We start from the raw sequence: 71,421 nt of genomic DNA on the forward strand, positions 1-71,421 counted from the left end.
GGACATTATTAATTCCATGAAGTTTACATGAGCCTGCTCCTCAAGGCTGTCAAGTCAAGTCTCCCTCTGGGCAACATCTCTTCCCTCTAATTCAACAACTGCACCTCTCAGCCTGGTGCCATCCACAAACTCACTGAAGGGTGCCCTTGATCCCACTGGCTGTGGCACTGCTGAAGAGGTAAAATAGTGCTCAACCAAGCATGGACCTTTTTGAGACAGCACTTGTTCCTGATTTCCACTTGGGCATTGAGGCACTGACTCTAAGTCTTCGGATGAGCCCATCCAACCATCTAACCATCCATATGTCAAAGTGATGTCTCTCCAGCCTAGAGGCAAGGCTGCTGAGGGGGACCATATCAGAGGACTTACAGAAGGGATTTACACGGGGATGATTTGAAACTGAGTTTATGAAATGTGTGGGTAGAAATGTGGTTTAGAGTTTAATGCATGGAGTGACCCAAAGCTGCTACTTACAGGAAAATTTTCCTTCTGAAATTAGAGTGTGTTTTTTCAGTGTTTACAGGGGGGGAGAATAAAAGCAGAGTAAAACAGACACAAACCAAAGAATGGAATGTCTAAATAAAGGATGACTGAGTGCCATCAAGAAGGAAAATTATGCCCTCAGAAATCTCCAAGTGGCCTTCATCTTGTGTGCAGGCAGTGCCCTGCTGCTTTCCAGGCTCAGTGAGTAATCAGCCTTTGTTCTGTTACTTGGGAAGATTCTCAAAGTGGCCACATGATGGTAGCCTAGGATCAGGTACAAACATGCTAAATCAAGAAAGTAAAGGAAATAGGGAGGAAAACTAATACTTGTAAACTAAAACAAATGTCTGGATGCATCATCCCCACACAGTGAGGACCTGAGCTTTAATTCAGCTTTCAGGTATTGTAATATCCAGAACAGAGCTGCCAAGTGTACCTACTGGATAGCCCTGTCCTGAGAGGTGCTGTGTTTGGAGCTCTTTGGTCCTTTTATAGACAAATTCATATCTAGCAAACTTCTGCTTACATTTTCCTTCCTGTTTCTAGATACCTCACATAAAAGGTGACTGGTTTAAAATAGATTAAACCAGAGCAAAGAAATCAGAAATTAAGCAAATATACTATTTTGATTATTAACCTCTTCATTACTAGAACTGCAATATTCACTCTTGCCATTAGCTATGAAGAAAACTAAATGCAAATTGTTGAATTCTTATGTTTTAAATTAAAGGCTACAAAGCTATTCAATATTAAAGCTGTACAGTTATTCTGGTTTTTAAAAGAATACAGATTGGCCCAAAAAGTCTGTGGTAAAATGTGCTGGTCTTGAAAAGGAGGCCTTTAAATTACTCTGGCATACAACTCCCCTCCCTTTCATTGAGCAAATCAAATCAAATCAAATCAAATCAAATCATCCTTCAGATTGCATAGCAGCTAAGGAGAACTTCATCATCAGGTTGCCTGGCTAGGTGAAGTCATCCATGTCTAGGTCAAACACTGCTATGAAACACTACTTGACAAGACTGGGATGCCTGTGTAGTACCCCAAATCCTCTGCAGAGGTAATCTTGGGTATAATCATGAAGTCTTACATTCCATACAATTAATTAAATTGCCTACACTGAAACTGATAGAATGTTGTTTGCTCTGTATAAATACTGAAGATTCCAACTTTTCCAATCTGTATGAAAGAATTTATTAAGAAAAATTATGACTTTCATTCCAGCTCAGCTTCCAATAACCTAATTCACTGTAGCAGTTACACCATCACCCAACTTCTCTAGTACTGGGACTCAGAGTTCCAAGAATAATTCTGTTCTGAGAACAGAACAGGGTCCAGTTTCAAGAAATACAGAAACTGAGTAGTTACAAAAGTCTCGGCATTATTGCAGTCCTCCAGCAGACGTTTTTCAATTCCTCTACAGAGCAGCAATCAGAAGTCCTTATTTCTGCAGGTCCTGAAATGAAATGTCATAGCAGGGTACACGATAGTGTCTTGCTGTTTACTCTGTGAATAAAATTGAGGAATTGAGATGTAAAGAAGAGGAAATATCTCAAGAACCATCCCCTACCTATTCCTTCTCTGCCCAGAAGAACAACAAGAACAAAGACTGATGGGAGTGAAGATGTACAACACACAGACAAATAGAAGGAGGACACCGATTTGATATGATTTACCAGTCTTCCAGTGAGATATAACACTGAAAAGCAGTGCACTCAGTGAACATTATAAATAATGAGATTTAAATGTTGTTGTCTACTTTAATAACTTCATTTTTCTGTAAAAAATATTAAAGATGAAGAAGACAGGGGGCTCTGTACTCAGACTGTACTGTGGGGTACATGAAGAGGCAGGTTCTATGCTTCTCAGTTCCAGGACACCAGCACAGACAAGTGACATACTGTTGCTTTGGTACACTCAGGACATTTCATACACACAGAAACTTTTCCTGATCTGTGCATTGAATTTACCCAACCCAGAAAAATGTGGACACAAAGCAGGAAGGCTGTAAAGACCAGTGAGATGGTTTGTTACCCACCTAGAGGGAATGAGGCTGGCTAGGGCAAAGCTGGGAGCAACTCTTCTGCAGGCCAGAGCAGAGGGCTGATACTCCTGTACCGGGCAGCATCCCTAAGCAAGAAGCAGAAAACAGTGGCATGGCTTGAAGCAATCGTAGCTGACCTACACCCGAGCCAGAAGGAAGACCCATGTTCATCTATCTTTCAGGTGGTCACCTGTGCAAAAATTTATATGAAAAATGTGTGACAAATTACTGGAAATTCTATGAATCAAGTAGTGAAGAGAGTGTCCCTCTTTTCTGACCTTTGTCCCAAGGCTGAGAGGGACCCTGCTGCTCCCCATGGTTTAACGGAAGTGAGGATAAGGGAAATGAGGCAATGAAATCACATTGTCAAAACATGCAAAAATACACCAAGGCAAAGTCATAGTTTCTATCCTTCTTGTTCTGCATTACTGTAAGCACCAGAAGGAAATAAGTTTTCAAGGACAAGGTAGGTTTAGTATTGTCTGGTTTTCTTTTCTAATTTCTTTTCTGTTTCTCCTTTATTGTACTACAAAGCAGCTTGGAAAGAAATATTGAATTTTGTCATTTCTGCCAGTTTTAATGTTAAAATAACTGTGAGGGTTGGATATAAACTACCTCATAACAAAGGCTGCTTTCCTCTGATGAATGTCTTAGCTAATATTTTGACAGCATATTTTTTCTACAATGTGAAAATAATTGTATGATTATATTTTAAAATTTGCAGTTTCCAGGGTTACTGGTGTCATCCACATAGCAGTATTTTGTTTGTTAAGTTAAACTTGAATTACAGAATTGGAGAGCCTGTGTTACTTTCTCTTGAAAACACAGTCAAATTGGAAATGTTTGGATTTTAGGTCTTTGCATCCACAGAGTAAAATCACTAAATGAAGTGAACTCTTTTAGAAGTACTGCATTTAGGCACCAGTAGAATGAAGTATGTCAGTGTCTTTTCTCTTTCATGATTTTAATACTTTAGAAGATTTTATATACACAATTGCCTGAAAATGATGCAGGAACTCAGACATAATCTTACCCTCATATCACATCCAACATGGGAGCAGTAATTCCATTTCATATTTTCCAGCTGATAAAAATGTCTTTCAAAACCTTTCAGGAGCAAAGCTGGGAAATGAATCTCAGAGGTCTAGTTTAATGCACTATACTCAACACAGACTTTCCCTTAACAAAATATAGTCATATTAAAACAAAATATAAGCTTTGGTTTTTTGGTTTTTTTTAAGTTACAAACCTTCCTTTCATTGGCTATAAAAATCATAGTGGGATCAAAATATTATAAAATATATGGCTTTGCATTACTCATAATCAGCAGGTTACTGGACAGTTTTTATTCTCATCTAATCACCTTTCCAATCAACTTAGATGAGAGTAGACACTGCAGCAGCATTTCAGCTTTTGAATCCCTGACATGACTATCCCCTGTGGAAGGGTGTTAGGGTTCAGGCTTCTCTGAGAAATAACTTGTGCTGTAGCACAGAGTCTAGCAGTAGCCAATTTTCAAACTTCACATAGAAATACTTTGATTTTCCTATAGATTTTCATCAATAATCTGCACAGGAACTATTTGAGCTGTGGAAGGAAGTTTGAAACATTTCTCTGGGGAAAATAGTACTGCTCTACTGCAAATGTTCTTCTAAAGAGAAGCAGCACTGATACTTGCACAGGTATAAGAATGAGGAGAAAAAGACATTTTAACAATAAATTTTCAGTTGACAAAATAATAGTGGCAGTATTTTTGTTTAGTAATTACATGTGAATTACAGATGATGTAAGAAAGGAAAGGAATGAATCCTCTTGGATTTAGCTGACAAAGGTGGATAGCTCAGAATTAGAGAGATTCCCATGGGCTATATTTTTGGTTCATTGCAAAAATTAAATATGGTGAAGCCTTCATTCATATTGTCCCAGACTAGATTGAATAAACTGGTCTAAAGTAGCTGTTTTTTGGGTTTTTTCTAGGCAGTGTTAAGGCAGTATAGAATTGCTGGTTCCCTTGTGAGCATCTATACAGCTTTTTGGTAGGTTTAGGAAAGATAAACTCCACCTCATACCTAACAGCATCTTCAGAGTTAGATTGAAAGGTTAAAGTAATTTAATTACTTTTTAAAAATTTTTAATATTTTTTATTTCCAGTATCAAGTTTATTTAACATCTTTTATAAAGTATCTGGTCAATTATCTCTCAGATTCAACAGTTTATGCATTTTTTAATTGAAGAATGACTGAATAAAAGTAAAAATTCTCTTGGGCTCAAGACTCAAAGGTGAGATCCTGTCCTTCCCTGCTAGCAATGTTGGTAATCACAAATGGTCGCAGAGCCAAATTTTCTTCTGTCATTTTTCTGAAGCTAAGGTGCCTACATTGTTTCTGATGTCTGCCCAAGAAATGGAGATAATCTAAGTTGACAAAATAGAGATAAACAAACAAACAAATAAATAAAAACACTCTAGGTATTTGAAACAGTGGATTGTTATGCATTTGCATGCAATCATAATTTTCACATCTCAGTTACTAAGTATCTTACCTCTTTCATGAAAAGAATTTCAAACATTTCAAATATATCTAAAGACAGTAAAATATGTAAAAATGAGTTATTTGTGTCTGAAATAAAGTATGCTTCAGAGGATAACATACTTGCATATGTATTTTACTATCATCATCAAATAATATAGGAGGCAGTTCAGAAGGATGAGTACAATATAAAGAAATTAAAATGGTTTTTGCATCACAGCTCACAGAAAAGACTAATAAGAATATGGTCCTACCATTTTTTAAGGAAATAAACATATGCAAGTGACAAATATGGGGCATTTCAAACAGGTGTGGTTAAGCAAAACGACACTAGAAAAATTTAGCTAGTCCTCAGTATAAACTGGAGGCAGAAAAATATCAGTGTCTCTGAAATAATGTGGGTAAAAATTCTCATGAAGGTTTAGCTCTATTCCAGATGTTGCTAAAAACAAAAAGGTAACGGCTGACAGTGTTGGATGAATAGAGTGGGCTCAAAAATAAACCTTACAGAAAGGGTAGTGGTGTTTATACACTTTGCTAGATTCTCTTTGGCATAACCACAGAAATATGAATAAATAAAAAATGAAAAAAAATGCCCTAAAACCTTGGAAAAAATGTCCAGTCAGCAACGGGTATGGAGAGACTCATATGTATTCACAGCATATGCCTGAATATTTCCTTTGTCATTGAGTACTTCAACTGCTTGTTGGCCCTCACAAGAACCAGGTTGTGAACTGATTTAAAATCAGAATAACCCTTTTTTCTTTAGATTTACAGCATTGCTAAAGGCTTGAGGAAGCCCATCTCACTAAGACCCTTGCACGGCACCTGTGATCATACTTCAGACTGCTGCATTTACCCAGCCATTTCTTCATGGGAAGAAAATTTCTCTATTAGTTTTTTAAATGAGGGAGTGAAGTGCACAGACTTGGTTGGCCCAGGGTCATAAACTGAATCTGTAGCAGAGAACTGATCCAAGCTCTCCATCACCTCATCAAGTACGGTAATGACTGGACTCTCAAAAGTAGTTTGTTAAATATATATAAACTTACACATAAATTGGATGTAAACAGCTCCCTGCTGAGAGCTTTGATACCTCTAGTGACTAAGTATGGGTCAGTATTTATTACAGATATGGAAATAGCTTAGATAACTTTTCTCTTAGTTGCTAGCCCACACTCTCATCTCAGATGAGCTTGTTCCACTATTTCTGATAGAAGATAAAAAAAAAAAAAACAAAAAGAAATAAACTGCTGAGAGGAGCATTAGTTGTAATGATGATCAATTGTTCAAACCTACTCACTACAGGACCCCACAAGAAGTGGCATTAGCACAGCCAGGGGGGCAGGATGGAATCAGGCAGGATCGATGAAGGATGGGAAAGGACAGGGTATGCTTAGGCCAACACTGCCATTGAAATAAAAATGCTGCTGAACAAAGCTCTTGAAAAAGTTTCAAGCTTTCTCTTGGAAGAGAGAAATATTTCCAGAAATCCAGTAGTACTTTGACAACTTTTTCATATCTTTAAAAATTTCTCTTTATTTCCAAAGATGTAAGAATCAGATGTGGAGTTTTAGGGCTAACTAGAGAGGTAAATGCAAATGTTGTATGTGTGGTGCTTAAACTCAATTAACAGTGGTTGGATTAGTCTTGGAAAGCTGTGGACCAATCCTTCAATTCACAATGATGGCTGTTGAGGTACTGCATGTTCACCATTTCCTGTTGGAGATCTCACCTTTTGGTGGGGGAGAAACACACAAGGAATTAATTCAGATTGTAAGTTAACTTAAGCCGGGTGAAAACTTCTGCTTCAGCTTTGTCTTGATTTTACAATAATTATGCAGATATTCAGGCCTGTTTCTGTCACGTTCAGTGCTAATAAGATTCTCCCTATCCTTGAATCCAAGGTACTAGAAGAGATTAATAGCCAGTTTCAATTCCTAATTGAAAAATACATCATTCTCTCTTCGAACATGCAACACTTCTGCAGGGATTATCTTCAGGAAACAGTCTCAGGGTTAGGTTGTAACCAGCCAGCTGTCACCCAGAAGAAAGTGGTGGACATCTTATTTAAATTTTTAGTGCTTTGTAACCAAGGGTCAGAGCACTTAATACAAGCGCAGCAGAGAGAATTTTGCCACCCTGCTCATGGTTGTAGAATTTGCATTCCATTGTAGACTGGGCCTCAGTTAACTGGGGGTCTAAACAAAGGACACCATGGTGACTGTCTCTGTTATTAACTTCCACTAAATCCCATTGTTTGAGTTGATTAAAGACTCAGTTAAATTCCAGTCACATCTATGGCTTCTGGAACTATGACAGATAATCCTCATGGCTCAACAGAAATAAAATCATTGCCATCTTCAAGGAAGGACAAAACTACAAGACCAAAACTGTGTACAGTCAGATTTGCCAAGCAGGTAGCTAAAAAATTGCTAAACGAGCATGCAAAGATCTGTCTGTGTTATTTGAGGAGTTATTCAGTCTTTCTGCAGAGTGGACATGGGGTATTCTTTCTGTGTTTGCAGGCATGAATGGAACAGCCATTTCAGACTTTGCCTGTGTCATTTTTAATGTTTCCTTCATGAATTGCACCTGGCATGTGGGCAGGACTGCTACAGAAGACACCCAGTATTTCCTGTACTGGGGGCCCTTGAAGTAAGTAGGTCTGCTTGAATATTGGGAATTTTGATTTGTGGTTGGACATGTGACATTGTAAATGTTTTATTGATTTAATATTTCATGTAAAGGAATGAAAATGTCACAGAATGCCAAAACTACATCAAAGATACCTATGGAAGGCACATAGGATGTCGATTTCAAAACGTGACAATAAAAAATAACATTCCTTATTTCCTGGTAAATGGGTCCAGAAGCGGACAAAGCATCCAGTCATTTGAGAAGAGACTAATGCTATACGAAATTGGTAAGAATTTTTTAAATTTAATTTCCAGTTATATGTTAAAAGAATTAAGAATTCATCTCTGGGAAAAAGCATACCTTTAAAAAAGAGTTCTCCCCATAATAGTTTTGAGGTTTTTTCACTTTTTCTCAGCCCTAAAGTATAAGAATGGACAAAAACTAACGAATACAGAAAAAATCTGGAATCACAGGTCAGAAAATTTTGAACATTTCTATCAAATACTTATTCTGAGAGAAAGGTGTCATCTTTTAGAATGAACTAGCTAAGGATCCCTGAGGGGGATTATCTAGATGTTGGTCTTATTATCTCGTAATGCTGTTCATCCACATAGTGAAAAGAAACAGTTACCTTAATGCTGTGAGCAAAACTCCCATTTTTTAATGGAAGAATGTTAATTTAAAAAAAATCTGTTTAATTTGAATATAATATTTAAAAAAACCCCTTAAACCCGAGAAATAAAACTAAACCTTCAGAAATCATATGCTGAATTCAGTAATATGTAATAAATAGCTTGTGTTTTTAGTTTTCCTTACTGTTTCAGCTGGTGCTCCAGACTTCTCAATTGAAATGTTAAATCAGGAGTCCTGCTTAAGAATATGGGGACAATATAGAAATTCTGCTAAAGTTGCAACTTTTTAGATCAGTTTCTTGAACATCTACCTATATTTTTAAAATGACAGAGTGAAGAGAGCTATTACTGATCAACAGTATTTCTGGTTATATTATTGTAGAAAAACTCACCCCTCCATTAAATGTCACAGTGAACTGTACAGAAGCTTCTCGTAGATGTAGTATTTGGTGGCAGCCACCTCGCACAAGTCATGTGGAAAACATGAGTTGTTTCAAATATGAAATTGTCATAGAAAACAAGGTAAGAATAATTGTGACATTTAACAGCATTTTGTTTGTCTCTATTTCCACACCAAACACCATACAACCCTGTTCTCATCCCCTCCTTTTGAAAGCTTGAATGAATATAGAAAGTAATATTGCATCCTTCAAAAATAAAGTTCAAAATATTTGTGAGCTGATTGTGTTTCAACAGTAAAAAAATTAAAAAAAAAGAAAGGAGACATAACTTAGCTAAATTAAATGTTTAAGAATGCAAAATATACACAGGCAAAAAAACAATGGAAAAAACATCGTTTGAGTTGATTTGTAAATTTTATATCCTTTGTTTTAACAATTAAAACGTAAACATTTTGTGAACCTGAGCCTTTTTTTCTTTTGTTTAGTGCTTTGATGCTCAATTCTGCAATCATATTGAAATGGTGCAATATTTCAGAGCATCAGTGGAGAGGAAAAACCATTTAGTGGAAGAACAGCCTAAATTTCACAGTTTAAATGCCTTCTTTAAAAGAAGGCACTTAAAATATTACATACATTTTTTCTTTCTGAAAATCAAACATCCATGAGAGAAGACCCTTTATTATATAGTAACAAAAGAATAATCTTAAAAATTAAACTTTTCTCTTTTTGCTAGGCTGATGCTGAGAAAAACACCAAAACTGCATCTAAAATAGTAAGTCTGTATTAATCTAAGATATTGAAATTTCTTCTGTATCAGAGCATCCCCCAACCAAATTGGTTTGGTTTCACACTACCTGTTTCAATGTACTCCGCATGCTTATATTTGATAAGTTTTCTAAATCTGAAGTTTTAAACTGTTGTTTATAAAACTTGATACAAAAACACCTGCACATGTGAACTTTGACATTGCTTCACAAAAATCTTCCATTTTACATTCTTTTTTACTTCCTAACAGATTCATATATATGCAAAAATGGATCATGATTCTGTGTAACACAAAAAGTGTGGGGATTTTTTCTTTTATAATACTTTCTGGAAAGAATTGAGATGTAAAAGGCAAGAAAATATTACCTCAAAGATTAGGCCAATATAAAGATGGCAGAAAAAAATATAATCTGGCTATCAAACTCTACTTCAATTTTGAAAATACCCACTGCCAGATCGTAAAAGAATTTTTATCCCTAAAGTCTCATTGCTTAGCAGAGTCTAAGGAGACAAGGAAACATACAGCAAATTTCATCTTCGTATTACCCAATAACAAAAATATTCAAACAAGGGGAACTTAGATGAAACAATCTAACTAAGGGATATTTTTCCACTTATTATTTCACTCTAGTCTGTTCACAGAAACATTATATAAATGTAAAATTTAAAATTGTATCATAATTATATAAAAATAATGCAAAAAATCTCATTCTACTTGTTTTCCATTTAGACAGCAATTATTGAAAATGACTCCTACCTATATGAAAGCTTCAGCTCAGAAAAAAGGTACAGCGTCAAAATCAGAGCAACAGATGCAGGCTTTTGTAGAGTAAGCTCAAACTGGGGAGAGTGGAGTACACCTGTGGAGTTTGGTAAGAATAAAAATCCTTTTCTTGACCTTGCTCAGTTGTTACCTGTCTGCCTTATTTTTACTTCATGCTTACAGATGGAAACACATTGATAATTGCACATTAATTTGGTAGGACCAAAGTTAGTAGAAGAATTGCCATGTTGCTTACTATTGGGGGGTTCTCCAATCATTCTTGGGAGGCAGTGCTTCTTGCACAGGGACAGTGAATGAAGCAGACCTTTTTGAAGTCTGTTGCCAGCTGTTTTACTTGTTCCATCTCTGCTCCTGACTTTATGATCTCCTTTTTCCTGCTATTGCTCTCTGCCACCTTGGATATTTAAATACTCCGTAGGACTCAGTTCCTCTGGTTTCCAGTTACTGTGGACACTCCATGTACTGTTCAGCCATTCTATTCCTTTGCATGCTACAGGGCAATGAGGTCTGAGCTAAAGAAGTCATCCCTTCATAGAGTGTTTGACACCCTGATGCAAAGCAGATTGCACACAGCTGTGCAGTCATTTGTGTCCTGTGATGCTAACCAACACTTTGATGATTGCTTGGTTTTCAGGAACACAACAACTTACATCTACTTCATCATATATGCTGTTTCTGATACCAAGCCTGGCAGCAGGACTCACATTTTTCCTTTGCATGACAGTGTAAGTCTTATTCTTGTGCAAAATTTTTATTCTATAGTTAAAATAATACTTCTTCCTCCAACAGAAAATTTCTGGCTTCTTTTTAAAGGAGACAAGGTAGGGAGAAAATCGACACTGAGCTATACTAGGAATCATCTGCTGGATGTTCCTCAAGTATGCTCTATACTTCTGATTCCCAACTTTCTTATCCACTTGATTAATGTAACACAATGCTTTCCAATACTGGGCCAAGGCCTTATATCAGTACCTCTTTCCTACCATCAGACCCTGCAATGTAGAGGGGTGGTACATGAAATTTTTTTCATGTTTTGACAACATTTCCTTTTCACATACTTAAAAAACTACTTTCCTATGAGTCCTTAGGAAGTCAGAAAATAAATTATTGTCGTCCAAATTCTGAACAAATAATTATAATATTGTATTCAGCCTATGTAATTTTTAGCTAATTTTGAATTAGAAGAATACTATTTATGTCTTAGAGAAATAAAATAGTACCTCAGGAGCATGATTAAATAGTATGTGTTCATGTGTTTGCAAACTAAGCCTTTTCTTTACCAAACTTTTTTGTCACTGTAGAAGGGTTTATTTCAAAAAAACATCTGCTACAGTACCACAGCCAAGAGACCCATTCCGTGAGCCCTCTCCAATGGACTTCCAGGTATGCTTTCTTTCCATTTGCCTGAAATTTAAAAATTTAGTGTCAAGGATATGACCTAACTGTCAGAAAGATGCACACAAGCAAGAATAAATTTTCTTTCTCCTTCTTGCTCTTGGGATATGGACAAAGAAAGTCCACACACAAATAACTTGTCTGTTTTACCTTTTTCATTACGAAATAATTGTCATCTGTCTACCTGGAACATTGGGGAAAATGCAGTTTCACCCTGCTGTCCCTATAAGCCATATGCTATCACTAAAACAATGCTGAGCATAAGTTTCTCAGCACAATAATACTGCAGCAGCAGGCAGGGAGAGAAGGGACAAAGAAATCTTCATTAGTTTTGCCACGCTAGTACTTGGCAATGATGCTAAAGGAGGTAAAAGTTTCTAGGGTATGGTAAGCAAGAAAGTAGAGCAGAATGTTGAGAGGTGCTAACTTATGTGGAACACTGGAATTGACTTGTGAGAAGCAACAAACAGACAAACACTGCAGGAACTGCCCTTCTAGAGAGCGTGTTGCAGTTTGCTGCAATTTGCAGAGTCTTTAGGTTGGCTGCAGGCAGGTCTGGAAGACAAAATTTGTCTGCAGTGATACGCTGAATTACTGCTGAGCCTTTATAAACACTTTTATTTTCTCTTCCTTCATCATGTTAACTTTTCTATATTTTAAAAGATAATTTTTCCAGCTTTTTAGTTGAAAAGTCTTTGCTCCTCTTTGGGAACTATATGGAAGGATCATCCAGACATGTGTACCTTGGTCTTCTAATTTTATTGTATAAAACCTGCTACAGGTTTTATACAATAAATAACAAATTTTAATGACAGGAGATTCATAAATCTTGTGACAAATCTCATGCATGAAAAACTAACAAAATATTATATTCTTCCTTTAATAGCCAGAATATATGAATCTATTAAAAAAACAAGGAACTGAAGAAATAACAGATATTGAAGAAGTGTTGGAATGCAAGTGAAATGAGCGACTTGATTTTTTCAAGCATATATACCTTATTGGCAAAAATCAAGAGGTTTTTCATATTCTCTCACTCCTGGAAGCAGGGAGAAGAGCATTGGCCATAAGGACAATTCCCCAAGATCTTATCTCTAAAAACCTCCTTGTATTTGGTTGCATTTTCTATGAACAGTAAAGTTTCTGTTTTTTATTATGATGAATACTACAGTATTTCAGAAAAAAATACGTCAGTATTGCTTTGGAAGCTATTTTACTGCTTTTCAACAACATGCAAAAGAATAATTAAGAACAACTAAACTTAAGGGGTTTATTCAGGATCTCCATTGGTTCAGTGTCTCAAAAAAGGTACAGCCATACTGAGATTGTGATCAGGAATGAAATTTGACATCTGTATGAAAGCTCACTGTATGAAGCCAAGATCAAACCTCTTACGATTACTTGCTCATAAAAAGGAGTACTGTTAAAGAGTTCTGGATACATTCTTCCCATCCCTTCCTATCTGTGTTAGATGAAAAAATTACTGAATATATGATTGCTAACAGGTAGCAGATGTTCATATGTTTATGTACTGAGTGGGAAATGTTGGAAATTGAGCATTCGAACTCTCCAGCAGAAACCTGTCACTTGCTAATTGTGGTACAGGAAAGTTGTGTGTTTTCATAACACCTGGATGAAACAGAAGCATAACAGCCTGAATCTTTCAGCTAATAAGGAGGTAAGAGAGAAAGCCCTCAATTTGGGTGCTAATCACATATTTTGACTTTCCATTTTGCACGAAATTGAATATGAGTCAGTCCTGCCCTGGCAGCCAGGAGAGCCAACCTTGTCCTGGGCTACATCAGGCACAGCGTGGCCAGCCAGGCAAGGGAGGGGATTGTCCTGCTCTGCTCTGCTCTGCTCTGATCTGCACTGGGGCAGCCTCACCTCAAGTGCTGGGGGCAGTTTTGGGTGCCACAACATAATAAAGATAACAAGCCATTAGAGAGGGTCCAAAGAAGGGCTGCAAAGATGGTGAAGGGCCTTAAGGAGAAGCTGTATGAGAAGTGGCTGAGGTCATTTGGTCTGCTCAGCCTGCAGGAGACTGAGGGGAGACCTCATTGCAGTCACAGCTTCCTTGTGAGGGAAAGCAGAAGGACGGGTACTGATCCATTCTCTCTGGTGACCAGTGACAGCACCCAGGGAATGGATGGAAGCTGTGTTGGGAGAGGCTTATATTGGGTATCAGGAAAATGTTCCTCACCCAGAGGGTGTTTGGGCACTGGAACAGTTCCCCAGGGCAGTGGTCACAGCAGCAGCCTGACAGAGTTCAAAGAAGCATTTGGACAACACTGTCAGGCACATGGTGTGACTCTTGGGGCGGTCCTGAGCAGGGCAAAGAGTTGAACTCAATGATTTTTGTGGGTCATTTCCAACTCAGGGTATTCTATGATTCTATAATTCCATCAAGTCTCAAGACGGTTAAAGTCATCTCAAGTAGCTGAAATCCTAGAATGGAAAATAAAGTCCTTTCAGTGATAAAATTCCACTAGACCGGGTTACTCTCAAGAGACCATCTTTGGAACTAAATTTTTCTATGGTTCTATGTTTCTAAAGGAGCTTTAAATAAAAAAATATTTTTAATGTCCTTTTAAAACAGAACCAGAAAAGGATCCTTCTACTTAGGATCCTTAAGATAAATTGCCAAAAGATAAAAGCATCGCATTAAAACTAAAGCCAACACTCACTGTAATCTAAGGACAATTAAACAGATACAGTCTACTGGATCCTCTCCATCTTGCTTTGCACAGAGTTGATCATGGCCATAGGTGCACCCCTTACATCCCCACTGCTTTCACTGTGAGAGCTGCTGAGACGGAAAAGTCATTAAGAGAACTTGTTCACGACCAGCACACTAATAAGAAAACCATAAACCATATCCATGAAACAGTGGAGGTGGTGGTAGGTGTGGGACTAAGGTATCACTTTCCCATCCCTGGGCAAAGACCCAAAAATCAGTGGGAAAGGATGGTCAGGCTTTAGAATCTTTTAACTAAGTTCCTTGGATGCTCATACAGGAAGAAGTCCTTTTTTCTGGTCTCCTATGGTTATTCCTCTGTTCTGTGCTAAAAACTAGAAAGTTCTTGATGCAAGGAAAAAATTAATGGTCTTGTCTGCCATTTGTATTGTTGTGACATATGCAAAAGCTGCAACACGCCAGTACAGCAAAACACCAGACAGCTCTTGTGAACACTCCTGGTTTTGTTGGAGCAATAAATTATTCTTCAAGTTTATCTGAGTTCTAAGAAATGTTTGGTTTGATACTGTTTCTGCAATGACTTCACTCCCTGTCGAGCCAAAAGTCTGTAAACAGCCCTAGTGTCTCTGCCCACATTTTTCTTCTCTCCTTTATTCTTTTTCCTCTTTCTCTTCTTCTCATTTTGCTTTCAACTCCTGGGTGCTATCAAGGCCACTCAAGTTGTCTGGTCTCTGAAAGGTGACAGACTTTGGTAGCACCCTTAGTAGCACCCTTTTTGCTTGGAAATTTTTAAAATTTGTTTAATTTGTTTCTACTTTTGAAAGCCTTAGGTAAGGAGTTTGCTTAAATATAGACAAGAAAAGAAATCCCCTGGGTAGAACAGTTCCCTTTTCTGCAAAAAAAGCCACTGTCCTTCTGGGCTGTTTGGATTGTTCTGCTGAAGTAATTCCAGTTTAAAGACAAAGTAGCCAATCAAAACCTCAAACTCCACTCTTCCTCACTGTGTTTCAGAGATACATAATCTGAGAGAGCACGCAAAAACATAATGCTTCCCTGCTTGCCTTCTTTGCAGGCTCAAGGGATCTTCAGAGTGGGAGCATGGAAAAGCAGGCAAACAAAAATTCTGACTTCCTTTATTTTCCAGAGTCCCATTTGACTCTCCATGACATTTCTTATGGCTCTGATTTTACTACTTGGGTACTTGTCACTACCCTTCTCCACGAAATGCAGTATGTTACTGCCACAAAATTGAGTGCTTTCTTCCAAAGATGAGGACACAACTGTGGGGTTTTACAGTTTTTGTGATCCAAAGTCCTTCTGTCTTTACAGTACAGTCAGTGTTCAAAAAAATACATACATGGTTATGTATGGAATTATTTAACCTGGAAGCACAGTGAAACTTCTGAAGATGGGCAGCTTTTACCTCTGAACAACTATCATGGGCTCAGACCTGATGTCCAAGCTTTCACTTGCTTTGTCTGTTGACCTCTATAATGTGATAGGAGTAGTCATAATGATTCTCACCAAAATGACCTGCCTATTTCACTAAATCTGCTTTTTGGTAGAATATCCATCTATATATACATGCTTGTCATTCCCACCCTTTGACTCTAAGATATGCTTCAGAAAAACTTTGTCACATTTTTGTTCTCTACTAGCATATGAAGAGAGTGAACGTCCATGAATAGGTCCTTATAGAGCCAACATTGCCTTAGATCATTACCACTCAAACCACAAAAGACCAGGCAAGGCTCTCTTGATTCTCTCATGATTATTGATTCTGTGGATGACTGAAGTTCTGGATGCTCAAAGTGAGTTGTTCATCTCCTCAGTTAACACCGAGTTATTAACAGATGTGATTAAATGCATGAACACAACCACAGAGTGCCACATCAGTTCTTCAGTTCTTTTTTCATGCCTTGCTCAATGCTTTTAGTACTGCATGTGAGCAGAAGTGAGGTAGGTTCTTTTTCTTTTTCTTTTTTTTTTTGTGGTAGAAAATAATTTTGCAGTTAAAAAGTTTCCAACATGATGAGTAGACTTGCTTCACTACACCTGTTCACTTTACACTACATGTGTTGAGGAGAAGAAACCAAGTCATATATCCTCTTGGTGGTGCTGGCTGGCCTCAGCAACAACTCAGTATAACTAATATTTACAATCAACATGAGATAATGAACCCAGAAAATGACTGCCCACTTCTAGCTCATCAGTCACCAATCTCATACTTTAGCCAGAATCCAGAAAGAAGAAATACTTATGAGCCTGGGCATTCCTGGGTCTCTAGAAAGGAAGCTCTCTTTGTCTCTAGGGAAGACAGCACTGAGCTACCTTTGGCTTCCTCTCTTGGACATAACTATATCCTCCTAGTCATCTGTGAATAGCTGATACATAAGAACTACTGCTGATATGGTTAAATCATTCCATATGTCAATAAAGAAGCTATAGGATTGGAATGACCTCAGCATTTTGATAAAGGCAATTTATATATATATTTCATATATATATATATATATAAAATTATATATATAATTTTATATATATTATATATATAATATATTATATATATTATATAATACAAAGGCCATATATAGTAGCCAAGAAATGAAAGTGTTAGAGAAGTACATGGACTGCTCTTTCACACAAGTTTTTAACTCCAAGCAGAAAGGATCTGCATGTTTTAAAGAGGAAAATGTTGACATATCTTGATGTTTGAAAAATGTCATATTTTCTAGTGATGCTTCAATTTCAATGTGAAGAAATGAAATTACTTTACATGGATTTTAAATCTCCATATTAAGCAAATTACATTGCCTTCTGTGAAACAAAGCCTTTCAGGGTTTAAAGGAGCTTTTGATGTTTTATACTGTTTGCAATAACTGTCTTTAGAAAATGCATGACTGTGACCCAAGAAGGTAATAAGAGCAGGGCCTGGAGTGGTTGTTCGTAGTTGGATGCTTGCTACCTGCAATTTTTTTCTGTTTTAGTGGCAGTCTGTAGTTTGGCTATTTTCACATCAGGAGAAATGAAATGAGGACAAACACATGTCACACTTTCTAGTGGTATTTCTTATCTGAAGATATCATATCCAAGATTTGAAATCCCCTTTTTCCATCTGCTTAAAGAACATTTACAGTTTATATTCTCATTTCCCTGGGAACCCCCACTGACCTGGTTGTCCCTGCCCAGTCCCTGGAGCTTCCCCCACAATGCCCAGAGCCCAGGACCCCACATCAGCCCCATGGATCCATCAGCCCCTGCCCAGTGGTGCCACACAGGCCTGGTCTCCAGGTTCCCCCAGCCCTGCCCTGCCTGGACATGGCCCCTGCCAAGCTGGGCCCACCCTCATGCCCATGGCCCATCCCAGTCCCCCAGGACGTGCCTGCTGGTCAGGGCTGGGGCTGCCCTGGGCCCACAGCTGCCCTGATCTGGGCTGGAGGTGGGGTGGGCTGGGACTGCCAGGCCTCACCCTGATGCCCTCCATGGAGAACTCCCATCTTCCATCCCCCAGAGATGGTTTGTATGGAGACATGCTTCTTACTCCTCAGTAAAAAGCTGAGGAGCTAGCTAGCTTTAGAACTAGAGACAAATACCTGTAAATTTAAGCACTTTCTGGATACCCAAACACGACCATACTCTGGTGCAACAAAAGGGGAAATTTAACCAGCTAACTTCTTGTTCACGTTATAAGAAATCCTGAGTTGGGCAATTACAAAATTTGCTATGAATCAGGGGGGAAGTGATGAACATTTATTTTGCAACACTTCCTACGCTAAGATGGTTCCCCAAAGCACAAGCAGCAAGGGAGACAGACCTATTTATAGTTATACAGCCTTTTAAAATGTAGTCTTTCCATCTTCTCTGAACCTGAAGATTGTAATAGAAAGATAAACGAGGTAAAGACATTTTGAAATAAAAGGTAGGTCCATCTTTTTCTTTCCAACTGTTTTGTTTTCTGAGGTATTTACTGAGTCTCTAGGAAGTCCAAGACTGGAGGGGTGTCTGGATGTCTGAGACAAAATCTAAAAAGCTGTCAGAGGAATATACAGAACTAAGTTAAATGATTTTTTTTTTACAAATAAAGTACCTGCTGCATGCTAAGAAAGATCCTAGACACAATTTTGAATTTTACTGGGTTTGATACTGAATTTTTAGAAGTGAGACACTGTTCCTCAGTCATAGAATCATATTCACTGAATGATTTGGGTTGGAGAGGACCTTGAAGATCACTTTTTTCCAGCCCCTTCAGGATGTGTTCCAGTACACCTGAATGCTCAATGTCTCAACAAACCCAGCCTCGAATACCTCCAAAGATAGTGCACCCAAGCTTCTCTGGGCAACCTGTTCCATTGCCTCACTGCCCTCACAGTAAAGGTTTTCTTTCTTGTATCTGATCTACATCCTTGAAAGCACATGAACTAACACCCTCAGCAAACTTACCACATTCAGCATTGGGTAACTTGAGTTGATGGATATTGCTGTGACCTATTTTGATATTTTCTGCTTGCAGCTATTTACCCACCTGCCTGACATCTTCACCCTTGACTTTGTATATAGCAGAAAAATCTTTAGACCTTAAAATAGCAGCCATCCAATGTAAGTCTATAAAGTTTATGCAGTGCTTCTAAGACCACCAGCTCTTTTTTCCACACACATTGTTTTGTTGCAGCTATAATCACATTTTGGGGGGATTTATCCATAAAAAAAAATTCTTCATTGAATCTATCAGGGCAAATATCTTTCAGTGTTAGAAAACAAAATGAAATAAGTGATTCCTTTCAAACCAAGTCATTCCATTCAAACCAAGCAATAACCAGCTGGAGTCTAACATAGCTAAGTGTGTGCCATGATCCTCCAGCTTGGAGGAGTCACATGATTTTTCCTCACCATGGATATTCCTGTGTTTGCAGGCATGAAGGGCTCAGCCATTGAAAACTTCTCCTGTGTGATTTATAACATCTTCCTCATGAACTGCACTTGGCAGGCAGGAAGGGATGCTCCAGCAGACACACAGTATTTTCTCTACTGGCGGAAGTCAAGGTAAGTAGGTCTGCTTGAGACAGGAAAGTCTGAATTCTCATTCAGCACATCACAGTGCCCATGTTTAACTAAAATACTTTGCTGTATGCAGAGATGAAAAGGAGATGGAATGTGAGCTTTACATTAAAGATGAAAATTGCAGAAATGTGGGATGCATCTTCCAAAACGTGAGCATAGGGATTGAAAAAGCTTACTTCCTGGTGAATGGGTCTAGCAAAGACTCTCTGATCCAGTTCTATGATGAGTACATTGACCTCTATAAAATTGGTAAGTCAATAATTTATTTCAGCTTTATTTTAATTATTGTATTTCCTTCTCAGGCATTTATCCCTGAGAAGGAACCACGTACCCTGTCTCACCTAGAGTTGAGAGTAAGACACTGTGGCTTCCTTAAGAAAACCTATTCCCCAAGCAAAAGACAAAGAGGGGAATCAAACAGGAAAGCTCACAGCTGCATTATCTCCCAGGTTCTTTAGCAATCTACCCTTATAAGTTTTAGGTTTTTCTCAAGCAAAGTCCACAAGACTTAAAAAACTGTACTTCCCCTTGCTGCCCTGTCAGTGATGGCCAAACACCTCTCAACAGAAGAGAGAGAAGACTTTTTAGAAGTTTATCTGAGCACTAATTTCTGCTTTTTTTTTGCCAGTGGGGATGACATACAGGACACTGTACCCTGGAGTAAATGAATTAAGACATGTACAACATACCTTAGGCATGGGTGCTGTACTTGAAAGCATCCTGTGCAGTCACTGTTTCTGCAGCAGAATCTCACTGGAAATGTCACACTGATTCTGGTATTGTGCTAAAATATTGAACAGAAAAGGTTTTGTTCTAAAAGAAGAAACTGAGCTGTAATGTCACTCATGGCAGATAAAACAAGATTGTTCTTTGACCAACTAGCCCATCACAAACAGGTCAGGCCTGTCCCTAAAGACTGAGGTAAAGTAGTATTCTAGCTCATATTAAACTTTCTTCCATTTTGTCACCCTTTCTGCCATGAGTGGCTGTTTTCTGCTGTTCCAATAATCAAGTCATTGGCAATGATCAAAATATAAAGGTGCTCATACTTCTGCTTACATCTGTGAAGTGAGGGAGAATACATGAAGAAACTAGCTAGACTATTAAAAATTGAGTGTATTTCTTAAATTTTGTACGGCTATTTCTTTTGAAAGGGGGGAATAAACTGCATAGTTCACAACAGATTGAAGGCAAAACCTTCATGTCACAAGCATTGTGAGGAGACCTAGAGAAAAAAAGATCTTTAAATGTCTTACTTTAGGGATAGCAGGAGCTAGTTCATCCACAGTAATAAGTTCTCTTAAAAGGAAGACAGTATTTTACCTTACTCCTCTAGAAAAAGAGGGGATTGTGTCTTTGTATGCTCCTATATCATGTTTGCTGTCTTAGTCCCTTTTCTTTTCTTCTATGATCCTGTGTACATGATTCAGAAAACATTGGTCTTTATTTCTAATAGGTCCTAAGGAAAATAGATATTAACAAGTATCTTTGTTCATAGAGGTGTTACCTGCAATTTCACTCTCTTTCATCAAATAAAAAAGAGATCAAGTGATTTTAATTATTTGAATTCTTGGTTATATCATTTCAGAAAAGCTCATGCCTCCATCAAATATCACAGTCAACTGTGATGAAATTAAAAATGATTGCATAATTCAGTGGCAACGACCCCAGATAAGTCATTCTAACAAGGACATGTGTTTTAAATATGAAATTAACATAGAGTATAAGGTAAGAATGTCTTCACTTACACTCAACATTAATTCATATATTTGCATTTATCAATAAACATGAGTGAAAAGGCTCTTCTGTGATGTAGCCTTCCCCATATATAGCACCTTATTCTTTTGTGACTGCACTTTTCAGGTCCATACCAAATCCTGCTCTGCCATACTGCCCCATTGTTTGGGGTTTTTTTAATCCCTGCCTCCTTGAGTAAGACACTGCTGGAGATACACTGGATGTCTGGGACAGTCCTAGAGGTGAAGCATTGTTAATCAAGATTCAAACACATCACAGCTTCATCTGTGACAGCATTTAGAAAAGGCACTTCTTTCACTAACACTTGTTGGAGTTGCCCTGGACTGGGAGTATTTCCAGTGGAAACTGGATCTCTGTGGAAGGCCAGAGCTGAGCTTTAAAGAGTGAAAAGGGAAATGTGCATTCACATAACAATTTTGAGTTAATAGAAATGAATTAATTTCTCCATGTATGAAATGCTTACCCAGATATATGCACCACACCTGTTGGTCCAAAAGTTGAAGGTTTATAATGATGAACAAAAGGTAAATAAATGTGAGAGGAAGCAGAAAGGCAGTGTGATTAAGGACAGGTTAGTGGGGGGTGACCTTGGCTTTGCAAGTTTTTTGGCAGCAGCAGGGAGGCAATGAGGTTGCTGTGCTCTGCTGCAAGGGCAGATGTAACCACTGCGGCAGAACTGCACCGAAGCGCCACAGGGTGGCAGACAGAGACTACAAAGGAAAAATCCTCCTGAGCTACAACCAGATTGGGCCACCTACTTAGTGGCTGATTGAAGGTGTTCTGGAATTTGGAATTTCTTAGTCTGGGTTGGGTTTACTATTTCACAGACGAATCTTTTTGCAAGCCCAGCTAACTGCTGTGAAACAGCATTACTTCTCTGAATCACTTGGCTGTTGTAACAAAGAAACATTATTGAAAAATCTGCCTGACATTGGAATAAAATCTATTGCAGTAAAGCAATACATACTTTTTAATAACCTTTAATATATGTAACATTCATTTTATAAAGAATACTCAATTCATACTTTGTCTGAATTTTCTAGCTCTTTTTCATCATCATTAGCAGTTTTCACCAAGCTAATTATGTCAAGGTACACCAATTATTCCACCAATTGAGCACTGTAGGCTCCTATGACATTTATAAGATGCAGCTATAATCATATCTTTGGAAGATTTACCCATAAAAATTTCTTCTGCCAAATTTATTGCTTTATCACTGACAACTCCACTGATCTGTCCTCTGATGCCTACACACAAGTTCTCTTACTGGTTCATTATTTATCCCAAGACAGAGCTCTGTGCATACAAAGCACTCCTTTATACACAGTAGAAGGCCCAGTTGCCCAAATCTATTTGCAAGGACGCAGTCCTCTCCCTTCCTTGGTGAGGAGTATCCCATTCCTTCCCAGTAGCCCCTCTTTATCAAAAAGGATCCCAAGGTCACAGCAGACAAAGCCCTGCCTGTGACAGCAGTTATTCAGTTATTCAATCTGCTGGATGACTGCGATTCTGCTCAAGCCTTTCCCTCTCACTGGAAGGCCTGAGGAGACACCATCTGGACTTCCTGCCCTTCACCTTTCCCCCCAGTGCTCTGTAATCACTTCACTCAAAACTTTCAGGTTACCCCTGCACCAATAAAGAAGAACAAGGCGTTCATTGGCCAGATATTTGTCCTAGACTGACCCCCGTGCATAATTTAGCTCGAAGAAGGCGCCCTGGACAAGAGCTTGCTTTATGCAATCTTAGAATGGCTTGGGTTGGAAGTGACCTCAAAGACCATCTAATTCAATCCCCCTGCCATGGCAGGGACACCTTCCACTGGACCAAGTTACTCAGAGCCCCATTCAGCCTGGCCTTGAACTCTTCCAGGGACACCCACAGCTTCTCTGGACACTCTGTCCCAGTGCCTCACCCACCACCAGCACAGTAAAGAATTTCTTCCTAATATCTAATCTAAACCTACCCTCCTTCATCTTAAGGCCATCCCCCAAGTGCTATCAGTACATACCCTTGTGAAAATTCCCTCTTCAGCCTTCCTGTAGGACCCTTTAGGTGCTGGAAGGTGCTGGAAGCTCTCTCCAGAGCCTTTTCTTCTCCAGGCTGAACAGCCTCATTTCCAGGTGCCACACGAGCATGCATGCAATTATTTGAAAAAATAAGTCTGGATTGATTGAGTTTTGCTCTAAAATGGTGTATTGCAAAATAATTACAAAAATACCTAACAAGTTGTCTAATGGAGAGGATATAGTCTGCAGTCATTAGTTGTGTGTGGTCAGTACATTTTGTGGTAGTTATTATGGCTATTCAAACAACATGAGCAAATTTTATTCTACCTATCAAAAATGTAGTGGAGGACAACCTAAAATATATGTGAATCCATGCCAAATATTTTCATCTGAAAGAAAATCAAATATTTATATAATATTTGCAATTACATACAGTGACATTTATTGCAATATTAAAACATTAGATGTAAAAGAAAATGTTTATGTTATAGATTATTTCTTTTTTTTCTTCCTGGTGTCTATAAGAATAAACTTATAGTTTTCATTTAGGTCTGGTTTGCTTTGCGTTTCAATCTGAAATTAAATTTATACCTCTACTGTGATGAAAAGGAAAACAAATATCTTTCAGTAGCAGAATTAATTACTATGTAAAGTTGGCATTGTAAATGAATTAGATATTAGATACTAAATGTTAGACAAATCACTAGTTTTAGAATGAAGAAAAATGGAACTGGAGATAAAAATTAATTATTATTGAAACATAAAACAATCAATGATAGAAATAAAGTTAGTTGCTTTTCTTTTTCTTTCAATTTACAGGATAATCCTAAAAGAAACCCCATATATACTTCCATACAAGTGAGTCTGTTTGTTTATTAATCAGCAATAAATGTTCATTTCATTGTCAACCGTGAAAAGTAAATAGTATGGAAATACCTTTAAATCAGTATGTGCTCAGTATCCTATGCTTTATGGGAACCTTTTCAATGGATATCATGAATATATCAAACTGCTAAATCATCATGACATATGCAATTTATTATACATTCAGGGGCAGAACTTTATTGCTTTTCTGTAAGTATTTTGAAAAATCTCTGATTTTATATTTTATTGTCCACTCTCCTTCTCAAATATTTGGAACAGACTTTGAAGTTACACATCACTGACTACAGAGAAAAGATAAAGTATCTCCTAGGAATTCAATTTTGTTTATGAAGAACATAGACCACAAAAGTCCTTTTTGGATGGAGGCTGTCATCCAGGGATGCTGCACCTCCTTTTAATCAGTGCAGCTTGCACATCCCACCTCTATGCAAAAGCCACCAAGAGCAAGAGTATTACATTAAATTCTGGTAACACTGAGTATTGCAGTCATCTACTTATTTTACAGGTTTGGCTGGAAAGTTAAGCTTTTTTCTGAAAATTCATAATGCAGAGACTGAGGCAGGTGCACAGGTACCTTATTCCTCAAATCACTCAGTTCAAGCACTAAAATTAGATGTTTAAAGAGAATTTTCTACCTCTCTATGTGCTATGGGAAGTGATCAATAAATCAAACCATATAGTAAGAAATCACAGGTTATACTTTTATAGTGTAAAAGATGAAATGCTTCTAAATGTAAAAAGGTGCACGAGTGTCAGGTTATTTTTGAGATAAATATTTTTTTATATATTATATAAATAATAATAATGATTTTTTTTTCTCTGTAACAGCAGTCTTCTTTAATAACAATGCTTTCATAGCCTCTTTAAAGTTCCACTGGTAAATGGCACATACATATTGCCAACACAGGCATGGAACAAAGAAAAGCAACTCAGTTTTTTGGGTGTTTTTTTAGGAAGCGGGAAACAGTAACATATTTCTAAGATCAAATACAGGAAAGAAGTACATCTTGAAAATGAGAGCAGCTGGCAGTGCCTGCCTTGTGAGCCCAGCCTGGGGGGAATGGAGTGCACCTGTTGAGTTTGGTAAGAAGAAACCCAAGCCCTGGGCTACTTTTCCCTCAGGGATGTCCTGCCTACCTCACACAGTGTCACACACCTGTGGACACACACACATGTAAAAAGGATTGGCAAACGTCTTGTTTCACACTGCACTACAGAGAAGAGTGGGAAGAGACTTAATTGATTTCTTAACATTCTAACACTGGAAACAGCATTAAAAATTACACCTTTGCAGCTGTAGTGAGCTCCTGCTTACTCCAGGGGATGGACAAATAGGATCAATGTTAATTCTTCCCATCAGACATTTCTGCTAAAGTGGTAAATGACAGAATTCATTTTTATACCAAGTGAAACCCTTCAGACTGACATTCACCACAGTCAGTCCCCACAGCAGATGTTTGACACAGCATGAAGTCCAACAAGAGCAAGTTCAAGGGGCTGCACCTGGCTCAGGGCAGCTGCTGGTGCCAATACAGTCTGGGGGATGAAGGAATTGACAGAAGCTTTGCTGAGAAGGACTTGGGGGTCTGGATGGGTGAGAGGCTGGACATGACCCAGCCATGGGCACTCACAGCCCAGAAAGCCAAACGTGTCCTGGGCTGCATCCAGAGCAGCGTGGGCAGCAGGGCCAGGGAGGGGATTCTGCCCCTCTGCTCTGCTCTGGTGAGACCCCACCTGCAGTGCTGCAGCCAGCTCTGGGGTCCTGAGCACAGGAGGGACATTGACTTCTTGGAGCAAGTCCAGAGGAGGGTCACAAGAAGGATCAGAGGGCTGGAGCACCTCTCACAGTCTGAGAAAGTTTGGCTTGCTCTACCTGGGAAAGAGAAGGCTCCAGAGACACCCTCTTACACTTATCCAGTACCTAAAGGGGCTACAAGAGAGCTGGAGAGGGACTGTGCAAGGACATGTAGTTATAGTTCAAGGGGGAATGGCTTTAAACTGAAAGAGTGTAGATTTAGGTTAGATTTTAGGAAGAAATTCTTCACCATAGGGGTGATGAGGCACTGCCACAAGTTGCCCAGAGAGCTGTGGATGCCCCATCCCTGAAAGTGTTCAAAGCCAGGCTGGGTCTCTAAGCAATCTGCTCTAGTGGAAGGCATCCCTGCCTGTGACAGAGTGGCTGGAATTAGGTGATCTCTAAATGTCACTTCCAACCCAAACTATTCAATGTTCTGTAATTCTATCATCTATGCCTCATATTACGGCTGCTAATACTACTACTACTACTACTACTACTACTACTACTACTACTACTACTACTACTACTATTGCTACTAATTTATGAATGTTTCTCTTTCAGGAAATGAGGAAATTATATCTTCTTCAGTATGGATTTTACTTGGGGTAGGAGTTGCAACACTCTTAATGGCAATCATCACATTTTTTTTCTGCAAAAGGTAAACCTAATTTATGCATTTATTTTATTTTCTCTCTGTGTGTGTAAGACCTAAAGTTTTTTTAACAAATAAGGTGGAGGTGTCTCTGTAGGATAGGTAAAATAAACCCCATAAGTGAAACAGAAATGGAAAGAAAAAGTATATTCTCCTGTATGATGCACTTTGCATAGAAATATGCAGTAATTCAGAGAAGATACAGCTCTCTCAACTTGTCAAAACTTTTACCCCCACTTTTCACTGTTTGTAGTGAAATAGCAGGACAAATTTCTTTCTCTAAGAAGGAAATTTACTACTAGTAAATCTTCAATCAAAAAATTTATCTATTACCTTCTAAATTCTTAATGTTTTCCTGATATACATTCATTCTGTATTGAGATTATGTGTATTTTTCAGTTTACTTCTAAGAGTGAAGAGGAAGATAAGAGCAGTTTCAAGGATGCAATGGTGTTGTCACATTATGGTTATACAATTTTAATTTTGTATTAAATACGTTTTGATTTCCAGGACTGGCTGTTGGAAGGCAGTATTTCCACAGATCCCAGGACCAAAACCTGCTTTTTTCACACTGGCTGATACAAATCCAGAAGTATGTTCTCTTTCTATTTTTAAATTAAATGTGTGAAATATACACAAGACTCTACCAGCTGAATTTTTAAATGATAAGGAACTTATTACAGAGGATCGCTCTTCTCTTTGCCATATTCTGAATAAAAATAAAAGAAAATCAGCAGGAGAGTTTTTTAAGGGAAGTCAAATGCAGTGCTCCTCCAGAACCACGGGGTTTCTCCCATTCCAGTCTCAGAGGTGCACAGGCTGATGCTCCCATTGGTAGATCCAGGCAGCAGGAGGGGCTGTTCACTTTCCCAAAACAAAGAACATGGACAATGACACAACAGGGCACAGTGAGGCAGCCAGAAACAAAACCAGCACAGCTGCCTCTACCAGCACCTCATCAGCACCAGCAGCAGTCTCTAAAATAGGGTCCTGGACATCACAGTCCCCTTGCTACCCCCCAGCCGAGCAGGGCTGAATTTGCCAGTGAGATTAGCACATCTCCTGGCTCTCTTCATCTACAACCACCATAAAGTTCCTCACACCTGATCCCAGTGTCTGAGCCCTGTGTCCCCCCAGGTCACCCTCTCCAAGCTGTCCCCTTGAATCCCCCCAGGTGCACACCTTGCCTACTTACCCACTAGCAAGTTACATGTGCAGGAAATAAAATAACACAGAAACACAGAAAACAGTTCCAAACAGGATTTTGTAAGGAAACAGGACAGACTTTGTGGACACACAGCAAAAACAGGTGAAATACTCTCAGAATTGTGCTTAAGTAGAGGCTAACCTAACATTTGGTATAAAACTGATGGAAGTTTTTATTTTCCTTTCAGCTGATGGAGAGCAAAATACAGTCAACAACATCTGAAAATGAAGAGATAGTATTAGTTACTGACATCGTGAGATAACCAAGAAAAATGGAGGAGTCTGAAAGTGCATTTCTTAGACAATTGTATATCCCTGTGGAAAGTCTGAAATAATATATAGGCTTTCTTTACTTTCTCCTTTTTCTTGTATAAAAGCATGATGCAGCCAAGATAGAATGATACCTTATATGCAATCTTTTTAAATGCCATTGTATTTGCTTTTAGTTTTGGCTAATTTTAATTGTTTGGGTAAGTTGCGCTTATTGGATATCTTCTATTTTGTAAATATGATTGGAATATTTTATTCAGCAAGTTTTAGTTATGTTTTAATCTTAAGAAAAAATAATTGTGTTTCTGTCTCATATTAAAAAGATTAATGATTAATTTATTGAGATTAATAATTTTTTTTAAATTCTGATCCCTGAATTTCATTGTTTTACTGTCAAAAATGGGTCAGTTCATACTAGAAGTTTCTTTGGAGTTCTTCAAGTACACATGGGCAACTAAAAAAATGAGATTCATTCAGATTTTTACATTAGACATTTGAACATTGCTATTGGATTATTAGACTAATTTTATAATGGTACTAGATGTTTTATTATTAGACTAAACATTCCTGGGACTATTTCCTTGCACAGGGGCCAATTTATATATAAGAGTCCAGACACACTCTTAAATCCCTAAATGAAGTGGACACATGCAAACTACCTTTAGAAATTAGCCCTGGCCTGAGCTAACCTCTGGACTATGTCCAGGAGCTGTTCAGGACATTATTTGTAAATCCTGGCTGAACTAATGCTGGGAACAGTTGTTCCTGGACATGTTTCAGTGCTGGGGAGCAACGCTGTACTTTCTCCAGCTTATACCGTGGCTGAACACAAACAGCTCTTGGCACACCTATTGCCTTTGACACAGTTAATGATTACATGCTGGTCAAAGACTCACCTGGGAAGCTTTTTGCAGCAGGTCAGAACAACAAAACAAATTTCCAAAAGAGGCTGAATTCATGATGGTCACACTTGCAAACCATTTATGTATTTTTCCCAGTATGCAGCAGTGGTCAGAGTGGAAATTATCACAGTAACTTGCTAAAAGGGTGGTGGGGCTGTAACAGACTGCACTGGTTTATATAACTTTGCACAGCAACTCTCCTCTTGGGAAAAATTGCCAGAGTGAGGCATAGTTTGGCTCCAGTCCACCAAACCTAGCCATGATCTATGAACACCCATTCAGTGGCTCAGCCTGCGGAAGGGAATAGTAAAGTGTATCAAAAGTATCAAGACACTCAAGAGATGGCATGGGGGTCTTGTCAAGTAGAGCCTAAACAAACATCTCATTTGTTTTCTTTTTTCTCCTGGAGCTGGATAACATATTCAACTGATTCAGGAAAGGTGTTACAGATAGAACCCTGATGAAGTAGTCTAGGCTACAATGCAAAATCCTTGAATCACAGAATGATCAAGGTTGAAAAAGCCCTCCAAGATCATTGAGTCCAACTCTTGACCTAACACCACCACCTTTTCAACAAAGCCATGCAACTCAGTGCCACATCCAGTCATTTCTTGAACACTTCCAGGGATGGTGGGCCACTCCTCATACAGCTTACAAATGGATCAGATAAAACTGTTCAGCCACTGTTTGGGCAGCCTGAAGGTACTGGCCAGGTGATACTGTAATACCATCTTCACGTCACCCTAAAACCTCACCAGACACAACAGCATGCAAATCCCCTCTCCAAAATTAATCAGGCACACAGACACACACCTTGCATCACAAATATGTGTGACATGGAAGGATGATGCTTCAGAAAAGTTATTCAAGTTTGAAGTGGCCACTGAGGAGAGTGGTGGTACCCAGTAGAGCATAGTTGATGAATAGACAATTTCAGATCACATTGAACTGGGACTACACATGTACTGGATGTGCTTCTTTTAGGCTGCATAAAATAAGTAAATTAAATCCTTTAGTGAGTAGAAGATTTGAAACATGCATGTCCTGTCCCCAAAGTACTGAAAAAGCTGATAAGGACTGAGCCAATGCCAGTATGTGGTTCCAGAGACAAAATTCTGCAGCTGTGCCCTGCCTCACACATGCTGTGACTAAACTTGTTGCAGTGTGATGCCATTTCCTGTTTCACCTGTCCCAACCCCTCAGGTGTGCCAAGCTCTCCTTTCCCCTCCCCCTGTCCCCGGGCTTAAAAGGAGACGGGACCATGCGGTCTGGATTCTGTTGGGAGCTGTTACAAGATTCAGAGGTCTGTCATCCTGGAATAAAACTCTGCATTAAAACTCCGCGATAGAATCCTCTCCTGTTTCTCTTCACCGTCACCTGAACCTTTTCCACCAGAGGTAAACTTGAGTTTCTACTATGCCTGGATTTGTTCTGAGTGCCCAGCTGCAGCATCCAGCCGACCAAAGGTGTCTCTGAGGTGAAACACCACAGCTGCCGCCTTTGGCCAGCAGCAAGGGTCAGACGAGCCCAGGCACGTCCCACCCGGAAATATTGGGATTATTATTCCATATAAACTGTTACTCATTCCACTTACCTAAGTGTTTTCACCCAAGGATTTGAAAAGGAAAATAATATTAACATGTCCTTCTAGTGGGAACCGCTTGGTAAAGGTGGGCAAAACTGAGCAGAGTGAACTGAAAGGCAAAGAAGTTTAAAATTTGAAGTCTGTAGTTTGCTATTGGTGGATCTGGGGGTGTACACTAGCAAAACAAACAAACAAACAAACCCACCCTACAATTTTGGTTCAATGATACCAGGGTTAAATATAGTTCTTCCTTTAGCAGACAAACTACTAAGTATCCTCCCTCACACCTTAGAAGCCTAGGGAATTCTTCACCTTCCTGCTATTGTGCCTGTGTTGGGAGTGGAAGGCAGGGGTTAAATGAACTCCTTAAATGTTAAATGTTTGCTAAAAGCATCCAAGAACAGCAGGAAAATAAAAAAAAAATCCATTACATGCAGATTACATAACTGCATGTCAGATGTCATGTAAAACAAATGGGGAAGTGACTAACAGTCAGAGCCACATCTGAAGTTGTTGAAAGTTAAAGCAAATAAAATGGATTATGCCTCTCATACTTACATGACTGCAAAGATTTTTGCAAATGTAGCATTATGCTATTCGGTAAATGCTTTGGACATTTTCTTTTAAATTCTGCAGTCAGGCACCTTTTCACCTAACATGATATTGTAGCCTAAGATGAACTAAACAAAAGCAACCCATAGTCATCACTGAGAAAGTTCAGAAATTTGAGTCTGGTATTTTCCTTGGCATTTCTTTGCCTGCAAATATGCAAGACATGAGAAGTTTGTTTAGGCTCTACTTAACAAGACCCCCATGCCATCTCTTGAGTGTCTTGATACTTTTTGGTATACTTGGCTGTTTGTATATACCTGCTAAGGACTGATCTTCCTCAAAGGAGAACCCGGGCTTCTGCAGGGGCCATTACCAGCATAGGCAGGCAGTCACTTTAAACATGGACCAGTGACACACAACTGCTCTTATCCCCAGAACAAATTATTTATGAAAATCTGTTCATATACAGAGGTGGTACTTCTATGAGCATGTTGATCTACTGTGACCCTGCTGAGTATTTATGTATTTTTGGTAATGTGTTTGCATATTGTGACTATTAATGCTTAGATCATCAGATATAAGAGGAAGGAAGAGTTAGTTGCATGATCTCTTCGTGTGAAATTGTTATCATCTGCCAATCAGGAAACTTAAGGAAGCTCAAAAGCAGTAAGGGAAATGATAAAGTGACCAGCTTTCTAACTTGCAGCATTTGTTACTTAATACTGTCATGCAGTAAAACAAAGCAAACTGGCAGAGCAAAACATTTACAGATTCCTGTATGTGACTACAACTACACGTTAAAGTGTCCTTGCTGCTGCGAACCAAAATCAAACAAGATAAATGAAGAGAGTTTTTCAAGAGGAGGTATGTCTCTCTATGTTCTGTGTTGATTTTTTTATGCCACAGAAGATTTTTTGCAGGATACAAATATTTTCCAGGGATTGTTATGTACAGTCATATTTGCATATGTACAAAATATGGATCAGTGTCCTTTGAGTTTAAGGAATTCTATAGAATATTTTGAGGATTCTTTTACCAATTTGATTAAAAGTATAAATGTGTAAATACAAAATTTGTAAAGATTTCTGTAAGATCCAAGGAAGACTATGAAATGTCTGTGATATATATTGCACTATTTGACATTTTTTATCTGACATCTATTTTTCAATAAGTGAAAGAAATGCTATTTTCTGTACCCTTTCTATAAATTAACTAGAAATAGGTAGATTTCTATTTCTTGGGGGGAGAAAAAGGTAGATCACAAAATCATGGGATGGATGAGGCTGGAAGGCACTTCTGGAAATTGTCCTATCCCAAACCCTGCTTAGAGCAGGGTCAGCTACAGCAGGTTGCTCAGGGCTTTGTCCAGCCAGTAACTCCAACATTGGGGACTTCAAAGCTTTCCTGGAAAACCTGTTCAAGCAGTTGACTACCTCACAGTTAAAGGGTGTTTTCTTGTGTTTAAATGGAATTTCCATGATTTCAGTTTTTGCCCATTGCTTCTTGTCCAGTCAGTTGTCACCACTGAGCAGAGCCTGGCTCTTCCTCATTCTCCACAGCTGGGTATTTGTACACATGGATATCATCTTGTGAGTCTTCATCTCTCTGGGATGAACAACCCAGATTTCTCAGCCTCTTCTAATGTGTCCAGAGCTCTTTTGCTGGACTCCCTCCTGCAGCTCCATATCTTCTCCTGGGGGTCCCAGAACAAGACAGGGCACTGCAGGAACACCTCCCTTGAGCTGCTGGCAGCACTCTGCCTCGTACAGCCCAGGGTGCCTTTGATCTTCTGTTCTGCAAGGGCACACCATTGGCCCATGGTCAGCCTGTGCTCTTTGCAAAACGCTTTCCAGGTGGATCTCAGCCTCTGCTGGGGCCAGGGGATATTCCTCCCCAAGCAGAGGACTCAGCACCTTCCTTTGCTGAATTCCAAAAGATTCTTGTCATCCCATTTCTCCAGCTTCTCCAGGTCCCTCTGACGCAAAGATAGTCGCGTAGCACCCACTTCTCCCAGTTTTGTAGCATCTACAGGAATCAGAATACTGATCTAAAAACTGGAATAGTTGCATTTAGGCAGCAATTTGATAATAATATTGCTTGGTATGCATTGTAAGACTTCTATTCCTATTTCAATGCTTCCAGGAAGGTTTAGCCAGTGTATGATATTTTCCATATCTTGGCAATGTATAAATATCCATTTATCCTCACATTACCCTATGAGTAAAATACAAAGTTTCATTTCTGGAAGAGTGTCATGGGCAGGTGTAATTTTCCCAGAGACACTGAAGCAAGTAAGTCACTGGTCTCAGGTGACATTTTCTGGTGCCATCCTGTACTCACAGCCTAAGAGCAAAGACAATGGACTGAGAGGGTAAGAATTGAGAGTGCTTAAGTCAATATTTAGTGCCTGCTTTCTGTAGAAACCACTACAGGTTACCTGACAGTATTTCACTTCTGACACATTGATAAGGTGGATAGACTGGGCTTATTACAAACTGCCCTGGAGAGAGCTAGGGAGTGAGCTAAGAGTTGAGGTGTCTGGAAAACAGGTGCTTGAGTACCCTCGGGGCTCTCCCCTGTGTGGCAGGATAGACACACACTTCTGAGGCTGGCCAGGGGAGAAAGAGGAAAGAAGAAAGGCAGAAAAAATCATCCAGTTTGAGCATTTTCATCCCAATAAAATCTATTTTGATGAAATATGAGGAAATATTGCTGACAGCAGAATATGTATGGTTCTTCTGGTCTAATCCTCCAAATAACACTCACAATCATTTTGACATGAGTGTTCTTTCTGGCACCTTCAGTACTAAGGTGACTTCAGACCAGAGAGAGCTTTACCACACCTGTCTGAAGAAGACCAGTCTGGGAGAGAATGGAGGTCCTGGAGGCAGAAAATTCCTAAAAATACGATTGGAAATTCCTAAAAATATGATTGGAGCCACTTGTTTGGACACTGTACAGAAGGTCTGGATTGCTCAGCTGAATGGTTCAGGGCTCACCACAGCTCCTACATTGCCCATCCTGCCTCCAAGCAGAGAAAAAACAGAGCACCTGGCTATGTGTTGGGGCATTCAGCCGGGGTGATCATTTCTTATGAGGAAAGGGAATGCTTACAGGCCCTGCTATTCCCACTGCATGTCCAATGAAATGTCCAGAGTGTGGAGACAATGATGGCAGCAAACACTCCTCTAAGCAGACAGGGCTGTGGATGATTCCTATGGCAGTGTCCCAGATGAGCATTTCCATGAGAAAGCATGAAGGGTACCTGCAAGATGGGGCTGCACTCATGTGTAGGAAACCTGAGGGAGATTTTGAAAGAACAGGAGTAATCAGAGCAGAGAGGGAGACCTCAAGAAAAATGAAACAAATAAAATAAAGGAAAGGAGAGCAGACAGTTGCCAAAGAAAAGGAAAACAAATGCCTAGAAAAGGAACATGAGGAAAGGAAGGGGAAAGTGTTGAGTGACTGAACAGAAGGGCCAAAACAGAGACAATATGATTAAGAGGCTAACTGGAAGGACAACAGGTCTCAAGGTTCTCATGTGCATTGCTGGGGTGGTCCCTGGGAGTGTGGGAAAGTGGAAATAACTGTTGAGACACTATCTCACAGAGAATTCAATGGCCAGTCCTCCATACTGCCTGTACTTGAGATTCTTCAGTATCGCTTCCCAGCAGCCTTGGCCACATCCTAACTGTAGCATGATGATTTACAAATATGGATGCTGCAAGAGATAAGCAGGTTACAGTGAAGAGTCTGTCTCTGTTGCAACCCCAAGGCCCAGCTTCAATCCTGGGGACGTGATGGAAATGTCACATCAAGCCAATTTCAAGGAAATGTGACACGCCTTCTCAAAATATTCAAGATTACAGAATGACTTGGAACATCAGGGTGGGTTTTTGCTTTCACCACAAGTGGAGTCAGTTTGAAATCAGCATCCTGAGATGACCATAAAAATTAATATAGAAGGGCTGATTAGTAACAAATATTACCACATTTCTCTTTTTCTTGAGTTTGTAAGAATTTAATTCAGTTTTAAAATTATTCTTAATACTATCTGTAATCAAGAAAATTGCTGCTACAAAGTTGCACTGCTAGGCAGTGCTAAAGCAAATGAAAATTTAACCAGAGTTGCTTCTTCATGTAGAAAAAAAAAAAAAGCTGGGAATAGAGAAATCTTTTCCAAAGAGTTTTAACCTCCTTGGAGAAAAGGGAAATTGTACATAAGATGAGAAATGTTTGACAAGAGCTGACGCCAGTGTTTGACTAACTTTGCTCAGTCCTCCATACCACATGAACGGATGTAGAGTCACCCTTTGCAGATGCTCACACTTCCTTAGAAATTTAAATTGCCTACAGTGATCTGGAACATCTGACTCCTTGGTTTCTGACACTGAAGCAAGATAAAATTTGAAGCAGACTATTCTATATGGATGGAAACCTCTAAGACCAGTGGGAGTTATGTAGTTTGAAAAGTGGAGACCCATTTGTGACAGGAATAAATACTGTGGTGCCCTGACCTTGGTTGGCCACCAGCTGCTCACCAAGCTGCTCTCTCACTCCCCCCCTCTTCCTTATTCTCTACTTCCCCTCAGCAGACAATATCCAGTCATTCCCTGGGAATAGGAGCTGCAGTACACATGGCAGTTGCTTTAGAAGTCAAATGTCTGCACAAGAAATGCCTCATCCCATCTCAATCCTCCTTCCTCCCAGGTTTTATTGCTGAACATGATGCCATATGATATGGGATATCCCTCTAAGCTGGGGTCAGCTGTCCTGGCCATGTTCCCTCCCAGCCTCTGGCTCACCCCTGTCCCACTGGACTCTGCAGAGTTGGTGGGATGGGGTTGGAGAGACAACCCTGGTGCTGTGCCAGCACTGCTCAGCAGCAGCCAAAACGCTGGTGTGTTATCAACACCATTCTAGCTGCTAATAAACAGCACAGCATTGTGATCTCACAGGATCAGAAAGCAAGAAAACCTGACTTTCTGATGGTACAGTTAGGATAGATATGTAGAAAAAAGTAATTGTCAGTCATGGTCTCTGCACTGAATACAGTGAGTGTATTTATCATCATGAGAGTCCATGGCCTCTTTATCTCAAACTACTTTGTTATAGGCAGTATCATGGCTATTCAGTTAGTTCAAAGAAGATGTGCCTGAAGCACCTCCTCTGCTTGGCTTTTCTAAAGGATATTTTTAAAAATTAAGTTTTGCAAAACCAAAGTACACTTCAATATGATTTTCCTTTATTTTTTTTTAATATTCTCCTTTTTCTTTCTGAAGGTTTCATTATCTCTTTCCAGAGAAGGAAATATGTTTGATACTCCTGGACTCATTTGTATGATTTTGTGGTATATGATGCTATTTCATCCCTTGCATGCTGACATCCAGTGTATGGAGTGTAAGTACGTTTTTGCAGATATAATCTGAGAAACAAGGTTTAACTCTTCCTTTATCAGAGATACTTGCAATGAAACTGGCAATTGTTATCTTAAACCTGACAGATACCATCCTCTGTATTCAACAAAAACAATAGCATATCCTTACTGAACTTATGCTGCAACACTTTCAGCAGACACACAGGAATCACCTATTACAAATGTGAATGTGGACTGGAGAAAAATGGGACTGTCCTGGGAGAGCAGCAGGAATTTCTCCAAGTACAAATGTATCATCATGGACAGAGGCATGGAATATATAGACACAGAGGTAAACTTGCTATTCATTGAGAGAAATAATTGTACCTTTTATCAATTTCATTTACTCTGAAAAAAAATGAATGTCACAGATAACATCTGACATGTGGCTGTTTGCAGTCTACAGCTTGATCTCTTAGGGGCTGTGGAAAGCCATCAGCAATGGCAGGGTGCATTTACTGTGAGATGAGCACCCAATGCATACTAAAGAATTGAAATTCTGACACCAAAGTAAAAAGAAAGTGATAGCCTGAACTGCAGCTATGTTGAATCATGAGCAGGGATGCAGCTGCTGAAAAAAAGGGGCTGTGAGATTGAGACCTCTAGAGACTTTAAAGAGACATAGCAAGAGACCCCCCACAAAAAAAAAAAAATCCCAGAAACACTGCCATGGATTATGGTAATCCTAAATTTTTCACTTGTTTCCCAGTAAACAGGATCATGCCTGTAGCACAGGCTGTGTTATAAACCCACATTATCAAAAGAGGAAAATAGGAAGCTCAACGGAGATAAAGATGGCTTATTTAGCCTAGCAAAGTAGGTGCCTTAGAAATACACAGTACAAAATACATCACATCTTTTTTGAGGATTATATGTATAACAGCACAGACAGTTTTTAACCCCTGAGCAGGTCAGATGAGGACTTTTGTTTTGCTTAATCCTTCGATTAAATTCCTTTGTGGCTCCCCTATGTATTAGCCATCTTCTGTTATCCCCCTGGGCTACTATTAGTTTCCTAAAATGGTTGCACACTAGTGTAGTATCCAACTCCTGAGCTGCAAAGCTTTTTGTGTAGTTATGTCTTTGATCCCTCAGTTCCATTCTATATCACCCCTGAGTGCTAAAGGAGAGAGATAATTTTTGAACCAAAAACATGCATATACATGCAATTGCAGTCCTGAGTTGCACTTCCATAGCCAGCCTCATCTAACATCAGAAGAGGAAAAGCAGAGAAATAAAATACCATGTTCTCTTTACAGGTGGATAGTCCACTATGCAGCTTTCCAGTGGAACTACACATGCCTATGCACAAAGGGCTAACCTTTGTCATTGAAGTGCCAAACACAAACATCTCAAAACAATGCAGCTTTCTCCCTGGAGGTAATGTATATGATCTGGCTAAGGTTTTATGCATTTGCAATCTTTTAAAGGTAAACGCTGCCTTAGAAAACAGTTACTTACATAGTAGGCAACTGCTCTATTTTCTATTAAAAGCTTTTTTCCCCAGATCTGTTAAAATTATTTGCTCTGTAATAAATGTCTCCATCATTCTGCAAGAGATGTATTACAACAAATGTATCCATAAGTGCGTTATTCTCTTTTATACTAAGGCTCCAAAATGCTAATAAATTACAGTGGTTTAAGGGTGGAGTCAAATAACACTTCTGGCTGTTACAAATTAAGATGTTAGTACTTATTTATTGAATGCCTTTCTACTGGGCTGTTGATGAGTTTGTTGTGACCCATTTTTCCCTTCCTTCTCAGCTCAGAGTTCTCCATTAAAATTCCCTGGCCACCAGGGGTGCAGCAGTTGTGTGTAACTGGGGTATTTCAGACAGGACAGAGGTGATGGATCAGCAGCTTTCTCATGTCTGAGCACGGAAAATGCTCGCTGCTCTTCTCTTCCTGTAGATTTGTCAGCGGAAACATTCATGGTGACTCTCAAAATATAAGCCAGAACACCCAAAACTTCAGTGTGTCTCCCCTGCTGGTGCTACCTTCCAAGTGTGCAGCTTCCTCAGAGGATTCCCCTGTTCTCCCATAAGGTTGCCCTCTTTATTGGGCACTGGAGAGGGATGGAGTCAGTAGCACAGGAAGCCTGCAGGCTTTCACTGAATTTAGGACATAGCACAGTAAGAAGCAGAAAAGTGGTTGAAGAAGAGAGGAAGAGGCTGAGCATGCCTGCACAGCCCAGCCATGAGGAACCTCCAAAACCAACGAGGTTCCTGTTTCAATGTGCTCCAGAAAAGCAAAAGAACATGTCACTGTCACCCACATGAAGGTGGAAAGATCTAAGGATGAGCCTGCTAGATTGGAGAGCAGGAAAAAGTCCAACCTCACTTTAAAAGTCTCAGCTTTTTAAATCTTCTGTGTAAACACATCAGGAGTAGTTTCCTGGATGTTAATTGCAAAAGAAGAAATACTTATCTTTGTAGCAGCATGGATGGTATTAAAAGGCAATGTGCCTTCCTTTACATGTGGAAGGCTTCACTGACAAGTTTCACAGTTCAGAGGCAGTTAAGTGGAGTGAGAGTAGAGTTTTCTCTCAGTTGTCATTCCTAACCTAAGCAATACCTAGCTGGGCTTGCAGGTGTCTAACACAGCTAAGTGTGTGCCATGATCCTCCAGCTTGGAGGAGTCACATGATTTTTCCTCACCATGGATATTCCTGTGTTTGCAGGCATGAAGGGCTCAGCCATTGAAAACTTCTCCTGTGTGATTTATAACATCTTCCTCATGAACTGCACTTGGCAGGCAGGAAGGGATGCTCCAGCAGACACACAGTATTTTCTCTACTGGCAAAAGTCAAAGTAAGTAGGTCTGCTTGAGACAGGAAAGTCTGAATTCTCATTCAACACACCACATGTTTAACTAAAATATTTTGCTGTATGCAGAGATGAAGAGGAGATGGAATGTGAGCTTTACATTAAAGATGAAAATTGCAGAAATGTGGGATGCATCTTCCAAAACGTGAGCATAGGGATTGAAAAAGCTTACTTCCTGGTGAATGGGTCTAGCAAAGACTCTCTGATCCAGTTCTATGATGAGTACATTGACCTGTATAAAATTGGTAAGTAATTGAGCATTTTGCTTTATTACTGTTTTATAAAATAAGGAAGTGGGGAATTTTTCTTGAAAAGCATATTAAAACAAAGTCTGTAGCTGTTGCAGGATCCTGCACTGCAGGGCAGACTTAGCTTCCAACAGCTGACAGAATACAGCTCCAAAACTTGACTAAAACAAGCAGAGGCAGCCTGAAGAAAACTGCTGAGACAAGAGGTGTGGACATAGTCATGGATTCCAAGTAATGCTGGTACCTTCAGCACCTCAAGGGCTGAGAGGCACCTACTGCTTCACAGCAGGGAGCTCTGATGGGTTGATTTTCAATGGTCAGATTTTCAAGGCCACCTTTCCTAAGGGCTTATTTTTCCATCCCTTAACTTCACACCTCTCTGAGAGCCACAAGAGCTACATGTCCTAAAACCAGAGTGAGGTTCAGCTTCCAAATTAGGATGGCGTTAGTTAAATATGTGGGTACCTCTGTGAATTAGGTATTTAAGCCCCAAGAGAAATCAGGTCACACTGAGTCAACTATATTATAGGCACTCCAATTCAGATGTCTTGAATGCATCATGAATAATACCACAAACACAAAAACTTCCTTCCTTTTTCCTATGGAAACTTGCATTGTCAATGTGAGGTTGGAAAACAGATGTAGAAGAAAATGGCACTCTGCTGATTGCACTAGTGAATTACACAAAATCTTTCATACCTTTTCTTTACACGAACTTCATTTACTTCAGTTGTCCAAAAACTGCAGTGATATATTCTCAAGTTTTGTGTAGGTATTTTACTGCTATTTACCAGATAACTTCAGTTAGCACCAGCAGCCCACAGTTGTACATCAGCTGCCCCACCTTCACATGCATTTTGCTGTGAAGGCAGGAGTTGTGACTGTTTACTGACCATGCCTATATTAATTATTCCATTTTTCCCCCAGAAATACTCACTGCTCCATTAAATGTCACTGCCCATTGTACCAGAGATCCTATGAGTTGCATAATTACGTGGCATCCACCCCTTACAAGTCATGTGGAAAACACAAAGTGTTTTCAGTATGAAATTAGCATACAAAATAAGGTAAAAACAATTTCTTGGTTTGTGTTTGGTACCGTACCTATGCTCATGCATATCTATAATATGTACATTTCTGACTTCTTTATTTGTCAATTTGTCTCTCATAAGCTGTAGTGTCCTCCTGCTACAGTTTTCCTGGTCTCATATCCTAGCTGTCATCAACTTCTGCAGCTCAGAGGCTTACCATGGTAGCAACTGCTCAGCCACAAGACCATTACAGGAAAGATCAGCTAAGGGTTAAACATAAATCCACAACTACAATAAAGCAATACATCCTTAAATCTCATTTGTTTATTAAAAACAAGATCAACAGCTTGCAGGCTGTTTGGATTATCTGGATTTTGTATCTTTCACGCATTAATAGTATCTACCTTGGTACCTATTGGTACAAGGAGCAATTGCAGCAATGCTGCTTTCCAGCTGGTTGGCATAATTTGACAGTAAGATCTTGTGTGAAATGTTTATGAAGTTTTACATAAAGATATAGATCACAATATAACAATATAGTCAAAACATTTATTTGAAAGAAATACACGTTAACTCCTGTTTCCTGTGCCACAATCAGAATGGGTGGGGTTCAGTGTAGATTTCTACATTTGAGTAGGAAATTCATCTCCTAGGCTGAGACACCTTAATGCAGGTGTCTGCAGAAGAGCATGAATATCTCCTGGGGGTCACTGCCCACCAGGGCTCCCTGCTGTGGAGCAGTAGGTGCCTCACAGCCCTCGAGGTGCTGAAGGTCCCAGCAGTACTGACATGGAGATGGCAGCTAGAACTCACACCCTCCAGGAGAGACCAACACAGGTAAGACAGCTAAAGCAGCCCTACACAACTAAGGTTTAGGCAACTCATTTGCACCCTGCTCATTCCCAGCACAGGCTGATGACTTCCCTCACCTCCTAAGCTGAAAGCACTCAGCTGACAGTGAGTGATGGGGAAATGCTAGGCTTCTTTACAGTCAAAGACACACTGTGGGTGTGTTTTCTGTAATGAGACATCCCTTCCAGTTATACCTTTCTGACTTTTCCATAATGCTGGCTATCCTGATATTACATGTGATAGATGTTTCCAGGACCTCAGCTTTTTGATGCTTTCTGAAGTCATTGCTAAAAGTTACTGCTGTTGAATTTGTTCACTCATTTTTGAACCTATCCCTTTCTTCAAAATGTTCAGGTTCTTTGATCCAGGTCAATGTTTGATTCCAGTTAATTAAGTTTTGATTGCATAGGATGTGTAAGCAGCTCTTCACAGAAAGCCTCTGAGCATGGATAAGTCTAACAGAGACTTTGACAGGAAGGAGGGTAAATTCACTATTCACGTCAGTTTTCACAAACTATTGTGAAATCACAGCTTCCAGATCTGCTGTGTTTGTAGGATGATGTGATTGCTTGCGTAATTTGGATATGGATGAGAATGCATAGTGTGTATAAAAATACCCTTAGTGGTAAATACATCTTCTCACACCTACTGATAAATAATTAATATTTCCTTCCTTTCCTAAAAGGAAGCGTAGGAAAACAAAACTGAATAAAATGCTGTTATCCTGGGAGATTACTGGAGAATTATATCTGATTGATTTTTCAGTTCAAAATAACTTATGATCTTCAAAAGCAAGAAAATGAGAACAGTCTAGAGAAATATTTGATTGATAAAAAATAATAAAAATTAAGATTTGTCTTTGTTTTGCAGGATGAGCCCACAGAAGAGAAAAATCTTCCTCGTGTAAGTATTCTTGTTACATATGAATTTGTGCTTTTGCCTCCTTAGGCATATAAATACCATTACAGAAAATACACTTATAGAACTACAGGTTTTGTATCAATGTAGCAATGAGAATTCAGAAAAATATGTTCCTGTGATATCTTTAAATGTAAACTGAATATATCCACTTTGGATGGGGTAGGCAAAATTTCCCATGCATTTCACAAAACTTCATACATTCCATCTATTGCACAAATAGATTTTGTTCCTGACAGATGTGACATTTTGCTTACTAAAAACCTGAAACACTCTTTCTCATTGGAGTAATACCACTGATAGCTCAGGACAGCTAGGCAAAGGGAGCACAACAATCTTCAAAACCTGGGGAATTTAATAAATACTGTCAGTCTTCCCTCAAAAAATGAGTGGGGTCTTCTAAGCCTTGGAAGGGCTTGACAGATTCCAGACTTTGTATAAAGCATCATGAGGCCAAATATAACTTATCTGTTAATGTATTGTCTCAAGAACATTAAATCTTTTTAGCAATGAGCGACACCATCCATACATTTTAAACCCCATTAAGATTGCAAGGGCAGTTTACAGGGCGCTTCTCCAATTTCAGCTTTGTGTCTTTCAGATTTCTTTACAGTCCACAAACAAGGACACAAAAAAAAAAAAGTGTCCATAAACCATAATAAAAGAAATCAAAGACAAAATAAACTTACAAAAATTTTAACCTTCAAAAATGAGATAGTTTTGCAGGCAAGATAGTGCATACCTAAAAAAAAATAATCATACAAATCTTTTTTTAGAAATTGTACCAGAAAATTTACCCACAAACTTTGTTAATATTTGACTATGAGGTGAAATGCAGAGTCTAATCACTTTCCTTTTAGGTAAGGAATGATAGATATGAATTCCAAAATTACAATGAGAAAAAAAGATACACTCTGAAAATCAGAGCACGTGGGAAAAACTGTCTTGTAAGCTCAAACTGGGGGGAATGGAGTGAACCCATTGAGTTTGGTAAGACCATAAATTTTTTTTTCAGTATTACCTTGTTTGCTTCCTTTTCTTCCTTATAGTCACATAAATTAATAAAATCTTAATTTTTACCCAATTACATGGAAGGAACTGGATGGATTTTATTAATAGGAGGAGTAGCTCCAATAGTCTGGCAGCAGAGCCTTTGATTAGCTGGCATTGTGAAGGCAGCAGTTACTCAGATGCCAAGGCCACAGAAACAGAGACAGACCCACTCTTGTCTTTGGTCTGCTGTGATGAGGCTGCCTCTCTGTTCTCTTAAGTTTTTATATGAATATCATCCTCTTCCTTCTGCATCTTTCTCTTCACTAATTTTGCTCTATTAATTGTTCTGTAAGTCAGTTTATTCTCTTTTTCCAGAACTAAAAAAAAAAAAAAATCTCTAATTTAAAATATCTGAAAAGGTTTAAAATGTATTAAATCCCTCTGCATTTTTGGACGAAATTCTATAAAGAAGTCAAGTTGAATCCTTCAGAACATTAAAAAAATGTAATGAAATTCTCATTCCTTATATCGTACAGTCACAAAGGCAGCTTTTTACCATGCTAAAATATTTCTCTCTCTTGCCTGTATCAGGTCAAGGGAAAGATTACTTTATTTTTGTGATTTTATTTCTGATTGCACTTGGAACAATCTCAATTACACTTCTCCTGTATTGTCTTCTCAAAAGGTAAATCAACTTTTTTTCTGTAAACACTAATGACAAAGTATTATCTATATGAAACACATTCCTACAACCTCCTACTTTCCTACCTGCAAATTAAAATAATCTGATTATCAATGTCATGAACTATTACCACCAGGATTGCTGTGAATGGCCCTTTGGCATGCAAAATCACTAAGTGGAAAAGGGGGAAAGGATGTTGAAGTTATTAAGTGATTGATTCTACCAGATCCTAGAAAAGCTTTTTTTTCCCTATTTTTAAGCATTTAACATCCAGGTGGCTTTGAAGCCATTGGCTATATACAGTACCAGACAAAAGGGAATCCAAATTAACATATTCTTATTGTGAGAAAACTTCTCACTCAGGGGTGAAAGTTATGTCACTTGATTTATTCAAAGTAATTTATTAATAACTTATTTACTGTGATTTTAATCACAAAATAAAGTTTAATCACCCAAATGTTAAGTGTAATAATAGCTACCCACCAGTTACCCCACTGAAAATATTTTATTTCTCATTTAATTTGTAGAGCAATAGATACTCAATCTTGAAAGTAAAAAATGTCCTTAAGTTACACCACAAAATGTTTGTGTGAATTATATTAGCAGTATTTTCAATTTCTCCACAATCCCATTTTCTACCCAAAGGTACTGCAGTTTGAAGAACCTATTTCCTCCCATACCACAACCAAGAGACAAATTCAGTGCATTAACTGATGAAGATATCCAGGTATGATTTCTTCTCAATTCAGTCAAATTTGTTAACTACAAACCACAACAGGCCAAAGACTAGAAGAACTGACTTATAAAAATAAATGTTAACATTCGGTCCAAAATTAATTCCTGTCATGCAAGCTATTCTGCTTTGAAACCTGAAATGCTCTATGCCAACACTGAAACAAAAGATTGTCCTGAAGATATTTGCAGACATATTTTAAGACCAGAATTTACACTTTTACTGAGTGTAAATTTACTGTAATTTCTGTGTGTACCAGCTTTGCAAGGTTGCTGTTCATACTTTAAAAAGACCCAAAGTGAGGATGCATTTTCTATTAGCATTTTCAACCACCAATGGTCATAATATAATGTGAATATGTATTTCATAAGCCTGACCTATACCCATGTAAAAATCCCGTCACACTTAGTGTAAATCAACAAGGCTGGAAAGGCTTAACAGTTAAACTTCCTCTTGCTTCAACACAGGATTTGCAATTTCAGTGTTTTGTACAAATTGTATTTGACCAGTACACTGTAGCATCCCTGTGCAGCCTATTCTGTGTGTTTATTTAACCTTACTTTTAAAAAGCCTTTTTAATAGCTTGGTTTAATGCACCTAAAATCCATTACTTTTTACCCTTATTCCTTTCCTGTTTACAGTATCTTACACACTTGCACACTGTCAACAGCAAGTAACTCTTCTCTCTTTCTACACACATGACGACAACCAGGCTTCAAACCATTCATGCTTGGCTAAAGCAAAGACATTCTTGAAGTCAGTAAATCAGGTTAGTCATTAATTGCCTAAAATTCAGTGAGCAACACCATGCATTCCAATGAGGATTCCAAAAGTGACACATATATTTTCCTTCAATTGTTTACAAAGAATCCCCAAATCTCTGACTACTAAAACTCTCCAGTTTTGGTAACTATATACCAGCTTGCTGTCCTGTTTAATTTGTGCTTAGTCCTACCACCTTTGGCTTTCACAGAAAGTAGGTAGGACTGTGACTTAGATAGGTTTCTTCATGCACCTTAAGTCATAAATACCCGGTTTCTCACTTCCTACCAGGCAGCCAGAGCTGGCTACAGAGCAGCAGCAGTCCACAGTCCATCACATTAAATAATATAGTTAGGAAAGTAACAAGCTGTATTTGTAAAATTGAAAATTGAATAGTGATTGCTTGCCTTTCCTGAACTTGAGTGGCTTTCAAATTCCTGTGCACAGACACTACCAAACACACTCAAATCACTCCACTACAACCCAGAGGCCTTTGTGGATGAGGTCTGCAAACTGTGGCTCAGGCACATCCATGCAGGGAGCAATGCAGCAGCAGCTGCCAGAGTTAAATGAAGCCCTCACATTACCTAACACTTGCCAACCACTGCTGTGAAGATAATTCATATGATTTTGACATGTTTAAACAGTTTGATCTACTCTTAAAATCTAATTTTATTTTACCTCTTCTCTCCAAACTCAGTACCTTTAACACTGATTGAATGTTGTAATTCTTCAAAGTTATTAAAATAACACAGTACAAAAAGTACATTTTCAAAAGCTCTCCTCCACTGAATACCCAACACTCTCCCTGACATTTAGTGCTAATGGGTTTTTGAGCTGTTTTGAAACCTGCAATATCCTTTGCTAATCACACCTATTTAAAGTTTGCATTTCCTCCTTTTCCCTCTGTTTACTCAATGACCTTTCACATTTTCTAATTCTTTTCTCCTATTACACAATACTTTTTCTGAGATAGCTGGAAAAGCTCATGATTAAAAAAACCTAACTCTCTGCACTGCATCCTTAAAACAGTCACGTTAAAGAACTGCCAATTTTATTTGCTTTAAGATCCTACCAACCAAATAATTTAGTGCATCACACAACTTGCACTCCTCTAATCCATTCTATTTTACTCATCTTACTACAGACCAATGACTTTCTAGTCACTCTCCCCATATGCTTTCCTCACCATTACCGAGTTTTATCGCCTCTTGCTTGGAGTTAAATATATTCCAAGAACTTGCAAGATACACTCTTTGTGCATTTTCCTTGGAGAACAGTAAAGTAGCCCAAAACACCATGACCACAAAGCCCTGCAGTGCTTTACCCATTCTTCAGCTTTCCTAGAAAAGAAGTTTCCAGAACACCCTGGTTTGATGTTCCACAACATACCCTCAGTACAACAGCAAGCTTGCTTTTTCAACCTGTTTTCCCCATCAGTACTATCCCTCCCATTTTTTTAAAATTATTTATCTTCCCTCAAAACTTTAAACTCCAAGTGCTCTATGAGTACTACAATCTTACCTAGCAGTAGGTACTCTCCTAGAACTCTAGGTTAGCCAATGTAAAAATGTGTGATAGCAACCAACATATTTTACCTGGATGCCAAGCAAATGCCTACATATGGAAAATTTTGAATAAATTCCTTCTATTTTCTCAGCCAAGGCTGTCCAGTGTCTAAACCAGCTTCTGTTCTTCCTCCTGCTGACAGCAAGTACTGCTCAGATATATTGAAACATTCCTTAACTGTCCTTAAAACTGTTTTCTCCTGCCTTGAAATCATTTATTAAGTATTATAAGACCAAGATGGGATGCCTTTGGTACTGCTGAAACTAATGTTCAGAATGATACCAACTTGTAGCCTACTGCATGATACAGAATTTTCTTTCCCTTTAGACAGAATATGTAAATCTACCAACGAAAAGTCACCCTGAGAAAATAACTACAATTGAGGAATGATCCGCCTTTCCAAAAACACACCTGATTCCCCAACATGAAAGAAAATTACGGATCCTGCTGACAAGTACTTCAAACCAATCTATAAAAGAATATAATCACCTATAGAACTGTTTGCCTCCTTAAAATCCACTTAAATGGAGCAGATAAAAAAAAAAGGGAGAAAAATCAGTGAAATTTGTTCTTTTCCTTTTGTTCAAACCCACAATGCCTGGCAACGAAGCTTTTCTGCAAGCACCTACTTTGAAGTGCTTGAACCTTGCTAAGAGGTTCTTCACAATGTGAGACAAGCCCTCTTAACCAGAATGAAGCTGTTACTTTTTGTTGTCATTGCTATGAAGCTTCTTGCCTCTCATTATAATGATTTCCTGTAGGCTGACAGCCTTGCTGTATAATGCCACAGCAATTATACTGTAATTTTTATATGCCCAGTTATTTTCTAAAGCACAAACCAGCTATTTAGAATGTGGCAAAATTTGCTCTTTGGTCTTCCAATCAGCACCACCAAGCTATACCAATATGTGCAATTAAGTTTATGCAAGAACAGAAAATAAAATTATACTTGTCAAATATAATTACTTATACTGGTCTCAGTCAGCCATTTCATGAGCTCAGTATTGCAACTGTAAATAGACCTCTGCAACACTGTGATCCTGTGCAGTTTTAGTATGTACTTCAGTAACACAAATAGCATTGAAAGCCTTCAAAAAAATCCAACAGTTGTTAAGAAATGAAATAAAATTTAATATTTAAATAGCTAGATCTTAAATGTAAAAATTCCTCACAAACACATTTTAGTTTCTCCCTTCAAAGGGTGCAAATGCTACTTCCAATGCCTTTTAAAAATAATATAGGCTTTAGATGCCAGTATTTTCTTTTACAAATGCTGGATGTTTTCCTGTTTATACTATTCAAAATGAATGAATTTCAGTGTTTCAATAAGACAGAGAACAAATGTTTTTTTTAAAAGACTCATTTATTGTTTGCCTCTTACATCCCTAAACTGCATCACACACTGGAAATTGCTGCTGCATGACTAAGGGAAGCCATATATTAAAAATAAAAACAAACCTGAACACCACAAATTAGTTCATATTCAATGTACAGCATAGGGAAATTGCAGTTCGTGTCCTGGTTTAGAGCAAATTTGGGAGGTTTTGTATCTTTTCCTATTTCTTTTGGTTAAACCTTGTTCTGAAGGAGAGATTGGGTGTGAAAGTCCTGTCCCTGTCAGGGGCTGCTGAAGTAACCACATTTGGCTTCTCTCACAAAGCTTGGACTCTCTCACAGGGAGGTATCCCATCATCATCTCTACCCTTGCAAGGCACTGATACAGAAAGAAACCTGATTAATGCTTTTTATAGACAAAATGTCTTCCCCTGCTCCCCCAGAGAACTGACTGGTAGGGTTAACACCAAATGACCTGCCTGCATGAGGGAGCTGCTACTGCCACACAGGATGTAAGAACCACTTGCAGTAGGTACATGAAGTTTGCCAGTAGCCTGTGTACAAAGTAGCTGTGTAATGTCCTTACATTCACATACAGATGTTGAAAGCAGTGCTTGTGCAACAGTGAAAGGAAAAAGTACACTCAGGAGGAAGGTAATAACCAGCCAAAGCCAAGCAGGTAATTTAAATACTTCATCTTGAATAGCAATCTCAGAAGGCACACAGAAGAACTCAAGACAGCTCATGTCAGCCTTCAATGAGTCATACAGTGACACTTTTTCTCAAGATATAGGGAGAGCTCTTAAAACGTGAAGATTAACACCTTGGTTTCCTCTACTGGTCCCTCTAGGATGTCTTTGCAGATTACAAAGTACAAAAGATTATATACATATGAAGAACAGCACATAGGTATTACATTATCTCAAAGAGCAGTTATGAGAAATTACTCAATCTGGTCTTCTGACCATCCCTAAACATCAGTCAGTTAATACTGAAGGCTGACCTCCTTTGAGCTATTATTTTACAGCTACATAGAAGCACACACATTCCTTCCCCCACAACCCTTGACTTCACCTATTAGGCTGCAACTCATTTCAGATTAAATTCAACCTTCCACAGAGCTACTGACCACTGCTGCAGATGAGGCCAAACAGTGCCTGAATGGCACTATCAATATGTCCAACCCGCAGCAACAATACAATACATAGGTCACTCAGAAGTTGAAGGCATTTACTGGGTTCCTGGGTTTTTGCATGAATGCCATGATGCTTTCCATACTGATTTGACAAAAAAAATATTTATTTTAGGCTGTTTTACCAAGGGCAAGAGCATTACTTTTCAACAGTCCTTGGTACTTTGGGTTTTCCTAGCACTACAACCCCCAACCCCATAATTTAAGTAATAGAAGTTGTAAATCAATTTCTAAGAATCATGCAAAAAGCCACTTGCAGCAGCCCATCATACACTATCAGGCACAAAGAATGGGAGTGGTTTCTATTAGTATAACCCATGCTTGCCCACCCCTCCTCTCTAAAGATCTTGCATTTAATAATTTTTTTAAAAAGCTTATTTATGTAAAGGTATCAGAGGACCCATTATCTGAAACAAGTTTTGAAATACAAGAGGCTTTTCAAAGGCTTTTATGTAATAATTTCAACACAGACCGAGTAAGTATGTTTATTGTTTTACAGCAGAATGCCCCAATTTAAGAACAAAGTTGCTAGATGTTCAGCTGTGCAAAATGGTACATAGTGCTTCAGTACAAGTGGAAAAAAACATGATTTGTTAGCAAATGCTTTCAAATACAATTTTATGGTCCTATAAGATAGGACTTGAAACTGAAGACTGATCCACAGGCAAATGATAGTTTTTCTGCCTAAATTGGACCTAACAACTTTGGACCCAGAACCAACGCGACTCATTCCTTACTGCTGTAAAGAAAAACTGTCACACTGAATTGCCAGATTCAGTGTTTTCATGCATGTTACAGAGAAGTGGATCAGCCCTCTTATGTCAGTTTCTAGCCCCATCTACAAGTATAATCTGGCTCCGATAAATAAGACTCACAGGAATTTCTTGAAGGTCAATGGTCCATAATGGTAGTTATTCTACATGATCTGCTCAACTTGATTCCCAATTCTATTTAGGCTGTTTAAATTACTTTCTTGAATTCATCATACAGCACAAGCACGAAAGCACCCCCCATGCCTCTGAGAACATTAGACCATGCACCCTTGAAGAAGGCCTTTCCTCCTTCATCCCTTGCAATCTTCCGCCAGCAGTCAATTGTTCCAGAGTACATGATATCAGCTGCAGGAAAAGAGCAAAGAGTTATTCTTAATTCCTATTTCATCTCAGGTAATTTTAACAACTGCCCCGTTTCACTTAACTGCTTTGTGATGTCCCAAACCACAATTTAAAACTGTAACACAATACTTACTAAAAATATTTTGCCCCCTTTTTAATATCTTTATTTAATCTAGCAATTCAAACAGGCAGTCCATTTTTTTAAATTTCATGTTCCATAATGAAAAATCCTCAGCATAAATCCTGATAATCTAAGGTTGAGCCTTACTGCATTTCCTCATTGGAGTACAATATAATAAACCAGATTTATGGAACAGTGAACTGCAACTCTGAGGATAGCTACTAGTAAAAAAACAACTCCATCTTGTTAATGCTGTTTCACACAGCATTCACAGCTCTGTGGATCTGCAGCCTACCTCCTTTGCGTCCTGACTGCATCATCATCCTACGCCGCACTGTATCAAAAGGGTAGGAGACCACGCCAGCCACAGCAGTCACTGTCTGGGCAATCATCCAGCTGATAACAATGTGAGTATTCCTGGGATCTGGGAGCATGCCTGCAGTAAAACAAAAACAGCAATTGGCTTTTCACCTTGCACATCCTCCTCTGGTTCACTTCCTGCATGACAGCTATTTTACTAGATGAACTAGTATGAAACACTGAAGACCCATACTCTAAATAAAATTGCAGCATAACACCTCACAAACTTTAAATATAGTGAAGCTGTACTTGCAAGACTTTTTTCTCAATAATCACAGTAGGTTACAATTTAAGCACAAGCATTCTTTTTAGACTGGCATGAGAAGACTTGACTATTCACTCTGCTTTTATTAAAGAAACATCACTAAAGTAAGTTGCTGTCCCTGTGGATATTTTTACATTACAAACTAGCATCAATGGTTTATTTCCCCAAATGTCAAGCTTGAAAATTACTTTGCAAAACCACTGCTCAATCCCATTCTGCTAAACACACTTGGACCAGTCCAGTGTTACTTCAGTATGCACCAAACAAAAAAGAAATTATTCTAATTGTGTCTGGTCACCAACATACTCTCCTGGCCTTAGGAGCAACTGCCTGAAGTACAAAACCAGTACTTGCAGGTAACGCTGCTGCCTTTAACAATGGTTTTCCCTTGTATACAGCAGTGTCACAAATGTAGCACTAATATGCCCCTTCACATATCCAAAACAGACAATACAATTCTAAAAACAGGCTTTTCAGGTTCCCTCTGAAATATTACCTTTTGCTGTATCATAGATCCCAAAGTAGGCAGCTCTATAGATGATGATGCCTTGGACAGAGACATTGAACCCTTGGTACAAGCCACGCACACCATCAGACTTGGTGATTTTGACTAGACAGTCCCCGAGACCAGAGAATTCTCTGTCTGCACCAGCTTTTCCAACATCAGCAGCCAGACGGGTTCTTGCAAAATCCAAGGGGTAGACAAAGCAGAGGGAAGTGGCTCCAGCTGCACCACCAGATGCCAGGTTACCAGCAAAATACCTCCAGAACTGAGTGTGCTTGTCTACACCTCCCAAAAACACCTGCTTATACTTATCCTTGAAGGCAAAATTAAGAGCTTGAGTTGGGAAGTATCTGATGACATTTGCCAGGTTTCCTCGCCAGAAGGACAGCACTCCTTGTTCCTTTGGAATACGCACTACACAATCGATGATACCCTTGTACTGCTTATCAGCAGCAATCTGTTTACTCGCATGTTGCACCTGCAAATAAAATCGCAAATATTGATCACTTGCCTCGACAGGTCTATGCTGCAGCTAGGCTTAAACCTGCTTCCACTATAAAACAAAAGTTGTTAGTTCTGAGTGGCCATTGTTGTTATTTTAAACAAAAAGACTTAAAATTGCTTCCAAGCTTTCTCAGAAATCAGGACTTTACAAAACAAGAATATAAAACTGCTAGCAATTCCTATATAACTTCTTGAAAGGAGACTGCAGCAAGGTGGGGGCCAGCCTCTTCTCCCAGGCAATTAGTGACAGGACAACAGAACACAGACTCAAGCTGTGCCAAGGAAGGTTTAGGGGGAACTAGGGGAGGAATTTCTTCAGAAAAAAAGTGATTAGACTTTGGAATGGACTGCCTAGGGACTGGTGAAGCAGCCATTCCTAGAGGTGTTTAAGACTGGACGTGGCACTTAGTGCTACAGTCTACTTTAAATTAGACTACGTGGCATTAGGTTGGGCTCCATGATCTCCCTGAGGTCTTTACCAAACTGATTCTGTGAGGTACAAGGGCAAGCATAAGACAAATACATCGGGCATACGTAGAGGTGAGAGCCTTTACTGACAAAGACAGGCCTGTGGTGGGAATCGCCAGGAAGAGGCGCGTTAGGAGACAGAGGTGCCAGCCACAGGGACAGGGGCTGGAGGCGAGTGAGGAGCGGCCAGTCCCACGGCCGGGGCCGGCGCGAAGGTCACTCGAGTCACCTTGGGCGCCACCGGGTCACGCCGGGCCGCGCGCGCCGGCCGCGCCCCGGCTCCGCCCCGCCCGCGGCCCAATCGCGGCCCGGGCGCGCATCACGTGAAGGCCACCAAGATGGCGGCGGAGAGCGGCCGCCCTCCCCTCCCTGCCGTGCCCTCGGCGCCGGGAGCGGGGGCGGCAGGAAGTGACACCAGCGGCGGCCGCCCCGCTCGGCCCGGCCCGGCCCTCCTTCCCCTCCCCGCCCCGCATGGCGGAACCGGCTTCGGCTTCCCCGCCGCCGCTCACGTGACCTTCCCGCCAGCTGCCGCCGCCTCGCTCGCGCCCTTTGTCCCCGCAGGCCGCGGCCCCGGCCCCCGCCCACGCCCACGCCCACGCCCGTCCCTCTGTCCTCGCCCGGCCCGGCACCCGCGGGGGCAGAGAGGGGCGCTGCCCACGCCCCCCGTTCTCGCCGACGCCGCTGACCTGGAGCAAGAGCTTGACCCGCTCGATGGGTGCCACCGCCGTCTTGCTGATGGCGGCGGCGACGCCGCCCGCCAGAAAGTCCTTGAGGAAGGAGATGGCCTGGTCCGCCATGTTCGCGCCGCGCCGGAGCCGCCGGGAGGGAAACGCTGGTGCCGCTCAAGCCGAAAGGGCGGGAGCGCCCCCGCGCAAGGGCTTAATGCCGGGCCCTGCCGGCCACGCCCCCCCGCCCCATTGGCCAGCCCGCTGCGGGGGGCGGGGCTTTCGGGGGAAGGGCCCCGCCCCCGCCCCTCCCCTCGCCCTCCGCCCCGCTGCGGCGCCAGTGTCGCAGCGCCGCGTCACCCGGGCCGGCCTGGCCCGCTACCGCCACCGCCCCGGCTCCGCCACCGGCCCCGCCACCGGCCCGGCCCCACCACTGGCCCGGCACCGCCACCGCTCCGGCCCGGCCCCCGCGGGGCAGCCTGCGGGTCCGCCGCTGCCCACACAATTGTCCGCACACGGTCGCCTTCCCAAGCTCTCTCCGCGATCGCTTTGTGCCGCTACCAGTAGCGCCCGCCCCAGCCTGCACAGCCCCCGTATCGCCCCGCACGCAGGCTCTGCAGAGGGGTCTGGACGGGCTGGACCGATGGGCGCTACTTGTATGAGGTTCTACAAGAGCAAATGTCAAATGCACTTGAGTGACAACAACCCCGTGGCAGACTGGCTGGAAAACTGCCCCGCGTAAAAGGGACGGGGGTGCTGGTGACAGCATCGGAAAATGAGCGTGTGCCCAGGAGGCCAGAAAGCCAGTGGCATCCTGGCTAAGAGGAGCAGGGCAGTAATCCTGCCCCGGCACTCAGCACTGGTGTAGCCACTCCTCGAGTACTGTGCCCAATTCTGAGCCCTTTAATCCAGGAAAGACAGTGAGGTGGTGGAGCGGATCCAGATAAGGGCAATAGTGCTGGTGAAGGGTCTGAAGCACAAGTCCTGTGAGAAGCGACTGAGGGAGCTGAGGCTGGTTAGCCACGAGAAAAGGAGGCTCAGGGGTGACCTTATTGCTCTCTAGAACCACCCAAAAGCAGGCCGTAGCCAGGTGAGAGTTGGCCTCTTCTCCCAGGCAACCAGCAACAGGAGAAGAGGAAACAATATTGAGCTGTGCCAGGGGAGGGTTAGGTTGAATGTTAGGAGGATTTTTTTCACAGGAGTGGTGAGACATTGGAATGGACCGTCCAGGGAAGTGGTGTAGTCAAAGCCCCTTGGTGTATCTAAGGAAAGAGTAGATGTGGCATTGGTGGTGCCACAAGATTGGACTTGGTGCCATGATCTGCTGACCTGGTTTTGGGTCAGAGCTTGTACCTGATGATCTGAGATTTCTGTTCCTACATAACTGATTCTGTGATTCTGATTCTGTTGAGTGTGAGCTGCTGGAGCACTGACTTTGGGGTATGGGTCTGTGGGCCCAGGCAGAGTCAATGAGCAGCACAAGCAAGTGAACTGGGAGGCTCTTTCTGCAGCAACTGCTGGAAGCCAGTCTAGGAGGGAGACACAGCTTACTGCATGGGGTCCCTGTGGGCCAGCAGCAGCTGTCAGGTGGAGGGGAGCAGATTTCAGGCACTGTCCAGGCACTGTCAGTTTTGCTCCATGCTCACCACCCTCTGGGTAATGCTGATCCATGACATATCCTTCTTCCCAGGTTCTGTTCACACCTCCTTCTTAGCACTGCCAGTGCCAAGGGTCACATCACTGGACTTTTCTGTATGTCACTGAACTGATCCAAGACAATGGACTTAGCTGCAGTTTCCTGTGGGACAACAGAGGGACAAAAGGACAGGGTAATTCCAGCTTCTTGTATGGGCACTTGAAGTTAGATGCTGTGAAAACCTCCCCTGCAAGCTGTCACAGCAAGCACTCATGGCAGGGACTCAGGCCCTACCAAGACAGGCCTGGTTTCCATCAGTAACTTTTCTTATTTTACTGTCTGCTGAAATTGATATTTTGAACCTGTCAAACTTCTGTCTGAAATGATACCTATTCTTTCTAAAAGCATTGAAATTGTTCTAACTGGATTGCAGTGTTCTAACTAGTTCACATCACCTGCTTTCACTTTTTGTGGGTGTTTCCAACCAAAGTCAACAAGGCCAAACCTTTTTTTTAAACAGATCATTGTGAACCACAAAGCTGTAGTAGCTGAGGTGCCAGTAACCACTGCTTACACATGTATGTACTTAGCAGGATTTCAAAATGAGCATGTCTCTCAAGAGGGCATGTTGTGAGAAGAAAAGGTGCTAGGCACAGCCTTTGTTTCTGCTCTAGTACAAGATATGTCACTATACTTTTTTTTTGCACACCAGAAGATCAAAAATAAACTGTGTGCTCTCCTGAAGCATAATACAGACTGAAGTGACTCCTGTGGTCACAGGGGTTTATGCACATAGGGTGTTAGAAGGCCATATTCTGAATGTAATTTATGAAATGCTGTGGTACATTCATTCAGGGAGGCACACAGAGTGTGGTAATTTTTCCTTTAAAAGAAGCTCAAAACTGAATGTTAATACTCTCTTAGCACAATACCTTGTCTGCGAGACTGAGATTTTGTTCACCATAAAATTTTCTATTGATTCAAAAAGAACTTCATATTCTAAGACTTTAGAGTATCATCAGTGCAAAAAATGAAGGTAAAAGGCACAGAACTTGTAATGGGGAACTTTTTCAGTCTGTAGTTGTCATGTTCTGTTCAGCTTGGGAGCTCACCTGCATATGACTGGGGGAAATCCTTTTTTCTCCATCACCATGCTTTTTCTTCTGTTTCTTCACCTTTTTTTCCTCTTTATCTCATATTCTGCTATCCACTTTTATAGGTGCTCACAAATTAAGTAGGGCTAAAAAGGTATAGGATGATGTTCTTGAAACAAACTTGGTGCCCTCACATTTAATCTCAAATTACAATCACAGCAGAAACTTGTACTTTTATATAATTGCCTTTTTTTTGGAAGCCTCTCTTAATGCAGTGCAGCCTGTCTTGACTCTCTCAGGAAGCTGCTGCTCCAGTTCTTGTTTCCCATCTTACACCATTGCAGTAGCAGTTTCCAGAGTTGATTGGAGTGTAAAGGGTTTATTTACAGTAAAGGGCGTAACATAAAATGATATTAAAATGGATAGTGATGGAGCATTAAAATGATACCAACATTAACCTCCTGGAACAGGGGCAAAGCAATGTGTGCTGGTCTAAAAACTCTACTATTCTAATTGCACCAAGTATGAAGAAAGTGACTTCTCAGCAGCGTGAATGCTGCCCTTGGGCTGATGACACCATTTGTGTCCTACGCATGTTGTGCAGCCACAGAATCTCCTGGCATCATTCTGTTGAAGTCTAAACTAAATGAAATAAACTTTATAAAAGTAATACCACAAAGCTGGCATTTCTTATTACATTTCTTGTTTATGGTATTGATGGGAAGTTGAGAGTGTATTTGGATAATTACAAAACATCAAACACAAGACATCCAGACTACTGCTTAATACATTTTTTCTAAGTCTTAACACAGAGAATGACATCTAACAAATTTCCTGTTATTCTGATTTTGACATTTTTGAATCCATGTTGTTCCAGCAAAGCTTGATATTCAGAGCCACTTCTCTCCTTTCCCTCTGTCTGCACAAGCATGTTCAAAGACTGCAGCAGAGCTGTGCTCCTGTTCTTCTTTTCATCATCCAACACCATTTCAGCCAGCAAAATTGCACAGCCTAATTTAAAAACAAACACATGCAACAATTCTAATCCATTATCAGACAAGAAAATTTCTGCTGCCATATAGAGGGGTGCAAACTACAAGACGTGGGTGATTTCCTTTATCATTTATGGATTTTCTCTCCTATTAAATGACTAATCCACTATTAAAGGAATAATCCACTCCTCTCACAAACCCCAGGAAATTCCCTTTCCCAGCATGGAGTGATCAAACACTCACAAGTCAAGTCACGTCTCTGTTTTCAGGGGAAAAGGGGACGACTTATGTAGACTTGGCATGAGGACTATAGAAAACAGTAAGACAGGAATAGAGTTGCATCTCTTTGGGATATACTGCTGCTTCACATTCAGGTTGAAATGATGCCAAGCAGAGAGAAGAGTGGATGGCAAGCATTACAGAAGTAGAGGAGAAGTCAATATTTCTGTTCAATACATTCTGTACGTTTTTTCTGTAGAACCCCAATTCTTTGTGGTGGGACTAACCTAAAGATGAAAGCAGAACTTAAATGATGTGATTTACAGAGTCTTCTTCTCCATATTCAGACCTGTGAGGGGGAAGGGAAGCCAAGAGAGGGCTACTGACAAAAGCATTGCAATACATACTTGCCTTTTGGCCTGACACCAACTCAGATCAAAATAGCAGAAGTTCAGAGTGATTTTATTATGAAGTGCAGCATAACATTCATACCTTTCTGACTTTTAAGACAATCTCCTCAGAGCCATTCCAACTTGTACAGCTCAGACATTCAATAATCATCAAAAATTTTTAAAACTTAACCCCCCTCATTCATCATGTCAGGAAAATTTTCCTCAGTTATGTACATTGCTTAGAATCTTTTCAGTGTTAGACTATTAAATCCACTCCTTCTACCAGTCAGCAAAAGATATTCAGAGCAACTGAAGAACTTAATTTGTGTATTAGTAAAATGAGCTTATAATTCCTCAGGTGACCAGGCTGCATCACGTGATTGTAGAGCACCTGAGCCTGAAACAGACCACAGGAGATCTCTAGTTCAGCCTCCCACTCAGAGCAGGGCAGCTCTGCAATCAGCTCAGCTTCTTCAGGACTGGCTTCACACATGGAAGCCTCCAAGGACAGAGATTCCACAACCTCCCTGGATCATCTGCTCCAACACTTAATTATCCTGAGAGTGCAAAGCTGTGGTACATGACCAAGACAGCATGCCCAAGGGACTAATGCTTAGTGTTGTGCATTAATCACAGAGTAAATGAAGGCTGGGTGCTAGCCAAACACATTCTATTCTAATTTTACAGTCAGAGACATAGTACTTAGGGGCACAGTTTTAAAGTCTGTAACAGTTACAGGTGTGCCAGTGTTAGGATTTGATTGCTTCTGACTCAAACAGCTTAAAGCAGCTTAAGGAACAGCATTATGAACTTCATGAGTAACTATGAGATGAGACACATGCAATTGCCAGAATGAGTCTCTCTCAACATACAAATCTGTTAAGCTAAAAGCAAGCTTCATGTCAATGTGGAAAAGAAACATTTTAAATTTATTCATTTGAATACTCCGCCTTATCCATTTTAAATGTCTGTACAGATAAGATCAGTGAAAATTCCATTCATAGAAACCTTCTGCTAAGAATTAAAAACCCCAGTGTGGTAAAGTCTGACATTTCCCTGATTTTGTACACCTGAAATGCTCTGTAGGAAGCCTGTTTCTCCTAATGAGTTGAGCCAGTGTGGCACTTTTTCTTTACCCATTGGTCAAGGAGCAAAGTAACTCCTGATTAACTAACATCCAGGCAGATGCACTCTTAACCTTCCTCATTAACTCTCTCTAATTTGCTGAGGTTGGTAATTCACTTCTGGCACAGCCTCTTGCACCCTGGTTTATTTGGACTACTGCTGTACAAGCAACAGGCAAAAACCTCACAAATGATAGAAAGAAAGCTAGTTTGAAAGTGTAATTAACTTTAATTTCCAGAAAGGCTTCCATTACACTTTGAAAAGAAAAAATAAATATCAATGAAGTATCAGGAGAGAAATAAACATTAGGAGAGGTGACATTTGTGACAAATTACTTGAAGAGATGGGATACAGTATGCAGTTCTCCAATTAAAGACTGAAGCATGAAGAAACTTTTATTTTTTTGAAAGTTTCATACAAGGTTTTATACATAAATCCTAAAACTCATCTCAATTAATGAGACAGAAACTATATATGGCCATTCAACCATATTCAGAAAACCCCAGAAGTGACAGCAAGCAATATGAACAGCTCTCAGCTATAGCCTGTGCAGGTACACACTGTGGCTGGAGGCCAGAGGCTGCTGAAGTTCCTCTGTGACACTACAGCTATTGTAGGAGCATGTTTGAGGTTTGTTCTGTTTTCACCTTTGCTTGTAAAAGTGCTTTGAAAGACTATATATGAGTTGTTTTTGAGTAAAGTCCCACACAGCAGTGAAAAAAGAGGACTATCATGCCCAAATTCAGGCAGATCATACAATATTATTTTTTTTTTATTTCTGATAAAAATTAGTAGTAACCACTGAATACACTGCAGAGGGAGAACTCTTTAATTTTATGGCCCAAGAAAACTAAGATATTATTGTTCCTCAGTACAAGCTTGCCGTTTTAACCTGACATGGTATACACAGCTATGCCAAGTCTAAGCTTAATACAGTATGCAGAAGAGCTGGACATTAAGGTACTTCATATGCAGGAGTTTCAGCCTGCCCCAGACACTTTTTAAAATGCACAGAATCCACTCTGGCAGAAGCTGCATTCCAACTTGTATCCAAGGGCTGTAACAGCTGTGCTTCAGACAAAGGGCCAAAATGATCCTCAACTGCCAATAGGAGCTGGTTGATGATGGGTATATTGCACAAGGGGTGAAAATTCAGCATCCCAGATTGGTTGTGGGCACTCTACAGTGACAGATTCTTCTTGAAGCACAGAACAGCATCTAATAAGTTTCCTGTGATCTTAATTTGTACATCTGTGAATCCATATTTCTCCAGTAGCTGTTTATATTCTGAGCTGCTTCTCTGCTTGCCTTCAGTCATACTGAGGGATTGTAGCACAGCTACTGAAGGGTGTGTCTTCTGTTCATCAAGCACAGTTTCTGCCACTAGCAAGGCACTTCCTGCATTTCCAAAACAACCAAAAGTGGTTCTGTGTAAGTTCAACTTTAAAGTGCTTTTTCAGAGACAATTACAGAGATCCCCTCAGACTGACCTTTTTAATGGTCTTCAGTGAAAATTTACTTTCAGCAATCTCTTCCTGGAAGCAATCATTTAATTGTTAAAAAAAAGGGAGAGTTTAGAGCACTGTCTCCAGAAGTTCAGATCACTTCCTGCCTATGCTCTTAAACTCTGCCTTGCTTTCATTTGAACCAAACAATTCCTGTGAGCATCTGTCATAACCTAAACTTTGCATAAGATTGTCACCCAAAATTTTCTTTCATAATTTATAATCAGGATTATAGTTTATGGGCTAAGTCTTATTTTGCATTGTCTCCTCTGAAACAAATGTCAGACCTACACTTGAATTAAGGAATCATGCTTTTCTGCTTTTTGTCTTCTTTGATCTTTAATACTGCCTGAGTATGAGTCAGCAGTGTGCCTAGGCAGTCTAAAGGGACAGCTGTGTTCTGGGATGCATCCAAGCACAGGATCACTAAATTCTGTGATTTAGTCAGATGATCACTAAACAGGTGATTGTCTCACTTTACTCAGTGCTGGTACAGCCTTGCCTTGAGTACTGTGTGCAGTTTTGGGCACCACAATATACAACATATATATATATAGCTATCTATACATCTACATATATATATATATAGATATCCATATCTCTCTATATCTATCTATCTATCTATATATATATTAGGCTAATAGAGACCATCCAAAGGAGGGCCACAAAGACAGTAAAGGGTCTCAAGGGAAAGCCTTATAAGGAGCAGCTGAGGTCACTTGCTTTGTTCAGCCTGGAGGAGATTGATGGAAGACCTCTTTGTGGTCCTCAACATCCTCACAAGGGGTAATGGAGGACAAGTACTGATCTTTTCATTCTCATGACCAGTGACACAACTCAAAGAAACAGCATGAAGCTGGGTCAGGGGAGGTTTAGTTTGGGTATCAGGAAAAGGCTTTTCACCCAGAGGATGGGTGGGCACTGGAACAGGCTCCCCAGAGAAGTGATCACAGCACCAAGACTGTTGAGTTCAAGGGGTGTTTGGACAATGTTCTCAGGAACACAGTGTGACCCCTGGGGCATCCTGCATAGGGCTAGAGGTTGGACTTGAGGATTCTGATGGGTCCCTTTCAACCCAGCATATTCTTTGATTCTGTGGGTAATTTTGGGTGCCTCAGTTTATGTGACCAAGATGGTGAAGGGCCATGAGGCCAAAATTCATGAGGGGCAGCTGAGGTCCCCTGATCTGTTCAGACTGGAGAACAGAAGGCTGAGGTGTGACTTCATCACCATGTACAATTTCCTCAAAGTGAGCAGTAGAGGGGAAGGTGCTGATCTCTTCTCTCTGGTGAACCAGTGACAGGACACAAGGAAATGCAATGAAGCATCAGGGAAAGTTCAGACTGGACATTTGGAAAAGATTTTTCACCCAGAGGGTGGCAGGGACTGAAAGAGGCTCCCCAGGGAAGTGGTCACAGCACCAAACCTGCTGGAGTTCAAGGACCATCTGCATGACATTCTTAGTCATATCAACTAGTTTTAGTTAAGCCTTCAAGAAGCAAGGAGTTCAATTTGACGATCCTTAAGGGTCACTTCCAACTTGAGATACTCTGATGATTCTATGATTCAAATGTAGTAGAAAGTCAAAGGGGATGCATATTTCTCAGGGTATGTGTGCATAAAGTAGTACTGAACTTCAGCCAGTTTACCATATTCTGGACACTACTGAGATAGCAAAACAACAGCAAAACAAACTGCTGCTTCTTGATTTACCCAAAGGAATTTAGTTAGGCTAATTTTATGTACAGAAATAGGCACATGCTTACTTAATTGATGATACAGGGCTTAGGAAGAAAGACTGGGCATTACAGAGACTGGGGATATGATAGAGTTGTACGTCAAGCCTGCAGCTATAGTGAAAGTTTATTATATATAGTTTTATTTGCAGCTTTGTTTCCTTCTTTTTCTTAGTAGGTATTATCATAATGCAAGCCTACACATTCAGGCAAAAGCTACTATGATTGAACAAAAAATATCCTAAGTTCATACTAGAAAAGCATTAGTCAGTGCTCATTAAAGGTACATTAACATGCACCTGTAAGTTCACAAGATGAATAAAACATACCTGGTCTGCAAACAGCTGATATCTTGCTTAACAGCACGTGTATCTTTTCATCAGGCCAGTCATGAAGAACACGTGAAAGGATGTAAAGATCTGCTTCTGGAAGATTATCCTTGAAGAAGTCACCTGTTGGAAAACAGAGTTAGTACATTCCTACAGAAACCACAGAGTACATACTGCAAAAACAAGGCCCTTCAGCAGAGTACAACAGTAACAAGAATGAACAGGTACAGTATGCCCTGATTTGCAGATAAGGGAAGTGTAGTTAAAGAGCAGATCATAGGCAAGAGTTGTCTAACAAAAAAATAGAGAGCAAACATAAAGCAAGGAAGGAGACAAAGTTCTTTGTAGTCACCATTTTGATCTTGTCTAGAAATTAAATACCTCAGACAAGCACATGCAGCCTCTGCTTCCAGTGGTACTCAAAAAATTACTAATTCATACCTACTTAGCCACATTCTCCAAGCATTTTTTATCCCCACAGTCTTGAAAAATACTATGTCCCCATTTAGCCTGGAGGAACCTATATTGCCTTGTACTAAGATATGTTTGGGGTTGGAGCAGCAGCAAAAGACCCTGTTTGTGCTCAAAAACAAGAGAAACCAGAAAAATGATCATGTGCTACATTTACCTGACACAAATGTCACTGGAGCAGTGTGCTGTCCTGAAGGCTGAAAGTAAGAGGTGTTTGCAATGACTTCTGGAAGGTCAAATACTGTGACCTTGAGATTTGGGTATACTTGTACTAATTCATAAGCCAGAGCTCCAGTGCAACCTGTTAGGAGTTTAAAGAAGTCAATTCAATTATTTTCTCCCAGAATTTACAGACATTTTTAAAGACAAGGCTGTATATAACATTGTGAAATAGAGACATCCAATCAGAACCAGAGGTAGACAGCTCAACAATGAACAAGACTTCCTGGTTGATAGAGCAAGGTTTTAAAGCCTGTGGAATGCAGGCATGACTCCTTACTGACACAGAATTGCAAATGTGACCTTTGATATCAGTACCTCAGGGTTTTTCTGGTGAGTATCAAAATGTAAATGAAAAGGCAAATACTTCTATTTGCTGAAGAAGAACACCTCTAACTGTTTAGCATTTACAAAGCACTGATAGAGGAAATTTGACACTCTCCAGCATAGTAAAGATTGTGAGGTTCTGAAGTCTCTGCACAAGTGGCAACGGTTGTACCAGTATTGGGTTAATTCCTCTAAGACACTGTCCACCTCCTCAGGCACTAAATAAATTATTCTTCCTTCAGTGGATCTTTCCCTATATAATAACACTTCCTCTGTGCAGGTCCAAGCACAGGGTTTCCTATAAAAAAAAAGGAGTGCTAAAAAGCAGAGTTTCTTCAGATATATCACTGGTCTTCAACATTTTGATGAATATATTAGATATTAATAACTACAACAATACACAAAATAAACCCACTAGAAAAGAATCAAAACTTTTGTTTTAGCAGTGCAGTGTTTCAAGTTTGACACCCCAATAGTGGTGGTTCACTACTTGCTTAACTTTTGAAGATCTTGGATGTGCCTAAGGAAAGCAACAACACTGCTGAAAATTACACTCCCACCTCAATGCTGTATCATCTGAGCCACTATCTTATTTTCTGCCTTGAACTGTGTAACTGATTGAGACAAACATTCACTAATCTTAAGCTATTCTAATACCATTTAGGTAACTTTGCTTTCAATTAGCTGCACTGCTCTTTTATCCTGACATTGCAGTATCAGAAAAACAACAGATAGTATTACTGCAGTTCTAGTAAAAATATACATGTCTTTTAAGTAATAAAATGCAGAACTGAAATCAAGCACTTCCCTTTAATTTGTATACAAGTTAAATTACAAGCAATACCTCCTAAATCACAAGCAGATTTAAACTGTGAAAGATCAAATGCTGTAGCCACATCTCTTGCTGTCAGGTGAGCAATGCTGTGCATGGCAGCCATAAAACGTTGCTTTACCTCCTGGCTGTGATAATAATCCTAAAAAGGGGGAAAAGCAGCATAATTAAAGTTTATTTTCAGAGTTAATTAAAACTATGTACAAACAAGGCAGTAGGTGAACATCAGAATTCCCAAAATGAAAAGGTCCATTAAAAGTGTCACTGACTATTTGCTCATTCAAATCCTTTGCTGTAGTAATAAGCAGATTTTTGCATCCTCTCAAGAATTCTGATCACACAGACACCTTGAAAGGACAAATTTAGGAGAATGAAAGAAAAATTCTAGTGCTCTTTCTTGATATCCTCAAAAATTGCTTTCATTTCACTCAAACATGTATTCTCCCATGATGGAAAAATAACTAGATAATTGGACTATACCATAAAACAGAAATATTAAAGATCATTCTGGTTTTTTTTTGATTAGGGAACAAGCAAGCATTCAGGAGCAGAAACTCATACCTTTACCTTTTCAAGGACACAAACACACAAATCCCTTTACCCTTCACCTTTGTACAGATTTCACCAGTTATGGCTGGCTTTGCAACTACCATGAAGTGGCAGTATCTCCATGTTGTGGTGTGCATAGTGCCACAGGCAGCCCAAAGATTCTGCTCAGGCACACCATCCTGTACACATATGGAGCTCAGGTCCAAACTGGACACAAGCATCACCCAAGCAAAGTTGATAACCCAGATGTTTAACAAAGGATGTGCTCCAGTGGTTAATTAAACCACTTAATTTGTATATAAATTTAGACATCTACTCCAACAGCTGTCCTAAAGAAAGTATCTTAACTCCCTTTTAAAGACCCTTTGAATGATTTCTAATGTAGTTTTTGTCCTCCAGTTATTTAAGTACTAACATGAAGCTAGCAGAGCTTTTAAGCCTCCAGAAGTCCTTATTTTTTTCCATTGACAATACATGAGGGATGTAGACATGTCCTTCAGGAGACCGCCTTCATCACCATCTTGACGTTTAATACAAATTAAGGACCTCAGAATGTAGTCTGAAGTACAATTTAAGCCAGCAGTGCTGGCAATGACATTCTCCTGCTCACACTAGCAGCTCTCTGCTTACACAGGCACAAATATTTATGCCTCTCAACCTGCTTCACCACATGGGTAACTGACAAGTTAGGCTAGTTACACCCCTAAGTGATTCTCCAGTCTGATCACATCCTCTTGGGCTAGCATTGGGAAAGGAATACCACAGATTGAAACAGAAGGCAGAAGGATTACAATTTTATCAGTAATAGATATCAGCTTGAAGCTTATACAAAACTATACATCATAAAGGAGATTAGATCCCTTGTCCACTGCATCAACACAAACAAGCTTTGACTAAGCAGCACAACCTAAACTGGATGCACATCACTATCAACTGAATGGCATGCAATATGGAAGGAGTACATGTGTGGTGTTATAAAAGGGACACAAATTAATCAGGCCCAGAGGTTATTCTGAGAGTGTGTCCGTGGGATGGGCAACACTTCATCTGGAGAATTTTTGTCAGCACTCAAATTTCCCAATATACTCTGTGATTGCTCCACTACTTCACAGCCTAAAGTTGAAGGGAACAGAAGCCTGGGACTGGTGAGTTGCATTGTGTTTCTACCATTTCTGAGACTAACAAACTTTCTTCAGATAGAGCTATCTCCATTTGTCCCTAGATCAGTTCTGGGCTCCAGACAGCTGATTTTGATACTAGTAAGAGTTTATATTACCTTAAACAGGTCATCTGCTTTCTTTCCAAAGGCTCGATGATGCTGCCTGCTCCCTTCTTTGACAGCAGACTCCAAGTTTGTGAAGAGAGGCCAAAGGTGGTCATTAGAATGGATAATGTAGCCATGAAGTGAGTATTTACCATCTGAGGTCAGGTAGGTATTTGCTGAGTCTGTATTACTGTAACCTTATGGGAAGAACACAGTTGTAACCAGTTTTGTTTCAGTACTTTGCAACTGTTGTTTAAAATCTGAAGGGATGTTTTCCTTCATAAATAACTAGTAATCCTGATCTTAAGATCTATTACTAAAATTTTTGCACAAAAAGTAATTCTCAAAGTCTTGTCATTCTTAAAGGAGCAAGTACTTAGTTTCAAAAAAGAATTCAGATGCTGGAAAATATAGATACACACTGATTTATTTTTTTTATTTTAAACCCAAGCACCTCAGTTAGATACCTAATATTAAAGGGACAGTATTAGAAGTTCCTCATTCTTGACTATTTTTGTTTAGATTATGACTGCTTCTTTCCTGAATTTAAGCTTTCTCCATTTTGTCTTTGGGTCTTTTAATTTGTCTTGTCCTCTAACAGAGTTAGAAAGACTCCTTTATTTTCTTTTCTTTACACCTAATTATTTTAAGTCCTGCTATGTAAATGATACACATGGAAACTTAGAACCACATAGTGTTGATTGGAAAAGTTAATCCTAATACTGACTCCCTCCTTTACATACACATTCATGGACTGTTCCAATGAGGAGCACTAAAATTTAAGTTGTTGTCCACAAAGAGGGACAGATTGCAGAACTCTCCCCATTAAAAGCCTGATCCCTCTGCTGAAGACTGATGGCACTGATGCAGCAGGAAATGGAATTTGACAATCATTTTAGATAGAAACACAGAATCACTTCAATGGAAAAGCCTTTTAAGGTAATCAAGTACAACCTTTAACCCAGCACTGTTAACTCCACCACTTAACCAGGTTCCCAAGTACCACATCTACACACCTTTTAAATACCTCCAGGGATGGTGAGGCAGCCACTTCCCTGGGCAGCCTGTTCCAATGCTTGGAAATTTTTCCTAATATTCAATGTAAATCTCCCCTGGCATAACTTGAGGCTATTTCCTCTTATCCTGCTGTTAGTTACTTTTAAAAAGAGACCATCTCCCACCTGACCACATCCTCACACGCAGTTGTGGAGAGCAATAAGGTCTCTTCTGCTCTCCTTTGCTTTATGTTTAACAGCCCCAGCTTCCTCAGCCACTCCTCACCAGACTTACAGTGCAGACCCTTCATCAGCTCCATTACCCTTCTCTGGACACGCTGCAGCACCACAGTGTCTCTAGTCATGAGGGGCTCAAAACTGAACACAGGATTGAACTGAACTGCTCACCAGTGCTGAGCACAGGGGCACAGTCACTGCCCTGCTCCTGCTGGCCACATTACTGCTGACATAGGCCAGGATGCTCACTGGGCACCTGGGCCCACACTGGCTCATGTTCAGCTGCTCTTGAACACCACCAGGTCCTTTTCCTGGGGCAGCTTTCCAGCCACCTTCCCCCCAGCCTGTAGTGCTGCATGGGGTTGGTGTGACTCAAGTACAGATGACAGATTTGAGCTATTACACTGTTCCCTGGGACTGTCCATGCAATCTTTTCTTAGAAATTTGGTCAGTATTATGTCCAGAGAGCAAAAACAATCTAAGGTTTCCATAAAGGAGACTTGAATGTGTTCAATTCATAAAGCCTTCCACCACATGAAACAATTCCAGCTACTAATAATGAAAGCAAAGGAATCCATTTCCCTCTGCCCCAAATCCAAGTTACCCACAAAATCAAGTCAGAACCTGTGACCTTAAAAGCATCTCTTCCAGTCCTGCCTGTCTTTTAGTATATACAGTTGCACAGAGGGTAAATGAATCACCTTGTGGTGTTTTCTCCAGTAATCCAAGAGAAGCACATGCATCAAGGAGTCTTTCAGTTCCACATACAGAGGTTCCAACATCATTTGCAATATCCACTGCCTTCATTGGACCTTTATCTTTCAGATGATCAAATATCTTCAGCTTAGAGGCTACAAACAGAGCCTATGTGTAGGTAAGAAATTGTTATCATGCTGTGTTTAAAAGACTGCAATCAGAAAACAGAAGAATTATATTGTTTGCCTACACTTATTCTACACAACTACTGTTAAACTACTGCAACACAATTTCACAAACCTCCTAAAAATTGCTCCCTTCCTTCTCAGAGAGTTTCAGTATCTTGGCTAAGTAACAGAACTTTTAACAATGGTGTTTGGGAGAGAAGGGAACTCACAGTATTCTGGAATGCAGCCTAAAAATTGTGTATGAAGACCCACTTTATTTATATATTTAGCACTTGCCCATCTATATGGCTGTTTGATGTAATGGAACATTCTTAAGCATATGAACCAATACCAAAATTTGATAATAAAAATTATTATTAAATAATGAAAAATCAAATTTGATAGACCCAAAGCATAAGGAACTCAAAAGTCTCCACTAAGATAGTGCAACAGCTTCAGTTACTAAAATACAGGTCTTTATTTTATCAAAATTAAGGAAAAAACCCAAAAAGACTAAGAACAAAAAGAATAAGACTTCATAGGACAACTGTACTACAAGCACACCTTAACAGGATGTGTACAGATGGGGACAAAAGAACAGCTAGTGCTTCATGGTGAAGAAAAGGTCATGGGCAATGGCTGCCTTAAATTGAAATCCTTAGCTGAACTTTTTTCAAGATATGCTAACCAAACCAGAGAGTAAAGTTAATTAAATATAGTAATATATACCTCTCCATTCAAAATTAATTTGCAATTCTACAGTTTCTGTATTCTGAAGCAGGTAAAATACCTAAAATCAAGGAACTTGTGGAGAGCACAACAGTGGAGGCAAATGCAGCAATCACAGAATCCATTTCTTTACAATTGCAAGCAACTATAATGCAATTTAAATCTAAAGGTAATTAAGGAAAGAAGCGCCTTGACATTCTGTTTAATAAAAATCAAAGAGAGAAAAAGATTAACTTTGAGAAGTAGGTCTGCTACTGAATGTATTTATAGTCTATAATCTTTACATCTTTTTATTCTATTTTATAACTTTAATAAGAACATATTGCTGGGATTTATTATAATTCAGGCTTTCACAATACTGAGCCAATTACACCTAGTTTACAACCAGATGGCTTCTGAGATTTGCCCAGTCTTTGGACTCATACCAACTGGAAACCATTAGAACAGGAAAAAGAAGGTGAGAAGATAAGGCAGAAAACTTGGCTGACCAACCCATTCAGTAATTCTCAGTTCAAAAAAAAAAAAAAAGAATTAAAGAGGAAAAAATGTAAAAGATATGAGTACAGATCAGACCATGTAAATTTTGAACATAGTAAACGTCAAAGATTTTTAACTTGCAAGTATTTAACCCCAATCTCCTCCTTTCTGCAACAGAGCAGTTCACAGGAAAATAGGCAGCAATGCCTTTACCTGTGGGAGATTTTACTCTGCTTTATAAAAAGTTCTTGAAGCAACACCCAAGAATCAAGATGAAAAAAACTTGAGTTTTTGTGGAAATAAATGCTTTTGTGTACTTATACCTATTCTGCAAATGGAAACATGATGAGTTTTGTCAGATTGCAATTCATTGCTACTGGTAATTAATTTTACAAAGATCCATTTAGTGGGAAAAAAATCCCACTAGTTCAACATGTGATTCAGTACCTCATAATATGACTTTACACAGGAGTAGTGAGAAAGTAGAGTTGTTTCTTTTATTTCCAGCTTCCACTGTCTTTCACTGCACAAAACTATTCAGAATCACATCACTGTAAACAGTAAAAGTAATGTACAGCCACATGCTGATGATTATCCATATTTGTTTTTACTTAAATGGAAGAAATGCTAAGCATCATCTCACCCATTCAAATATGTCACTCCCCATAGGTACACAAGAAGTTCACAAATGCAGCACCCTCAAAACCACTTTATTCCAAACCTCTCAGGACAGCTTTGTATGCCTACAAGCAGCACACCCACAGAACCACATGATCGCACTACAGTCTTCCTTCAGAGCTGAGCACAACTCTCCACTGTTTCAGCAAAACTATTGTTCACTGTCTGGTGTGCCCACCTCCATTCACCTCCGCGTTGCTGGATCTTTAGTTCCAAGTTTGCATTTCACTGCCACTTTAGCACTTTTTTCCCACATCTTCCTAAAACACAAATAACTTGGAGACCAGTAATCTATTAGAATGACCACTGTTCATTTCTTCTTCCTCTTCTTCACTATTATCTTTGCCACACTGGAACTATGTAGAAAATCTGGGAGTACTTAAAATGTCCAGTTATGCATTTCTCATCATGCCTGGCTGAAACACAGAGCATGTGACCTTGTTTGTGAGCTGTTATGAGTATGCCTCCATCAGATACAGCATGGATATTATCAGTTAAACACATCCAGAACATGAAACAGGTTATTAAAAACAATATTCTGAAAAGGCAATAAAAAATTAAGATCTTCCACAGAATTCTAATGCAAAGCCTTAAAAGTTACAAAGGAAATATAATATATACAATTCTTGTCACAGTTTTAAGTCAGGTGAGTTAATCACATTAAATGTGTTTTTTTTTTTTTTTAAGAGTATATAATTCCAGCTTGGTTGTGCTCTTCTGATCAGTAAAAAAAGAAAAATCTGCAACTTCTTTTCCCTCTCAACTCAAAGGATAAAATTATCCAATAGGCAACTGAAATTTGATAGAACGCATAAAAACAAATACAAAAAGACAAACCCAACAGCATTTGCACAGCACCAGAAATTTCAGCTATCTTAAGGTTCTCCAGAAGTCAGTGGTCCTTTTTTACTAATTATTAATACATTCCTTCCCCAGCTGAAATATTTCACAATACCTGTTACATACTGAAGTCCAGTGAAACAAATGTATCAGACAACCATGTAATGAGTAGTTTTTTTTCCCTTACCTTTGAAGCTCTAAAACCATCCATCAGCTCTAGAATTTTGGATGGAAGTTTTGATGCACTCTGTGACACTCCATTCTGATTTTCCAAAGGTACTGTAAAACCAGTTCTGACAGCAGAAGTATTT

At 39.8% G+C, this 71,421-nt stretch overlaps 4 protein-coding genes across 5 annotated transcripts in view; 2 read left to right on the forward strand and 2 right to left on the reverse strand.

The window, feature by feature from the left end:
- The first annotated feature begins 2,953 nt into the window (after positions 1-2,953).
- LOC129117353 (interleukin-5 receptor subunit alpha-like) lies at positions 2,954-28,332 on the forward strand. The gene is made up of 14 exons (XM_054627974.2): positions 2,954-2,993; positions 7,584-7,713; positions 7,806-7,981; positions 8,710-8,849; positions 9,462-9,500; positions 10,224-10,365; positions 19,281-19,410; positions 19,502-19,677; positions 21,017-21,156; positions 24,012-24,050; positions 25,031-25,160; positions 26,437-26,533; positions 27,038-27,119; positions 27,922-28,332. The coding sequence occupies exons 2-14, from the start codon at positions 7,586-7,588 to the stop codon at positions 27,994-27,996; spliced, it is 1,494 nt and encodes a 497-aa protein (XP_054483949.2). The 5' UTR covers positions 2,954-2,993; positions 7,584-7,585; the 3' UTR covers positions 27,997-28,332.
- Positions 28,333-31,782: 3,450 nt separating this feature from the next.
- Positions 31,783-49,933, forward strand: LOC129134239 (granulocyte-macrophage colony-stimulating factor receptor subunit alpha-like). The gene is made up of 12 exons (XM_054653946.2): positions 31,783-31,906; positions 36,325-36,442; positions 36,614-36,750; positions 37,718-37,838; positions 39,139-39,268; positions 39,353-39,528; positions 40,459-40,598; positions 42,285-42,317; positions 43,193-43,322; positions 43,917-44,010; positions 44,653-44,734; positions 47,399-49,933. Exons 1-12 carry the CDS (start codon positions 31,883-31,885, stop codon positions 47,459-47,461), a joined length of 1,248 nt encoding a protein of 415 aa, XP_054509921.2. The 5' UTR covers positions 31,783-31,882; the 3' UTR covers positions 47,462-49,933.
- A 136-nt stretch (positions 49,934-50,069) lies between these two features.
- SLC25A6 (solute carrier family 25 member 6) lies at positions 50,070-53,814 on the reverse strand. The gene is made up of 4 exons (XM_054653967.2): positions 53,623-53,814; positions 51,956-52,442; positions 51,130-51,270; positions 50,070-50,716 (listed from the first exon to the last, which is right to left on the reverse strand). The coding sequence occupies exons 1-4, from the start codon at positions 53,731-53,733 to the stop codon at positions 50,559-50,561; spliced, it is 897 nt and encodes a 298-aa protein (XP_054509942.1). The 5' UTR covers positions 53,734-53,814; the 3' UTR covers positions 50,070-50,558.
- Positions 53,815-57,012: 3,198 nt separating this feature from the next.
- The window catches only part of ASMTL (acetylserotonin O-methyltransferase like), a 25,473-nt gene continuing 11,064 nt past the window's right edge, over positions 57,013-71,421 (reverse strand). Inside the window, exons 7-13 of one of the 2 annotated variants that reach the window (XM_054654744.2) lie at positions 71,298-71,421; positions 68,225-68,387; positions 66,304-66,488; positions 64,491-64,620; positions 63,258-63,401; positions 62,630-62,752; positions 57,013-57,342 (exon numbers count right to left, since the gene is read on the reverse strand). The exon at positions 71,298-71,421 is cut by the window's right edge and continues 297 nt beyond it. In XM_054654744.2, coding sequence (XP_054510719.2) covers positions 57,128-57,342; positions 62,630-62,752; positions 63,258-63,401; positions 64,491-64,620; positions 66,304-66,488; positions 68,225-68,387; positions 71,298-71,421 — 1,084 coding nt within the window. In that variant the 3' untranslated portion in view covers positions 57,013-57,127. The other variant, XM_054654743.2, reaches the window with a different exon arrangement.

This window comes from Agelaius phoeniceus, chromosome 2, assembly GCF_051311805.1.
Source record: "Agelaius phoeniceus isolate bAgePho1 chromosome 2, bAgePho1.hap1, whole genome shotgun sequence".
Lineage (NCBI taxonomy): Eukaryota > Metazoa > Chordata > Aves > Passeriformes > Icteridae > Agelaius > Agelaius phoeniceus.

Excerpts from the sequence above, each read along its gene's own strand:
- LOC129134239 (XM_054653946.2), top strand. The coding sequence starts at position 31,883 with ATGAAGAGAGTTTTTCAAGAGGAG. Across the intron at positions 39,269-39,352 it reads CTCTACTGGCAAAAGTCAAA|AGATGAAGAGGAGATGGAAT; the intron begins GTAAGTAGGTCT and ends TGCTGTATGCAG. Across the intron at positions 43,323-43,916 it reads GAGTGAACCCATTGAGTTTG|GTCAAGGGAAAGATTACTTT; the intron begins GTAAGACCATAA and ends TGCCTGTATCAG.
- SLC25A6 (XM_054653967.2), bottom strand. The coding sequence starts at position 53,733 with ATGGCGGACCAGGCCATCTCCTTCCTCAAGGACTTTCTGGCGGGCGGC. Across the intron at positions 52,443-53,622 it reads GGGTCAAGCTCTTGCTCCAG|GTGCAACATGCGAGTAAACA; the intron begins GTCAGCGGCGTC and ends TTTTATTTGCAG. Across the intron at positions 51,271-51,955 it reads GATCTATGATACAGCAAAAG|GCATGCTCCCAGATCCCAGG; the intron begins GTAATATTTCAG and ends GTTTTACTGCAG.
- LOC129117353 (XM_054627974.2), top strand. The coding sequence starts at position 7,586 with ATGAATGGAACAGCCATTTCAGACTTTGCCTGTGTCATTTTTAATGTT. Across the intron at positions 25,161-26,436 it reads GAGTGCACCTGTTGAGTTTG|GAAATGAGGAAATTATATCT; the intron begins GTAAGAAGAAAC and ends TTTCTCTTTCAG. Across the intron at positions 26,534-27,037 it reads ACATTTTTTTTCTGCAAAAG|GACTGGCTGTTGGAAGGCAG; the intron begins GTAAACCTAATT and ends TTTGATTTCCAG.